Below are 72,089 nucleotides of genomic sequence, written 5' to 3'. Positions count from 1 at the left end.
AAAGCTTATAGCAAATAACTTAATGACGTGATCTTATGCTACGCTTAATTGGGTGTGTCCATTACATCATTCATACAATTACATAACCTTGTTATTAATAACATCCAATGTTCATGATTATGAAACTAATCATCCATTAATCAACAAGCTAGTTAAGAGGCATACTAGGGACTCTTTGTTGTCTACATATCACACATGTACTAATGTTTCGGTTAATACAATTATAGCATGACATATAAACATTTATCATAAACATAAAGATATATAATAACCACTTTTATTATTGCCTCTTGGGCATATCTCCTTCAATACACTCGATGATCTTCCCCAAGATCAGTCAAGACAAAACTCTGGGGCAGTTGATCGACGCCTTCGCGGTTGGCACCAAGGAGGTTATCGAGGTATTCAAACGTACTTCGCGTACCTATGGTGTTGTCCTTGCCTTCCAACTTATGATGGGTCACGGCTTTAAGGCCGACATTGAAGAAATGTCCAAGGAGTTGCCGAAAGAGCAGGATGGACGGTTTGTCGATTTAAGCATCTTCAAGGCGTCAGCCCTTAAATGTGCGCGCCAGCTCCTCGAGTTGGTTTCGTCAAGGAAGACATCGGCTGGCCCTAGTTTATCGACTCAGACCCAAGGCCTTTGATCTTTGTAACAAACTTCTATTTGAACCGATGTGAAACACTGTTCCGTTGGATAACTTTTGTTTGTAATAAACTTTGTGCTAGCAATGTTGCTAGCACACCCTTTGTTATAATATTGTTGCTTGCATTCTCCCGATGGGAGTACCTTCCGATGCTGGTGTGAATCGGTCTATCATGCTTTTGACGCTGTTTCTTGCAGGTGTTCCCCGTGCCTGCATCTGTCGAAGATTCTTCAGGTGCTCTTTCTGAAGATGATCGGATCCAACGTATGAAGGATCGGATCATGCAATTGGAGAAGGATCTGCGCAGCACCTATGTCTTGGCTGCTATCATAGAGAAGAAGGGCGAGATTGCGGCTGAAGTAGAACGCTATGCCCTTACTTAATTCCATAAAGCCACTGAAAGTTTAAACTGTAAGTTCCCTGGTCCTTGCATTCATTGTTCTTCCGCCAAGAACGTATTGCCTGATCTTCCGTTAATTCCTCTGCTAGTCATATCTTTGAACCGTGCGGAAGAGAACAAGCGGGTTCACGAGCGTGTACATGCATTGACCCAGTTATCATCAGTCGAAGAAATTTTCTGGCGGGAGCAGTCGAAGGCTTCGGTTGTTGCACAATTTCAGGATCGGGTCCAACAGGTCCACTATTTCTTCGACAAGTGCTACAAAGCCCTGAGGGTAGTTTGGAGGACAATGTTTCCCTTGAACAAGGTTCCTCCTACGCTGCTAACTCTGGTGTCGGAGTTTGGAAATACCAAGAAGATTCGCGACTTGGTGCGAGCTTAGGTCTTTGCAGGGGCCAGGTTTACACTTGCCATTGTCCTTGCGCGTTATCCCTCAGCGAGTTCGCTTTCTATCGCCAACGCAACTAGTGACTAGGAGACACTGTATCCGAAGGTATTGTTGCCTGCCAATATGATTGTCGACAAGCTTGAAAAGGATTCAAAGGTACCTGAGTGTAATAACCAAGAACATAGGAACAACAAAGGGTAGATTTAGAAATGGGATGTGCATTTCATCGCAAAACTGGGGAAATTTTCGCGCCTTATTGCAACTAAACCTAAGAGGGATCGAGGTTCTCTCTCATTTTGCACTTAGGGTTAGGCAATGTGAGTTAGGGAAATTTCGACATGATCTCTTTTGTATCTTGTTACTTTGGGGAATGATTGCATTTGATAAGTGTTAAACATTTAACTACACACATCACACAATATGAACAATGAATTCCAAATTTCAAATACAATATATAAATTCAAATCACTTTGAATTTCAAAGTGAATATCAAATACAATATTTAATCAAGAATATAAACATTACATAATACAAAAGCTCATAAAACAAAACTTGAGCTTTATTGATATACAACACAAATACAAAGTCTTTACAATATTCTTGATACAAGAATTGAGACATAATGATCAGAAATAAAAGAAAAGGAAAATTACAAGTTTATTCTACACTAACCCTAAACTAAGTGGCTTGAGGATGATCTTCTGGCCATAGTTCAAACCTGCAAAACAAAGAATAGATACTAGACAGAATACAAGTGTTAGCAAAGTTCAGTTTGGACAGTTAGCAAAAATCACAGGAAATTCAGTTTGGACAGTGCAAACTGTCACAGCACACTTGTGCTTGTCCAAATTCCTGGACAGCACAAGATAGGCATAGGCAGACCAACACTGAGCAAGCCACAGTGGGCTCAAGTTTCACCATATGAAGGCTGTTGCTAGGCAAGCAACAGCAAGGCAATGCAAGGGGTGAGTCATAAAGTAACCAAGCTTGTGTGTCATGGCCAGGGAAGAAGTAGAGACCATATAAATAGCACACAAACCCTAGAACCATGACAGTCGACCAGAAATGCAAATCACCAGGTAAGGGTGAAGCAAGAACAAGCACCAGTTCATCCAGTTCATACTCAAGAACAGAAACCAACACAACCACTTAGCCACCAGGAATCATGGTGACCTGAGAAGATCAACCAGAAACTGGAGGTGAAGGGCTGTGCACAAAAACCCCAAGTCTGCATCAACCAAATATTTCACACTAGGAGCTGGAACAAGGTATACCAAGTTCCTGGACAGATCCAATGGATCTGATCCATCATATAAGCATGGGATTGAGCAGATGCTCAAGTGGGTAGATCATCACTTGGTTTTCACCAAGGATTACTGCCAGTCAAAAAGCTACTAAAAATAGAAAAGCATCTAGGTACAGATCTTGTACACAGAAACTAGCACACATGCACAAATGCACACAATAGCCAGATCAGATGCACAGATAGCACCAGTAGATGAATTGCAAGGATTAGAAGCTAATAAGATTACACAGTAAATCCTAAGCTATGAACCATCAGTAAACCCTAGATTTTCATCAGGCAAACATATTGGCATTCATATCAAGTATGATTCCCAAATATGCAAGCAAAGGTTGAGTAGCCACAAGATCCAATTAGATAGGTGAGCAACCAATCAGTAGCAAGGCCACTGAGGTCACATCACACTTAGCACCAATTAAAAGAAAGTCAAATATAGCACATCATTATCCAGGAATGGATTCAGATTCAATTGCTTGCTACAAAATCATGAATAGTCAAATCATTTGCAAGCAAAGTCATTTAAATCATTACTGCATAAGCAGTTCATCATAATTTAATTAATTCAAGCATGAATTTATCACAGATCCATGCTTAATACTGACAGCAACATAATATAAGGCAACACAGTTTAATCACTGCATCATAGCCACTGGAGCAAGTCCAGGTAGCTTGAATGAGCAACAGCACAAGTAAGCCACAGTATAGTGATGCTTGAGCATCAGCATCACAAGGAAATTGAATTACTTAGCCACAGAATTAATCAGTAAGCCATCACTGACATTGAATTGATCAAATGGATCAATTAAATCAAGCCAAGCTACACAGGGAAGTTAGCCAACAAGCAAAGAATGATCCAATGGATCACTAGCTTGCATAGAAAGCACAGAAGCATATCACAGGCACCACTGGCACACACACAAGTGTCACTGATGCATCACAAGTACACCTAGACAAGCAAGCATGATATACCAGTAAGCACAAGCAAGCCATAATCAAGCATAGCATGGCATAGCAGGCTTTTGAGCAAGCACAGCAGAGCATGGCAAGTACAGAGCATGCTAGGAGCAGCAGAGAAGCAAGCACAGCATGAATAGCAAGCAAAGCAACATGGGCCAGTACCAGTAACTGGTAATTTGGCCATGAGCTTGCAGTAGATAGAAGCATAGGAAGATTGAGCAGCTATGGCATAGCTCTGCGTGATCACAAGACCACCAGAGAGCAACAGAGCATGAGGAGGAAGAAGAACAGTAGCAAGGGAGGCGCACAGAAGAGAAGGAGAAGATGAAGCACTTACTTGTGCCTGGAAGCAGAAGCTAGGGCATGGCGAGGCAGTGCTCGCGCGGCCCTAACAGCTGCAAGTCCAGGGTAGGCGCCGACGTTACGCCGGCGAACCCAACACCACCGTAGCGAGCACCTGAGGAGACGGCACGAGTACTGCGAGCAGCACCCGCGCCAGGTCAACCCCAGGAGCGCACCCATCGTCGGCAAGGACGAGAGCTCGCCGGAGTTCGTCGAGGCGATTCTCCGCGAGATCCAGAACGGAGGCGATTCGCCAGGAGAGGAAGAGAAGGGGAAAACCACGCGGACAGATCGATAGATCTGCACGTGGCGGTTCTGGTTCGGTAGGTGGCTACGGCGGGGGAGCACGGAGCTGGCCGGAGCGAGGCGGCGGCCATGGCGGCGACGCCATCGCCACGGCGTCGCAGGAGATTAGGGTTAGAGACGAAGAGCGGGAGAGGGCCGAGTGAGTGAGAGAGAGGTGGGCCGTTCGGCGCCACCGACCCAAAAGGGAATAGCCTTATTGGGCTGTCCCTGGGCTTTAGGTAAATGGGCTGGGCCCAATAGGGGCCAGATGGTTATTTTGGTCTTTTGACATTTAATAAAAGGCCAGAACTTTACCAATTTTTAATAAATCAAATACAACTCTAAAAATCCACTAAAAATTGGATTAATGAATGAAAAATAAATCTTAACAAGAATAAATTATGAAATGGAATTTATGAAACAAATTCAAAATTAGGAATTTTAAGAATTTAAATAATAACTTGGAATTTTAAACTATTATTTCCTTGTATTTAAAATTCAAGGAAAAATCTCAAATAAGTTCAAATACTTATTTTCAAACATTTCAAATGGAAATTCTACTATTCCAAGTCATTTCCATTGAAAAGGGTATTTTTCCAAGAAAAATACTATATTCCTTTTTATTCCAAAAACTCTAGAGGTAACTCTATGATTTCAAATTATTTTTGGAATGATTAAGGGAATCACCAAGTAAAATAGTTTTACTTTGAATTGTTGTACTTTGTGTGAATTAAAATGGTTTATACTTTTAAATCAATTGTAAATTACTGTCAAAGACATAAATCTTAAACGCAACCCTAAATTGATATAACTCAGCGGGGTAAAGGGATTCAACAAAATAATACATCCATGATTGCATTATTTAGATTTTATAACATTGTCCTTACCGGACAATGATGCTTCTTACAGAACACGAGGTCCAGGTTCCATCAACTGCATTGAACTGCACTATCTCGCAGTCCACAGGCAAGTTCACCCTTGCTCATGTCAACTTGATTATTTTCTACTACTTTAATGCAAAGCTATATACTTATCATTCCTGCATCGCAAATGAAATGTTACTTTCCAACTATGAATATGACTATGTGGCTGGCAATGGAACCATGGTATGTGTTGATATGGTGGAGGTTCCATTGCAATGGTTTATATCACCCTAGGATTAATTACCAATGCCGTCCAGTGATTCTAGCGCCGTACAAACCGCATTGACCATGAGATCTATAATGGCTCTGGGGAAGCCAGCCGTATCTTTTCCCTTCTGCACGCCAACGGATTGGTAGAGCCGGCGGGGTGTTGGAGGCACTGCCGTAGGTTGGGATAGCCTTTTAAATCCCCATCCATTAGTGATGATGGCTCTACGATCTATGAAGGATTGTCCGGAGTACACCGTGAGTAAAGCCGTATTATCGGGAGAAGTCTACTGGGGTGTACGGTTGGACAAAAGGGTGGGTTTGCAGTCGCGGAGAAGGCGGTGTGGGCTTGGATCTTTATACCTGGCCTCACACCAAAGGAAGTGTGAACGGGGGCAAGTCCCTGCGGATGGCAAAAAGGGTGAGATCTCTTGTGGGAAAAGTAACGCACCTCTGCAGAGTGTATCAAATTGTGGATGTCACTCCTTGTTCGGAAGGAAGCTATGACAGCGGCAGAAAGGAACTCCACGAAGTTCTAATCAACCTGTGAAGACTGACGGGCATAGTTTTCATAATAAAAGCAACCTTTTGAAGAAATGATTGCAAAACATGCATTGACCGGCGATTTCCTGATCAATGGTCGTAGCTAGTGCATCAAACACCTTTTTATTCTTTTAGAACTTGCTGAGTACCCCTGTACTCACTTTCTTTCGACACCCTTGCTAGACTGTGATCCGGAAGTGGAGGCCATCAACGATGGAGCACCAGAAGGAAGTTACGAGCTGGTCTACGAAGAACCTGATCTTACCGGCGGAGTGGAAGGCGTAGACTATGGGATAGTCTACGGGCCAGATGACACGGAGGTGGAGGAGTAGTGACATACCCTAGCATCATAGAGCCGAGCAACGTAGAACTTACCTAAATAAGTTGTTGAGCTCTCTTTATATTTGTTATGAGTTGTAATCGTACTTAAGTAGTATCTTAGGGTGTTCTCATAGGACCTGTGAGAATACCAACTTGTTAAGACAATGTTTGTAATAAAGTATGGAGTGTTATGACCTGCAATGTTTCTGTTGTACCACTCTGAGGGATATGGCAAATTGTGAAGAAGTCTCTTCACAAAGATCATATCAACGACTTGTATACTACAACATGCAGTGGTATGCTGGGTCACCGCAGCTGGTATCAGAGCAAATGTTGCGACCTTAGGTTGGAAAAACCTAGTATAGGGAAGAAACCTGTAGGAGTCTAGTAGAAATAGTAAAGGATTCTCTAGAAATATGGTGATTATTCACTTGAGAATAGCAAAACCATATATTTTAGTGCGATAATTCTTTATTATAGCTATTATGATGCATTATCACTACTAATATTCTTCTTTTGTATACAGCCATAATGGCGAACACTTTTCCTAAGAGGACTTTGAGGAAGGTTGAGGGATGGCTCGGTGATTATGATGGACCAATCACAGCTCTCCTGTGTGGGATGCTGAAGGAACTTCATTGTGACCCACGGATACCTGTTATCAAGTATACCTACTATGATGGGGAAATCCTAGCCAAGTGCAGAGTATCGGTCCAACTACCGACAAAACTGCTGATGAGTCGTGTAATGCCATACGGAGAAGCCAAAACCATCACCACAGCCTACCACATGGGCCTATTCAAGGCAATCCTTGAGATAAGGCAGCCCAAGTCGAGAGAATCGCTATGTTCAGAGTTTTCTCATATACCTCATGCCGAGGAAGATGAGGATCCCACTCTGAATCATTTGGTGTTAGCACACAGAAGTCCTGAAGCTGCAGCACAGCACATGGATAGCTGTAAGTCTTTATTGACCACGATGTACCTTTTACACATGAAGATGAGAGGTGAGATTGACCACATGCTAGCTGAGCTCACGGACCCTGACAAAGTTCAAACTCGGATGCGTGATTTGAGGGCACAACCACAACATACTACACCTTTCTTTAGCCTAGACAGCTATGTAGATTTGAGTGACCAGTTGTCCCATAAAGATCCACTCACACCCAACTTTGTCCCACATTATCCACATGTGTCAGCATCATATGAGTCTGGATATGGGGGAGATGATTCCAGGAACCTAAACTGCTCGGAGTCACCAATCGAGAATTCGACTGGTTGGCGTTTCGGGGAACCATTTGGAGATGAAGGAGAACCCATCACTTGTGAATCAGAGGATGAAGGAGGCGCGGTTAACCAGGATGTTAACCAAAGCTTTGGGCAGGAAGAGAAAGACACCAACTCCATTTCTTTAGATTTGGAGATGGGATTACCCAAAACATCCCAGTACGTCGTAGGTGAGAGTTCTGGAACCAAGAAAAAGAAGAAGAAGAAGATGAGGGGTCAAGTGAATAGGAATCCTCCATGGATGGCAGAAGAAGAAGAGCTGTATCCCACTGGGGATACATATGAGTCTCTATCCAGTTACTTTGGCATGACAGATCTATGTCTCGGCACTTCGTCCGATTCAGACTACATACCTACGGGAAGGACCTTCATTCCGGACGGTGTTCGGAAGACAAACCGCTGTACCGGATGGACCCTAGGGATGTACGCGGAGGCGAGTTATGATGATGAGGAGTAGAGCTCCAAGGAAGAATAAAGTAATCTAGGTGGTATTGTAATAGAGCGTATTTTAAATTCCCGTTGGCTTGGGCTTTGAGCCAAATAAGTGGTTTATATATACCACATGTAATATAAGTTTGTGAGTGTGTTATGTATTATACAAAGTATATGCATAATAAATGTTTGTTTTGTATTTGCTTCTTGATTTCATTGTGTGACTAGTTCTGGGCATTGAGTTGAGCTCAGAAAGCATTTGCATGGTGTAATTATGAGTAATCGCTCTTTGTTACAGGACTAGGGGGAAATGGCGTTAGTAGAAACCGAAGAGGCTCGCAGAGAGCGGGAAGCAAGAGAAAAAGAGGAGGCAGATGCAGTAGCTAGAGCAGAGAATGCACCACCACCACCACACCCAATGATGCACCCAGACTTCCAACAGTATATGAGGTCAATGGAGGAAGATAGGAGGCGTTACCAGGAAAGCCAGAGCAAGAACATGCAAGATTTCTTTACTCACGTCATCAATGATAGAGGTAATGAAGGCAAGGGAGTAACTCTATCAGACTTCCAAAATGCAAGACCACTACCGTTTACATCAGCTCCAGAACCAATGGATGCTGAAGATTGGCTTATGGATACGGAACGGAAGCTGAAGACCGTTGGTTGCAACGACGAGGAGAAGATTAGATACACTACTTATCTGTTGTCAGGACCAGCAGCATCATGGTGGGAGAACCTTGTAGCAGTACACCCTCCAGATAAGGTGTTCACCTGGGAGGAGTTCAAGAAGAAGTTCCGGGATGCTCATGTTCCGGACAGCGTGGTGGAGCTAAAGAAGAGGGAGTTTGACGAACTACGACAGAATACTGCACCTATTATGCAGTATGTTCGGGATTTCAACAGGTTATCCAGGTATGCACCTGAGGATGTAGATACAGAGGAGAAGAGGAAGAAGCGGTTCATGAAAGGCATGAATCCATACATGAAGATGCAACTGAGGTTGGCACGGACTGCCGAATTCCAGGAACTGATTGACTCGGCAATCACTTTCGAGGATGATTAACGGCAAGTCCAAGAGGACAGGAGGAAGAGGGCTCATATAGAGCCAAGGAAGTACCCAATTAGTAAACCAACACCTGATCGGAGTTTCAAACCCCGATACCGACCTACTACTGGTAGCCAATACAACCGGGGAGGTCAGAGTCAGAATCCAATCAGCCAAATCATCTGCAACAATTGTGGCCTAAAGGGTCATTTGCAGAAGGATTGTCAGAAACCCAGGATCATTTGTTATGGTTGTGGGAAGGAAGGACACATCAAGCCGGAGTGTCCAAACAAGGCGTCTTGGAGCGGACAGAGCTCTGGAGGACGAGGTGGAAACAACAACAACAACAACCGCAACAACAACAACAACCGTAACTACAACTACAACAACAAGAGGGGAAAGCCTTATGGAAAGCTGAATTGCACATCTTTGGAACAAGCGGAAGAGTCAGATCAAACAGTCTTAGGTACGCTAAGCATTCTTACTCATCCTGGCAAAGTATTATTTGATACTGGAGCAATGTAACATCCCTGTTTTGCTAAACCCTAATTAGGAGTTGTTTGTGCATTCATGAGCATCATGTAAATTGCATTAAGAAAAATTGCACCTTAATTTAAAGTGGAAACCCTAATATATGCATCTCTTCCTCTATTTGAAATAGTTCAAACTTCGAAAACCTAAATATGTCGATCCTCAAATATTATTGGGAAGGACACCAAATATTTTCCCTAATTTTTTCAGAGACATTTTGAATCTTTAAAAGATTTCAAAACACCAAAATAGAGTAGTTTTCCCCTGTTTTATTTCTCCAGGCAAACACCAAAACTGCAGGGGGTTTTGGGCAAAATGGCGTGTCTTCTTCGACAGGCGGACAGAGAGCTGCCTGGCTCTCCTCCGGCCGCTCGATCGACGGCCTCGCCGTCGAGATCCTCGCCGCCGCCCCTGGACGAGGGGATAAGGCCGCCGACGCCCTCCTTCTCCCCTATCCTCTTCTCCCTCGCGTTGTTCCCCTCTCCTCTTCTCTGCAAGGGCGCGGCCCAAACCCTAGCCGCCGCAGAGCTCCTCCTCGCCGCCGTTCTGAGCCTCCCCGCGCCCAGCCGACGCCGTCACGAGTTCCGCCCGGACTCCCTCGTCCTCCTCCGCCTACACGCCCAGGTCGGGAGGCCCGGAATCGCCGTGGCCGCGCTCATCTTCTCCGCAGACGGCAGCGCTCGCTGGCGTCGATTCGTCGCCGTCCGGCCACCTCCAGCCTCGCCGTCACCTCCATCGTCACCGGGGTGAGAAACCGCACCTCCTGGTGCCCTCGCCTCGCCCTCTCCCCCTCCGTAGCCCCCGCCGCATCGAGCACCTGCCCCGGCCTCCGCCGCTTCTCGCCGGTGGCCGTGCTCCGGCGGCCAAACGCGGGCGGCGCCGCCACCAACGGACTCCCCGCGACGCGCTGAGTCGTTTGCCCCCGCGCACGCGCCCGATTGCGGCCCGAGTCGGCCGATTGCTGTGGCATCTGCGAGCTCAAGGTCGTGCTGACGTCAGCATGACGTCAGCATGACGCAATAAAGCTTTTTCTATTTTCTGTTTATTTCAGTAATTGTTTAATAATTCATTTAAATTCAGAAAAATACAAAATTATATATCAAATTGATCAGAAAAACATTTCCTATTCGTTTATACATGTTTCATACATGTTTGAACCCATTAAATGTGGAGCTTAGTAGAAAACCCTAATACACCCCTCTCATATGGCGGTGTCCGGTGCCGGAACCCCATTAATCTGATGATGTACCTAGGGTTTACTCAATTCCATTAATATGACATATCATTCATACTTGTATGCGCATTGCATTATGCCATGTGTTGATTGTTATTTCTCTCTTTCTAGTATTTGCTTCTTCGCGATCGATAGAGCACGAGTATGAGACGATGAAGATCAACAACACCGATGATCAATATTGTCCACCGACAAACAAGTCAAGTACCAGACTATCGAAGATCCACTTCGGTTTGTCAGGGACAAAGGCAAGCCCTAGCCTGGTTCATATATGTTTTTGAAATGCTTTTACTCTGGTTCCTACATATTGCATACGATTCAACTGTCTTTTATCGATTGGTAGAGTTATCCTATCTATTGCATGTTCCACCCTTGTAGCCTCAGATACCTGATCCACTGCTCCTAGCATAACTAGGTTGGGCATGTGTGCATCGCTAGAGCCTTTGTCTCTTTATGCTTAGCCATGCTTAGTTTGTTACGCTACTACTCCGGTCTTCGGACTGGAGCCATACAATGAAATGAATCTAGCATGACAGGTTGACGTGGTAAGTATAGAGATGATGTTAAACATGATTAAAGGCTCAGACGAGAGGCCACATTGGGATGTGGTGGGTTGTTTCGTTTCTGCCGACCCTAGGAACCGAGTTCTCGCCTCTTGAACCAAGACTGAGCGTACAACCACACGAGGCCCTATTATGGTACCCTCTCGACTCACTAACTTGCCTAGTAGATTCCATGAGTCACATAGTTTGCGCGTTATCTGGACATATGCATTGCATTCTGCTTTGGGGGTAAAGGTACATAACAGGCAGGTAAGCGTGGTCGTGGTGGCTGGGGGTTGCGGCCTCTGGGGAAACCCACCTCGGCTCACATCGTTAAGGACTGACTTCGGGACTTGACCCGTTACGGCGGAATAATCCTTAGCGCGTGACTCATGGTCTTGGCGACAGCAAGGTAAAGGTCGTGGTCAACCACCCTCTGCCGGCTTTCCAAGGAAGAGAGCTAATGATTCTGGCATTAAGAGTCGGTTGGCACGTGTGGGTAAAGTTGTGCACCCCTGCAGGGTAAAATCTTTTCGAAAAGCCGTGTCCACGGTTACGGACGACTTGGGAATGGATTCTGTGATCATAGACAACTTGAACCTGATCGTAAAACTTGGCAACCAATGTGTGTTTACGGATACCTTCTCCGGGTGTTGAGGGGGTGATCCGAGGATAGTGGTTCGAGATGATGAAGATTTGGTGGATACAATATGATGATCAGTAGAGATAGAGATGTCGCTCTCTTATCCCCTTTCAAAGGTTCTGAGTAGTTGAGTTTCTTCTCTCTCTTGTCTTACAAAGGAAAATTGGCTTTATGCAAAAGAAGCTCCACAGAAAGCCCGCATACCCGCTTTGCTAAAAGGTTGTACTAAGTCTTGCTGAGTCCCTGTACTCAGCTTTGCATGCTTTTGTTTCAGACGAAGTCGCTCCAACAGATGGTGGTTTCTAAGTCGACATCGACGAGTAGCTTGGGGTTCCCAGGTGGCAGCCTGGAATCTATGGGCTGGGACGTCGCCGTTATGCTCCTGGCCTCTTAGGCTTTTTGCTATCTTTCTATGTCTAATAGCATAACCTTGCTTCCGTTGATTGATGTATGTCAGGTCAGTGACCTCTGCTTGTAATGCTTTGGTTCTTCGCTCAGTTATGAGCTTGTATTACTTTTTGAGTCATAGAGTCACTGTTGTGTTACCGATTCTCTCACTGTAGTCTCTCGAGCTCTAGGTTAGGCTTATGTCAGACGAAGATCTGGTATTTGTCTAACCCTGATCCCGGGGTGCCACAGGTTTTGGTATCAGAGCAGGACTGCCTGTAGGAAACCCTTTCTATTGGTCGATGTTGAGTCTAGTGTTTGTGAAAATTATTTGAAAGCTAAAAGTATTTGCGAAAATATGATTAGGCTTATTTTACTCCTTATCTGGTATCGCTCTAATTCTAAGGTGCCTTACCTTGTGTTGATTTGAAAGTTTTTCTATCTCTTCTAGTATTTCAAACTTAGGTGCCTCAAGGGCGGATTGTTTCTAAACCAGTTGACCTAGTATAGAGTTCTGTAAAGGCGTGTGTGTTCTATGATTACCCTTTTTTTGTTTTTAATAGAGAGATCTCCTTCCATCATGATCTTTCTATTTTGTGGGTTCCACATCATTCTGTTCCCTGTTTCGAGGTTTCCTTTCGCCTTGAATGCCTCCTTTCTAATTGCTTGGTACTTCAGAAGCTATGCATTGCTTTTAGATGGTACATCGTGACTACTACCTCGTAGTGTCTTTTGTGTCACTCATTTAGTAGTTACTCTTTTCTCGGTTTTTAAACCCTTGAACTTGAACCTAAGGTCCCCGAATGTGCTGAATTCTATTTTCGGAATCTTAGTACATGAAGCTGGCCTTTAACCCAAGATCCATGCCATTAAACACTAGTGTTAATGTTCATACATTACACCGGGATGGCTAAATTCAAATCGTTCTAGCCTTCAAGCTTGTGGTTATTGTCGTGTTGAATTGCGGCAATAAAGATCTTTCCCTTCCACTAGCTATCGCAGAGGTTCTCTCATTGAACCAAATGGATCACGATAAGAGTGCTCTTTGTGAGTCTCTCATCTATATCTGTAACTCTGCCACACCTTCTTTTTCAGCATGAGTTTCACAAAAGCGTTAATTTGTGCATCTACCTCTCAGGAATTCTGTTCCTGATTGTGTTCCTCCTTTTTAGTCGCTTTCCGACCTTTGTCTGCTAGTTAGCAGCCAAGTGTAAATGTGCATTGGTGTCTCCAGTGTATATTACTCTTGTGGTTCATCAAGACATTCCACTTCAGCATGTCAGGAGAAACAAACTCCAGTACCTTGTCTACTTCTAGTACTTGGTCAAAGTGTTGTAATCCGCAGATTAAGAAGCCTCGTTAGCTTCTGTTCTGTTCTACCTTAGAGTATCACCCTCTTTTATATCATGAGGTCGTGCTGAGTCTCATGGCCTTATTGATGAAGTGATTCTCTTACATATCTTTACTCGCCCTTCCTCCGAGTTGTGCGTGCTTGGGAATGTTGGGGTGTACTTATTGATGTGGCCATCTGAGATTCTTAGCAATCCTAATTGCTTTGAAATCCAAGGACAATTGTGTCATCCCTAGCACGATTGGTTAACCAATCACTAAGCGAAGTTTGACTATGATTCCAAGTTCATTCGTTCAGGCGCACATCTTCGGTCCAAGAGTTAGGTTAATACCAAAGCTCCCAAGACCACATCGTATGCTTTGTAAAGCAAGCTCCCCTTCTGAACTCAGTGATATCGGTGGTTCGTGATATCCTAGTTGTCTTTCTAGAAGTATCACCATGTTGTCACATGACCGTGTTATCAAGTTCATGAGTAAGTTAGTTCCATGAACTGCTTCTTTCTCCAAGAAACTGTACTGGACACCCTGGACTAGTTGATTGAGCTTAATCAACAAACTTGGAGAGTTGAAGGACAAAAGCTCTATCCAACTTTGTTCCATCATAAAGCGATGTCTAGTGTTGTCTGTGTTGAAGTCAGAAAGTATCTCCTTTATGGAAATGCTATCTTCCCCACATTTGATTTGAGTTTGGGCTATCGTCAAATCAAACTCAGTTCCAAGGACTATCCTGATGATGTTTATACTCATGGTGTCTCGTCTGAGTATACTTTCATGTCCTTTGGTCTGACCAATATTTCTGCCGACTCTATATAGAATATGAGTCCCTCATTGGAGTATCTTGATAAGTTTGTCATTAAGCCCATCAATGAAATTCTTATTTCCTCCATGTCTAAAGAGGTTCACATTGAACAAGTGGCACTAATATTGGAAACTTTTGAGAACCATCTTTGTGTCATCACGAAGTATGTGTTCTGGATGTTGGAAGTGACCTTCTCTGGTTCACGTGCATTTGCTGAAAGATGTCGCCGTGGATCTGAGTCGAGTTCCCTTTGTTTTCCTCGAGAATCATCGCAAGTCAGTCATGCATGTGCGAAGTATTCATGAGATGGAAGGTTGCCACCTCCATTGTCTCGAAATTTCCTCTATGCACGCTAAGCCACTGACTGGTTTGTTCAAGAAAGAGAAGAAACTTAATAGCTTCGATATCTTCTTTGATGTCTCCACAAGGACTCACTTGTGTTACATTGCAAGTTCATGTGCATGCACTTGCCTTTGGCAGTCGTAACCATATGGATTACACAATCTAGCTCAATCCTTTGGAGCTTGAAGTTGTAGGATAACGTTGCATAGAAAACAAAAATTTTCCTACCGCGAACACGCAATCCAAGCCAAGATGCAATCTAGAAGACGGTAGCAACGAGGGGGTATCGAGTCTCACCCTTGAAGAGATTCCAAAGCCTACAAGAGGAGGCTCTTGTTGCTGCGGTAGACGATCACTTGCCGCTTGCAAAAGCGCGTAGAAGATCTTGATCACGATCGGTTCCGGCGCCACGAACGGGCAGCACCTCCGTACTCGGTCACACGTTCGGTTGTTGATGAAGACGACGTCCACCTCCCCGTTCCAGCGGGCAGCGGAAGTAGTAGCTCCTCTTGAATCCGACAGCACGACGGCGTGGTGTCGGTGGCGGTGTAGAAGTCCGGCGGAGCTTCGCTAAGCTATGCGGGCAATATGGAGTGGAGGAGCAAAGCTAGGGTTTGGGAGGGGGTGGCCGGCCACTCAAGGGGGGCGGCCAGCTTATGGTCTTAGGGTGGCCGGCCCCCTCCCTTGGCCCCTCATTATATAGGTGGATCCCAAGTGTTGGTGTCCAAGTCTTCGAATAAGACCCGAAACCAAAACCTTCCATAGGAGGGGGCAAACCTAGCCCAACTAGGACTCCCACCCAAAGGTGGGATTCCCACCTCCCATGTGGGGGGTGGCCGGCCCCCTATGGTGGAGTCCACTTGGGACTCCACCCCCACTAGGGCTGGCCGGCCATGGAGGTGGAGTCCACAATGGACTCCACCTTCCTTGGTGGTTTCTTCCGGACTTTTCTAGAACCTTCTAGAACCTTCCATAGAACCTTCCGCGACATTTTATTCACATAAAATGACATCCTATATATGAATCTTATTCTCCGGACCATTCCGGAACTCCTCGTGATGTCCGGGATCTCATCCGGGACTCCGAACAAATATTCGAACTCCATTCCATAATTCAAGTGCTACCATTTCAACATCCAACTTTAAGTGTGTCACCCTACGGTTCGAGAACTATGCGGACATGGTTGAGTACTCACTCCGACCAATAACCAATAGCGGGATCTGGAGATCCATAATGGCTCCCACATATTCAACGATGACTTTAGTGATCGAATGAACCATTCACATAAATTACCAATTCCCTTTGTCTCACGATATTTTACTTGTCCGAGGTTTGATCTTCGGTATCACTCTATACCTTGTTCAACCTCGTCTCCTGACAAGTACTCTTTACTCGTACCGTGGTATGTGGTCTCTTATGAACTCTTTCATATGCTTGCAAGACATTAGACGACATTCCACCGAGAGGGCCCAGAGTATATCTATCCGTCATCGGGATGGACAAATCCCACTGTTGATCCATATGCCTCAACTCATACTTTCCGGATACTTAATCCCACCTTTATAGCCACCCATTTACGCAGTGGTGTTTGGTGTAATCAAAGTACCTTTCCGGTATAAGTGATTTACATGATCTCATGGTCATAAGGACTAGGTAACTATGTATCGAAAGCTTATAGCAAATAACTTAATGACGAGATCTTATGCTACGCTTAATTAGGTGTATCCATTATATCATTCACACAATGACATAACCTTGTTATTAATAACATCCAATGTTCATGATTATGAAACTAATCATCCATTAATCAACAAGCTAGTTTAAGAGGCATACTAGGGACTTCTTGTTTGTCTACATATCACACATGTACTAATGTTCCGGTTAATACAATTCTAGCATGATATATAAACATTTATCATAAACATAAAGATATAAATAATAACCACTTTATTATTGCCTCTAGGGCATATCTCCTTCAGTCTCCCACTTGCACTAGAGTCAATAATCTAGTTTACATTTGTAAAGATATAACACCTTGGTCTTCTGGTGTTTTATCATGTATTGCTCACGGGAGAGGTTTTTAGTCATCGGATCTGACACGCTCAGAAACGTATGTATTTTGTAATTCATTTGCGTCTCAACGCATCACTCATTTCCAAATGAGTTGGCATTAAATATGTTTGATCTTATGGTGGAACCTTAATTCCGCGGTCTGAAATAAGTCACTAATATTGTCATATACAATATAGCTTCAAAGTTCTGATACTATCGGAACTACACCAAGTTCTCAAAGAACTTCTTGACTCAACATCCTCAGTCATTTGTCAAAACAAATGACATACTCTGCCTTCGTTTTGTAGAATCCATCACAATATTTAGAACTCTTCTAAATCTAACATAGACAACTTCTAGTTCATTGTGCTACCTTTAAAACAACACTTAGTCTAATTTGAGATTGAAATTCTATTTTGATATGTGACAAAATAAATATCGGTGTAACACCTTACAGCGATTTGTTTGTCATACAAAAATATATATGTATATCCTTAGTTCTTCTAAAGTACTCAAGGATATTCTTACTGTCGTCCTATGATCATCTTATGAATCATTCCGGTATATGCTCATAACATTTTAGAGCACAAGATATCTGATTTTGTACATTTTATTTGTGATCTAAAATCACTCATGTATTTTTACTCATCGAGTGTCAGATACACTCAAGTCTTGTCAAACCTTCACATGACAAGAACATTTTCTTAATATTTCTATATTGAACTATTTCAATATCCATTCTATGTACTTTGACTTAAACTTATTATGTGTTTCAATCTATCTTCATAGATCTTGACACTAAATATGTTTTAGTCCATATCCTTTCATTGAAGTTAATTTTCAATGAAACCTTTTAATCAAGTATGTAATTACATTATTTATAACCAACTATATGTCTTCTACATAAGTTTTATAAATATGTCTCAGCGCTCCCACTTAATTTCTTGCAAATGCAAGCCTCTTCATCGTCTCTGATGAAATCAAAAACTCTTTGACTATTTCATCCAGTGAAGATTCAAACTCCGCGATACTTACTTCATCCAATTGAAGTTCGTATAACTATCTAGTATTTCACGGACCAGCAAAACTCTTGGTTTGTATCTAGTATACACCTTTAATATACACTTCTGTTAAGTAGTGTATTTTGCCATCCTACTAACATATCTCATAAAAGAAATATGTAGTGATTACTAGAATAATCCACATAGACTATAAGCATTGCTACGGAAGATCTAATCTTATCGTAGTCAACTCTTTGAACTTTGTCGTAAACAACTTTTCAATAAGTTGAGCTTCTTCAAGGATATTTCATCCAAGTCCATCAATTTCATAGATCCATTTACTTTCAAAAAGTATTCATCTATCTTGGATTTTATGGCGTATAGCCATTTTAACGAAGTCAGGGCCCATCATAACTTCTTTGTTTGTAGTTGGTTTATCATTGTTCAAAATCAATCCTTTGTCCACAAATCATTTATTTGATCACAAAGTAAACCATACCTACAAGGTTCAATATGTACTTCGATCTCCATGGCTAAAACACTTTGTAGTCATGAGAGCCATGATCGTCGTGGCCGCTTCCGAAACCAATTCCGATGCTGCGCTACTCTGATCATTATGCTTAGGTTCATAAACCTTATCAAATTATATTGTCCTCCCACTCAAATACTTCACTCGAAATAATTTCTCGGAAATAAGAAACATTGACAAACACTTTTGTCTTTGTCTCGTGGGAAGAATTCCCAATTAAATCTCTGGGATAACCAACAAAGACATTCATCCGATTTTGGTTGACTATTAGGGTTTATACCCATGCCATAACTTGTATGGTGTCATTTCAACGGATCATGATGATGCTCTATTCAGTGTAAAAGCGGTAGTCACTAAAGCATAATCCACAAAAATATAATGGCATCAATATTTTATCTCATCATTGATCCAACAAAGTTTGGATACATATCTCGGATACTATATCATCATTATGATATTCCAAGAAATGTGAGTTGTACAACAATTTCATAACTCTCTTAGATGTTCGCTAAAACTCGTAATTCAAATATTTCTACCATGATCCAATCATAGATATTTGACTTTTCTATTACGATGATTTCCACTTCATGCTGAAATTTATTTGAATCCATTCAAATGTTTCGAACTTCTTCCTTATTGAATATATCCACATATATACTCAATTCATTGTTGAAAGTTTTCATGAACTAGAAGAATCTCCCGCACACAACTATGTCCAGTGAACCACATACATCATCATGTATTTTTCCACTAATTTAGTTGCCCGTTCAACTCTAGGCCTATGAACGGTATTTTAGTCATTCTTTTTAGAAAAGATTTGCAAGCGCCAAATGATTCAAAAATCAAATGACTCCAAAAATCCATTTGCATGGAGTTCCTTCATGCGTTCCTTTCTAACATGACCTAAATGGCGGTTCCACAAATAAGTGGAATTCAAATCATTTGCCTTATGGCATTTTAGCGTCAGTGTTATGTATGTGTGTTTCACCATTAAGATTTATAATAATTTATCCATCGTATATGGAGTAATGTCATAATTTGAACAACTCATTGTTTTCATTTGACCAGAGCAAAATAACAATTATTAAGTTCTTTATTATAAATTCTAAGGGCTAGATAGAATGCTAACGACGAACATAATAACACTTTATTTTGTTCCAGGCGAACATTCTTATCATATTCCTTGTCAGTCACTTAGGCCATAGTATTCTTGTATTGCGTTGTTTTGTATGACACTTCATACCAACCAATATAGTACTAATACCCAAGAATTTCATAGTGTGACTTAACTAGAAATACAACCATAACATGTATATCATTTATATACACCTGAGCTAGACTTTCTAGTCTTTTCTTTTTCTTTTTGCCAAAATATCTTTTGCAGTTTCTCTTTTAGCTTTCCTCATTATTCAGAGAAACATATCAACTTCAATAACTTCTCGGTTTGTTGGTCAAATACCAATAACCTTGAGGTTCTTACTTTGAAGTTGATCATCATATGACAAGTGTTCCAGATTTCACTATTAGTAACTTTGTAATATGATGAACAATTTCACTCATAATTTTATCCATCATATCATGACGACTTTCCGAGACCATGTCTGTACATGCTAGGCTCGTAAAGTTTTAACCTTGGTATTTGCATGTGCAAATCTAGCTTGCACCCGTTGTATGCACTCGTAGAATCTATCACACCCGATCATCACGTGATGCTTCGAAACGACGAGTCTTAATAACGGTGCATATTAAGGATGGTCACTTCATGGATATGCGAATATTGTTAGTGCCCCAATAGTTGGAGGATTGTGACGCCTGGCGTCTTCAACCTTCATACATTCCCATAAAACTTATGAGTTTATGTAGTCTCACCAAATTATATTCTATTATCTTGTAATAAGGTCTTAGATATCACATATATCTCATACCTTGATTATTTCTGAAAACTAAACTTTCAGCTCCTTACTTTTCAAACAAATTTGAACTTCAAGTTTGACGGAGACAAGATAACTTTAGGTACTAATTGAAAACATAGCTCTTTGAATCAACAATGTGAGGTTTACTAAAAGTTTGCAATAGGACTTAATCAATTCTTGATTCTTTAACAATACGGTACCAATCCGTAAAGTTTCTTGTCAGATTTTAACAGTATTTCTATCTCAATAACAAGACTAGCGCATAGTAGTAAACGGATGCCAATACTACAAAATTAATTCAAAATACTACTCAGACTATGTTTATGATAATTAGTTCATGTTTTAATCTAATTACTAATGAACTCCCACTTAATACAACATCCCTCATAGTTGTTAAGTGGTACACGATCCAAATCCACTACACCAAAACCGATCATCACGTGAGATGATGTAGCTTCAATGGTGAACATCAACATGTTGATCATATCACCCATATGACTCGTGTTCAACCTTTCGGTTTCCGTTGTCCCGAGGCCATGTCTATACATGCTAGGCTCGTCAAGCAAACCCAAGTATTCCGCGTGTGCAACATGGCTTACACCCGTTGTATGTCAAGTTTATCACACCCGATCATCACGAGATGCTTCAAAACGTCGAACAATGCAACGGTGCATACGAGGGGAGAACACTTTATTATCTTGATATTAATGTGAGGGATCATCTTATAATGCTACCGTCGCGATCTAAGCAAAATAAGATGCATAAAGGATTAACATCACATGCAGTTCATATGTGATATGATATGGCCCTTTTGTCTTTGCGCCTTCGATCTTCATCTCTAAAGCACGGACATGATCTCCATCATCAACAGGCATGATCTCCATCATCGTCGGCGTAGCGTCAAGGTTCATGGCGCCGGCTTCATGGTTGTTCACCTCATGTAGCAACTATTACAACTACTTTGAAATACTACTCAACATGCAAATTAAAGACAACCATAAGGCTCCTGCCGGTTGCCACAATACAATAATGATCATCTCATACATATTCATCATCACATTATGGCCATATCACATCACCAAACCCTGCAAAAACAAGTTAGACGTCTCTAATTTGGTTTGCATATTTTACGTGGTTTAGGGTTTTCGAGAGAGATCTAATCTACCTACGAACATGAACCACAACATTGATACTAATGTTTTCAATAGAAGAGTAAATTGAATCTTTACTATAGTAGGAGAGACAGACACCCGCAAAGCCTCTTATGCAATACAAGTTGCATGTCGAACGAGGAACAAGTCTCATGAACGCGGTCATGTAAAGTTAATCCGAGCCGCTTCATCCCACTATGCCATAAAGATGCAAAGTACTCAAACTAAAGATAACAAGAGCATCAACGCCCACAAACCATTGTGTTCTACTCGTGCAACCATCTATGCATAGACACGGCTCTGATACCACTGTAGGATAACGTTGCATAGAAAACAAAAATTTTCCTACCGCGAACACGCAATCCAAGCCAAGATGCAATCTAGAAGACGGTAGCAACGAGGGGGTATCGAGTCTCACCCTTGAAGAGATTCCAAAGCCTACAAGAGGAGGCTCTTGTTGCTGCGGTAGACGATCACTTGCCGCTTGCAAAAGCGCGTAGAAGATCTTGATCACGATCGGTTCCGGCGCCACGAACGGGCAGCACCTCCGTACTCGGTCACACGTTCGGTTGTTGATGAAGACGACGTCCACCTCCCCGTTCCAGCGGGCAGCGGAAGTAGTAGCTCCTCTTGAATCCGACAGCACGACGGCGTGGTGTTGGTGGCGGTGTAGAAGTCCGGCGGAGCTTCGCTAAGCTATGCGGGCAATATGGAGTGGAGGAGCAAAGCTAGGGTTTGGGAGGGGGTGGCCGGCCACTCAAGGGGGGCGGCCAGCTTATGGTCTTAGGGTGGCCGGCCCCCTCCCTTGGCCCCTCATTATATAGGTGGATCCCAAGTGTTGGTGTCCAAGTCTTCGAATAAGACCCGAAACCAAAACCTTCCATAGGAGGGGGCAAACCTAGCCCAACTAGGACTCCCACCCAAAGGTGGGATTCCCACCTCCCATGTGGGGGTGGCCGGCCCCCTATGGTGGAGTCCACTTGGGACTCCACCCCCACTAGGGCTGGCCGGCCATGGAGGTGGAGTCCCTTGTGGACTCCACCTTCCTTGGTGGTTTCTTCCGGACTTTTCTAGAACCTTCTAGAACCTTCCATAGAACCTTCCGCGACATTTTATTCACATAAAATGACATCCTATATATGAATCTTATTCTCCGGACCATTCCGGAACTCCTCGTGATGTCCGGGATCTCATCCGGGACTCCGAACAAATATTCGAACTCCATTCCATAATTCAAGTGCTACCATTTCAACATCCAACTTTAAGTGTGTCACCCTACGGTTCGAGAACTATGCGGACATGGTTGAGTACTCACTCCGACCAATAACCAATAGCGGGATCTGGAGATCCATAATGGCTCCCACATATTCAACGATGACTTTAGTGATCGAATGAACCATTCACATAAATTACCAATTCCCTTTGTCTCACGATATTTTACTTGTCCGAGGTTTGATCTTCGGTATCACTCTATACCTTGTTCAACCTCGTCTCCTGACAAGTACTCTTTACTCGTACCGTGGTATGTGGTCTCTTATGAACTCTTTCATATGCTTGCAAGACATTAGACGACATTCCACCGAGAGGGCCCAGAGTATATCTATCCGTCATCGGGATGGACAAATCCCACTGTTGATCCATATGCCTCAACTCATACTTTCCGGATACTTAATCCCACCTTTATAGCCACCCATTTACGCAGTGGTGTTTGGTGTAATCAAAGTACCTTTCCGGTATAAGTGATTTACATGATCTCATGGTCATAAGGACTAGGTAACTATGTATCGAAAGCTTATAGCAAATAACTTAATGACGAGATCTTATGCTACGCTTAATTAGGTGTATCCATTATATCATTCACACAATGACATAACCTTGTTATTAATAACATCCAATGTTCATGATTATGAAACTAATCATCCATTAATCAACAAGCTAGTTTAAGAGGCATACTAGGGACTTCTTGTTTGTCTACATATCACACATGTACTAATGTTCCGGTTAATACAATTCTAGCATGATATATAAACATTTATCATAAACATAAAGATATAAATAATAACCACTTTATTATTGCCTCTAGGGCATATCTCCTTCAGACATTGTGGTCCATATCTTGAGACTAGCGACTTTACCTTGGTGGTAACTGTTGCAAATCTTACATTCAAACCTTCTGAGTCCGAAAGTATCTTCACACCTAACCTAAGCTGAATCTCAAGCAGCAATGATGGTTAGTGTTTCTCAAGGATTCTTGACATAGGTCTCTTTGTAAATCCGACAAGATTGATGTCGTGGTTAACACAATTAGTCAGAAGGCCCAATGCCATAATCTCTTGAATAATCAAGAATAACCACTCTCCCTAAGGATCTTATGCGACTTATTCTTGGAGTTTCCCTTATGATGTCTTTTCAATTACGAAGTCTGATCTTCACTCGATGACCTATTGAAGGCTGGTCAATAGCCTAATATTGGTGTCTAGAACATCAAGGAGAACATTAGAAGCAGAGTTACTAAATGTCCCTCGGTCAATCCCTTGAAATCATTCTCCGGTGACAACAACTTCGTTCGGAGAAATTTCACTCACCGCTGATCGTTGGCACTTCACTAACTAGTGCTCTTCCTTTTTCGTTGGTTAGTACCAAAAATTATAATCAACTCACACGTTGTGTGAATTCGTCACCCATCTAGGGCCCCATCCTTTTGAATACACTTCAATCGTTTTATGTACCCATACCAAAAGAGTGACTATGATTCTTAAATCCAAAGTTACTATGGTTGGATAATCATTTGTGCTTCCACGAGTCACCCTCTCTAAGAGTGCCTCGTCCTGGTATCAAAGGCAGTTTAACTCTTCGCTACCTTGTTCCTTCGTATTCTTATCAAGCGTGGAGCAATTGCCTACCAAAATTTGAAACTTCTTTCATATCCTCCGTTACCTTGACGTGTTTCATGTTTGTCAGCTCAAGAGTTGATCTAAGCACTCCTTCCTTGAGTTGACCATGAGATACTCGATCTTCTAGAGATCCTTCGTTCTAGAGTTATTCCCTCTTTCCTTTAGGTGCAGTTGAGCAACAACCGCAAAGGAAGAAATATGAAGCACTTCATTCATGGTGCCGTGGATGAACTTCCTCAACAAAGAAGATCGTGGTGTGGTATCAACAAGCTCGTTGAAGATCGGTGTAGTCCCTGTTACCTTGTCTTTTCCTACCTTAGGAATCTCGGGGACGAGATTCTTGTAAGGGGGATAGAGTTGTAACATCCCTGTTTTGCTAAACCCTAATTAGGAGTTGTTTGTGCATTCATGAGCATCATGTAAATTGCATTAAGAAAAATTGCACCTTAATTTAAAGTGGAAACCCTAATATATGCATCTCTTCCTCTATTTGAAATATTTCAAACTTCGAAAACCTAAATATGTCGATCCTCAAATATTATTGGGAAGGACACCAAATATTTTCCCTAATTTTTTCAGAGACATTTTGAATCTTTAAAAGATTTCAAAACACCAAAATAGAGTAGTTTTCCCCTGTTTTATTTCTCCAGGCAAACACCAAAACTGCAGGGGGTTTTGGGCAAAATGGCGTGTCTTCTTCGACAGGCAGACAGAGAGCTGCCTGGCTCTCCTCCGGCCGCTCGATCGACGGCCTCGCCGTCGAGATCCTCGCCGCCGCCCCTGGACGAGGGGATAAGGCCGCCGACGCCCTCCTTCTCCCCTATCCTCTTCTCCCTCGCGATGTTCCCCTCTCCTCTTCTCTGCAAGGGCGCGGCCCAAACCCTAGCCGCCGCAGAGCTCCTCCTCGCCGCCGTTCTGAGCCTCCCCGCGCCCAGCCGACGCCGCCACGAGTTCCGCCCGGACTCCCTCGTCCTCCTCCGCCTACACGCCCAGGTCGGGAGGCCCGGAATCGCCGTGGGCGCGCTCATCTTCTCCGCAGACGGCAGCGCTCGCCGGCGTCGATTCGTCGCCGTCCGGCCACCTCCAGCCTCGCCGTCACCTCCATCGTCACCGGGGTGAGAAACCGCACCTCCTGGTGCCCTCGCCTCGCCCTCTCCCCCTCCGTAGCCCCCGCCGCATCGAGCACCTGCCCCGGCCTCCACCGCTTCTCGCCGGTGGCCGTGCTCCGGCGGCCAAACGCGGGCGGCGCCGCCACCAACGGACTCCCCGCGACGCGCTGAGTCGTTTGCCCCCGCGCACGCGCCCGATTGCGGTCCGAGTCGGCCGATTGCTGTGGCATCTGCGAGCTCAAGGTCGTGCTGACATCAGCATGACGCAATAAAGCTTTTTCTATTTTCTGTTTATTTCAGTAATTGTTAATAATTCATTTAAATTCAGAAAAATACAAAATTATATATCAAATTGATCAGAAAAACATTTCCTATTCTTTTATACATGTTTCATACATGTTTGAACCCATTAAATGTGGAGCTTAGTAGAAAACCCTAATACACCCCTCTCATATGGCGGTGTCCGGTGCCGGAACCCCATTAATCTGATGATGTACCTAGGGTTTACTCAATTCCATTAATATGACATATCATTCATACTTGTATGCGCATTGCATTATGCCATGTGTTGATTGTTATTTCTCTCTTTCTAGTATTTGCTTCTTCGCGATCAATAGAGCACGAGTATGAGACGATGAAGATCAACAACACCGATGATCAATATTGTCCACCGACAAACAAGTCAAGTACCAGACTATCGAAGATCCACTTCGGTTTGTCAGGGACAAAGGCAAGCCCTAGCCTGGTTCATATATGTTTTTGAAATGCTTTTACTCTGGTTCCTACATATTGCATACGATTCAACTGTCTTTTATCGATGGGTAGAGTTATCCTATCTATTGCATGTTCCACCCTTGTAGCCTCAGATACCTGATCCACTGCTCCTAGCATAACTAGGTTGGGCATGTGTGCATCGCTAGAGCCTTTGTCTCTTTATGCTTAGCCATGCTTAGTTTGTTACGCTACTACTCCGGTCTTCGGACTGGAGCCATACAATGAAATGAATCTAGCATGACAGGTTGACGTGGTAAGTATAGAGATGATGTTAAACATGATTAAAGGCTCAGACGAGAGGCCACATTGGGATGTGGTGGGTTGTTTCGTTTCTGCCGACCCTAGGAACCGAGTTCTCGCCTCTTGAACCAAGACTGAGCGTACAACCACACGAGGCCCTATTATGGTACCCTCTCGACTCACTAACTTGCCTAGTAGATTCCATGAGTCACATAGTTTGCGCGTTATCTGGACATATGCATTGCATTCTGCTTTGGGGGTAAAGGTACATAACAGGCAGGTAAGCGTGGTCGTGGTGGCTGGGGGTTGCGGCCTCTGGGGAAACCCACCTCGGCTCACATCGTTAAGGACCGACTTCGGGACTTGACCCGTTATGGCGGAATAATCCTTAGCGCGTGACTCATGGTCTCGGCGACAGCAAGGTAAAGGTCGTGGTCAACCACCCTCTGCCGGCTTTCCAAGGAAGAGAGCTAATGATTCTGGCATTAAGAGTCGGTTGGCACGTGTGGGTAAAGTTATGCACCCCTGCAGGGTTAAATCTTTTCGAAAAGCCGTGTCCACGGTTACGGACGACTTGGGAATGGATTCTGTGATCATAGACAACTTGAACCTGATCGTAAAACTTGGCAACCAATGTGTGTTTACGGATACCTTCTCCGGGTGTTGAGGGGGTGATCCGAGGATAGTGGTTCGAGATGATGAAGATTTGGTGGATACAATATGATGATCAGTAGAGATAGAGATGTCGCTCTCTTATCCCCTTTCAAAGGTTCTGAGTAGTCGAGTTTCTTCTCTCTCTTGTCTTACAAAGGAAAATTGGCTTTATGCAAAAGAAGCTCCACAGAAAGCCCGCATACCCGCTTTGCTAAAAGGTTGTACTAAGTCTTGCTGAGTCCCTGTACTCAGCTTTGCATGCTTTTGTTTCAGACGAAGTCGCTCCAACTGATGGTGGTTTCTAAGTCGACATCGACGAGTAGCTTGGGGTTCCCAGGTGGCAGCCTAGAATCTATGGGCTGGGACGTCGCCGTTATGCTCCTGGCCTCTTAGGCTTTTTGCTATCTTGCTATGTCTAATAGCATAACCTTGCTTCCGTTGATTGATGTATGTCAGGTCAGTGACCTCTGCTTGTAATGCTTTGGTTCTTCGCTCAGTTATGAGCTTTTATTACTTTTTGAGTCGTAGAGTCGCTGTTGTGTTACCGATTCTCTCACTGTAGTCTCTCGAGCTCTAGGTTAGGCTTATGTCAGACGAAGATCTGGTATTTGTCTAACCCTGATCCCGGGGGTGCCACAAGCAACCACATCATTTCTTGCATTGGAGTTTGTGGAAAAATTCGGGCTTAGATGTTCTAAGTTAGAAACTCCTATAACTGTTCTATCCGCGGGGGGGACGATCTTAGTAACCCACGTGAAAGAAGCACAAGTCCTAACCATATGTGACTGTGTGTATTTCGCGGACCTATTCATCATACCAATGAAGGACATATCAGTCATCCTAGGGATGGATTGGTTGACAGAGAATGGAGCGGTGATTAACTGTGGAGACAAAACAGTATCACTTCGCAACTCCATCGGAGGTCGAATAGTGTTCCAAGGAGATAAGTACAGTGAGTTGGAGATCGGACTGGAACTCAATAGTATGAAGGAGGTAAGAATTGAAGATATTCCTGTAGTGAAGGAGTTTCAGGATGTATTTCCTAAGGAACTACCGGGGATGCCACCCGATAGGGAGATAGAATTCACAATCGATCTGATTCCAGGCACAGCACCAATAGCACAACCACCATATAAGATGGGGCCAAAGGAATTAGTGGAACTCAAAGCTCAGATTGATGAGTTAGAACAGAAGGGATTCATTCAATAAAGTGTGTCACCATGGGGTACACCAGTTATTTTTGTGGATAAAAGAGATGGAGGAAAGAGAATGTGTGGAGATTACAGAAATTTGAACAATGTAACTATCAAGAACAAGTATCCTTTACCTAGAATCCAAGACCTTTTTGATCAAGTTCAAGGAGCTGGAGTCTTCTCGAAGATAGATTTAAGGTCAGGATACCATCAAATCAAGATCAAGAAGGAGGATGTACCAAAAACAGCGTTCGTATCAAGGTATGGACACCATGAATATTTGGTTGTACCATTTGGACTAACAAATGCACCAGCAATTTTCATGAATTTGATGAACAAGATATTCATGAAGTACTTGGACAAGTTTGTGATAGTGTTCATAGATGATATTCTAATCTATTCCAAAGATAAAGAAGAACATGCCAAGCATTTGAAGATAGTTCTGCAAACTTTGAGAGAACATCAGCTATATGCGAAGTTTAGCAAGTGCAAATTTTGGTTAGATAGTGTTGAATTTCTTGGACATGTCATAACCAAAGAAGGCATAGCGGTGAATCCAAGCAAGGTTCAGTCCATATTGGAATGGAAATCACCTAAAAATGCTAAGGAGATACGAGGATTTCTTGGTATGGCAGGCTATTATCGGAGATTCATAGAGGGATTTTCGAAGATTGCAGGACCAATGACCAAGTTACTCAAGAAAAATACTCCATTTGAGTGGACTGATGAGTGTGAAGCCAGCTTCCAAACACTCAAAGATAAGTTAACCACAGCACCGGTGTTAGCAGTTCCTGAACCAGGAAAGGATTACACGGTGTATTGTGATGCTTCCAAGAATGGACTTGGATGTGTTCTGATGCAAGATCGGAAGGTGATAGCTTATGGATCAAGACAGTTGAAACCACATGAACACAACTACCCAGTACATGATCTAGAGTTAGCGGCAGTTGTGTATGCTCTGAAGAGTTGGAGACAATTTCTATATGGATCCAAATGTGAGTTATACACCGATCATAAAAGTTTGAAATATTTCTTCACTCAGAAAGAATTAAACATGAGGCAGAAGAGATGGTTAGAGTTGATTAAGGATTACGACCTTAAAATCAACTATACACCAGGAAAGGCTAATGTAGTAGCAGATGCCCTAAGTAGGAAGAGTACGGAGAATCAACCTACAGAATGGGAGATTCCAAAGGAACTTCGTAAAGAGTTAGAGGATGCTCAGATTTTGTTTATTCAAGGTGATGATAAGGGAATTATAGCAACCATGAGGGTTATGGATGAGATGTATTCAGATTTTAAATATGAGATTATCCGAAAGCAAGCGGATGATTTGTTCATCCAAGAGGAAATCAAGAGGATTGGAGAAGGAAGACCATCGGAATTCCATCTAGGGGATTTTGATTCATTATACTTCCAGAAAAGGATCTGTGTACCGGATGATCCAGAAGTGAAGTCAATCATATTAAAGGAAGCACATGAAACCCCTTATTCCATACATCCGGGAAGTACTAAGATGTATATGGATTTGAAGGAGATGTTCTGGTGGAACAACATGAAAAGAGAAATAGCACAATATGTCTCGGAATGTCATACATGTCAACGAGTGAAGGTAGAACATCAGAGTCCTACGGGATTACTCAAACCACTAGAGATACCAGAATGGAAATGGGATGAAATTGGAATGGATTTTGTTACTGGTCTACCAATGACTAGTAAGAAGAAGGATATGATATGGGTAATAGTGGACATGCTTACCAAGAGTGCTCATTTCATCGCCGTAAATACAAAGGATACTGCAGAAAAGCTTGTGGATATATATGTGAAGGAGATTGTGAGTAAGCATGGAGTACCAAAGAAGATAGTCTCAGATAGAGGTTCAATTTTCACATCAGCATTTTGGAAACAACTCCAAGAAGCTTTGGGATCCAAGTTGGATTTCAGTACCGCTTATCATCCACAAACCGGAGGACAAACCGAAAGAACCAATCAGATACTTGAGGACATGCTTAGAGCCTGTGCTCTGAACTTTGGAGGCTCATGGGAGGATCATTTACCTTTAGCGGAGTTCTCATATAACAATAGTTATCAGAGTAGCATCCAGATGGCACCGTACGAAGCATTGTACGGAAGAAAGTGTCGATCACCAATTTGTTGGTTCGAAACCGGAGAAAACAAGGAGTTTACACCGGACTACATCAAGGAGAGACAAGAAGTCATCGAGGTGATCCGGGATAGACTCAAAATAGCTCAGAGTCGTCAGAAGAGTTACGCCGACTTAAAGAGAAGAGATTGGGAACCGAAAGTGGGAGACATGGTTTATTTAAAGGTTAGCCCAATGAAAGGACTTAAGAGGTTCGGAGTGAAAGGAAAGTTAAGTCCTCGATATATAGGACCATTTAAGATACTCAGTCAGAATCGAGGAACAGCTTTTGAGTTGGAGTTACCAGCACAACTAAGTCAAGTTCATAATGTGTTTCATGTTTCACAACTCAGAAAGTGTTTGAAGGCACCGGATGATCCCATTACATATGAAGAAATAGAATTGCAATCTGACCTAACTTATGTGGAAAGACCGGAAAAGATCTTAGAAGTACAGTGGAAGAAGTTAAGAAACAGAGCAATCAAATATTGCAAAGTTCAATGCAACATCATCCTGAGCGAGAAGCAACTTGGGAGACGGAAGAAGAATTAAGGAAGTCTTACCCCGAGATGTTCAGGTACCAATCTTAACTTCGGGGCGAAGATTCTGTTAAGGGGGAGAGGCTGTAATAACCCAGAACATAGGAACAACGAAGGGTAGATTTAGAAATGGGATGTGCATTTCATCGCAAAACGGGGGAAATTTTCGCGCCTTATTGCAACTAAACCTAAGAGGGATCGAGGTTCTCTCTCATTTTGCACTTAGGGTTAGGCAATGTGAGTTAGGGAAATTTAGACATGATCTCTTTTGTATCTTGTTACTTTGGGGAATGATTGCATTTGATAAGTGTTAAACATTTAACTACACACATCACACAATATGAACAATGAATTCCAAATTTCAAATACAATATATAAATTCAAATCACTTTGAATTTCAAAGTGAATATCAAATACAATATTTAATCAAGAATATAAACATTACATAATACAAAAGCTCATAAAACAAAACTTGAGCTTTATTGATATACAACACAAATACAAAGTCTTTACAATATTCTTGATACAAGAATTGAGACATAATGATCAGAAATAAAAGAAAAGGAAAATTACAAGTTTATTCTACACTAACCCTAAACTAAGTGGCTTGAGGATGATCTTCTGGCCATAGTTCAAACCTGCAAAACAAAGAATAGATACTAGACAGAATACAAGTGTTAGCAAAGTTCAGTTTGGACAGTTAGCAAAAATCACAGGAAATTCAGTTTGGACAGTGCAAACTGTCACAGCACACTTGTGCTTGTCTAAATTCCTGGACAGCACAAGATAGGCATAGGCAGACCAACACTGAGCAAGCCACAGTGGGCTCAAGTTTCACCATATGAAGGCTGTTGCTAGGCAAGCAACAGCAAGGCAATGCAAGGGGTGAGTCATAAAGTAACCAAGCTTGTGTGTCATGGCCAGGGAAGAAGTAGAGACCATATAAATAGCACACAAACCCTAGAACCATGACAGTCGACCAGAAATGCAAATCACCAGGTAAGGGTGAAGCAAGAACAAGCACCAGTTCATCCAGTTCATACTCAAGAACAGAAACCAACACAACCACTTAGCCACCAGGAATCATGGTGACCTGAGAAGATCAACCAGAAACTGGAGGTGAAGGGCTGTGCACAAAAACCCCAAGTCTGCATCAACCAAATATTTCACACTAGGAGCTGGAACAAGGTATACCAAGTTCCTGGACAGATCCAATGGATCTGATCCATCATATATGCATGATATAAGCATGGGATTGAGCAGATGCTCAAGTGGGTAGATCATCACTTGGTTTTCACCAAGGATTACTGCCAGTCAAAAAGCTACTAAAAATAGAAAAGCATCTAGGTACAGATCTTGTACACAGAAACTAGCACACATGCACAAATGCACACAATAGCCAGATCAGATGCACAGATAGCACCAGTAGATGAATTGCAAGGATTAGAAGCTAATAAGATTACACAGTAAATCCTAAGCTATGAACCATCAGTAAACCCTAGATTTTCATCAGGCAAACATATTGGCATTCATATCAAGTATGATTCCCAAATATGCAAGCAAAGGTTGAGTAGCCACAAGATCCAATTAGATAGGTGAGCAACCAATCAGTAGCAAGGCCACTGAGGTCACATCACACTTAGCACCAATTAAAAGAAAGTCAAATATAGCACATCATTATCCAGGAATGGATTCAGATTCAATTGCTTGCTACACAATCATGAATAGTCAAATCATTTGCAAGCAAAGTCATTTAAATCATAACTGCATAAGCAGTTCATCATAATTTAATTAATTCAAGCATGAATTTATCACAGATCCATGCTTAATACTGACAGCAACATAATATAAGGCAACACAGTTTAATCATCGCATCATAGCCACTGGAGCAAGTCCAGGTAGCTTGAATGAGCAACAGCACAAGTAAGCCACAGTATAGTGATGCTTGAGCATCAGCATCACAAGGAAATTGAATTACTTAGCCACAGAATTAATCAGTAAGCCATCACTGACATTGAATTGATCAAATGGATCAATTAAATCAAGCCAAGCTACACAGGGAAGTTAGCCAACAAGCAAAGAATGATCCAATGGATCACTAGCTTGCATAGAAAGCACAGAAGCATATCACAGGCACCACTAGCACACACACAAGTATCACTGATGCATCACAAGTACACCTAGACAAGCAAGCATGATATACCAGTAAGCACAAGCAAGCCATAATCAAGCATAGCATGGCATAGCAGGCTTTTGAGCAAGCACAATAGAGCATGGCAAGTACAGAGCATGCTAGGAGCAGCAGAGAAGCAAGCACAGCATGAATAGCAAGCAAAGCAACATGGGCCAGTACCAGTAACTGGTAATTTGGCCATGAGCTTGCAGTAGATAGAAGCATAGGAAGATTGAGTAGCTATGGCATAGCTCTGCGTGATCACAAGACCACCAGAGAGCAACAGAGCATGAGGAGGAAGAAGAACAGTAGCAAGGGAGGCGCACAGAAGAGAAGGAGAAGATGAAGCACTTACTTGCGCCTGGAAGCAGAAGCTAGGGCATGGCGAGGCAGTGCTCGCGCGGCCCTAATAGCTGCAAGTCCAGGGTAGGCGCCGACGTTACGCCGGCGAACCCAACACCACCGTAGCGAGCACCTGAGGCGACGACACGAGTACTGCGAGCAGCACCCGCGCCAGGTCAACCCCAGGAGCGCACCCATCGTCGGCAAGGACGAGAGCTCGCCGGAGTTCGTCGAGGCGATTCTCCGCGAGATCCAGAACGGAGGCGATTCGCCAGGAGAGGAAGAGAAGGGGAAAACCACGCGGACAGATCGATAGATCTGCACGCGGCGGTTCTGGTTCGGTAGGTGGCTACGGCGGGGGAGCACGGAGCTGGCCGGAGCGAGGCGGCGGCCATGGCGGCGACGCCATCGCCACGGCGTCGCAGGAGATTAGGGTTAGAGACGAAGAGCGAGAGAGGGCCGAGTGAGTGAGAGAGAGGTGGGCCGTTCGGCGCAACCGACCCAAAAGGGAATAGCCTTATTGGGCTGTCCCTGGGCTTTAGGTAAATGGGCTGGGCCCAATAGGGGCCAGAGGGTTATTTTGGTCTTTTGACATTTAATAAAAGGCCAGAACTTTACCAATTTTTAATAAATCAAATACAACTCTAAAAATCCACTAAAAATTGGATTAATGAATGAAAAATAAATCTTAACAAGAATAAATTATGAAATGGAATTTATGAAACAAATTCAAAATTAGGAGTTTTAAGAATTTAAATAATAACTTGGAATTTTAAACTATTATTTCCTTGTATTTAAAATTCAAGGAAAAATCTCAAATAAGTTCAAATACTTATTTTCAAACATTTCAAAATGAAATTCTACTATTCCAAGTCATTTCCATTGAAAAGGGTATTTTTCCAAGAAAAATACTATATTCCTTTTTATTCCAAAAACTCTAGAGGTAACTCTATGATTTCAAATTATTTTTGGAATGATTAAGGGAATCACCAAGTAAAATAGTTTTACTTTGAATTGTTGTACTTTGTGTGAATTAAAATGGTTTATACTTTTAAATCAATTGTAAATTACTGTCAAATACATAAATCTTAAACGCAACCCTAAATTGATATAACTCAGCGGGGTAAAGGGATTCAACAAAATAATACATCCATGATTGCATTATTTGGATTTTATAACATTGTCCTTACCGGACAATGATGCTTCTTACGGAACCCGAGGTCCAGGTTCCATCAACTGCATTGAACTGCACTATCTCGCAGTCCACAGGCAAGTTCACCCTTGCTCATGTCAACTTGATTATTTTCTACTACTTTAATGCAAAGCTATATACTTATCATTCCTGCAACGCAAATGAAATGTTACTTTCCAACTATGAATATGACTATGTGGCTGGCAATGGAACCATGGTATGTGTTGATATGGTGGAGGTTCCATTGCAATGGGTTATATCACCCTAGGATTAATTACCAATGCCGTCCAGTGATTCTAGCGCCGTACAAACCGCGTTGACCATGAGATCTATAATGGCTCTGGGGAAGCCAGCCGTATCTTTTCCCTTCTGCACGCCAACGGATTGGTAGAGCCGGCGGGGTGTTGGAGGCACTGCCGTAGGTTGGGATAGCCTTTTAAATCCCCATCCATTAGTGATGATGGCTCTACGATCTATGAAGGATTGTCCAGAGTACACCGTGAGTAAAGCCGTATTATCGGGAGAAGTCTACTGGGGGTGTACGGTTGGACAAAAGGGTGGGTTTGCAGTCGCGGAGAAGGCGGTGTGGGCTTGGATCTTTATACCTGGCCTCACACCAAAGGAAGTGTGAACGGGTGCAAGTCCCTGCGGATGGCAAAAAGGGTGAGATCTCTTGTGGGAAAAGTAACGCACCTTTGCAGAGTGTATCAAATTGTGGCTGTCACTCCTTGTTCCGGGAAGGGAATCGCTGACAGCGGCAGGAAAGGAACTCCACGAAGTTCTAATCAACCTGTGAAGACTGACGGGCATAGTTTTCATAATAAAATCAACCTTTTGAAGAAATGATTGCAAAACATGCATTGACCGGCGATTTCCTGATCAATGGTCGTAGCTAGTGCATCAAACACCTTTTTATTCTTTTAGAACTTGCTGAGTACCCCTGTACTCACTTTCTTTCGACACCCTTGCTAGACTGTGATCCGGAAGTGGAGGCCATCAACGATGGAGCACCAGAAGGAAGTTACGAGCTGGTCTACGAAGAACCTGATCTTACCGGCGGAGTGGAAGGCGTAGACTATGGGATAGTCTACGGGCCAGATGACACGGAGGTGGAGGAGTAGTGACATACCCTAGCATCATAGAGCCGAGCAACGTAGAACTTACCTAAATAAGTTGTTGAGCTCTCTTTATATTTGTTATGAGTTGTAATCGTACTTAAGTAGTATCTTAGGGTGTTCTCATAGGACCTGTGAGAATACCAACTTGTTAAGACAATGTTTGTAATAAAGTATGGAGTGTTATGACCTGCAATGTTTCTGTTGTACCACTCTGAGGGATATGGCAAATTGTGAAGAAGTCCCTTCACAAAGATCATATCAACGACTTGTATACTACAACATGCAGTGGTATGCTGGGTCACCGCACTGAGGAAAAAGAAACTCCGCAAGGGTGATTCCAGGGGTTAAGGTTATTTTGTAAATATGTATTTTGGCTACTTTATCCAAGTGCTAGGATTGTTTAGCCGAGACTTTTTATTCGGTAGATACATGTGTATGTACTTTTACCGTGTTGGTGCCGTTGGAAAATTTTGAAAGGAGCAAATCTTGATTGCCTGTTTAGATGTATGTATATTCGGTGGTCAGCAAATCTTTTGAGTGATCAGCTCGTGTTGCGGGTTTTGCTAAGCTCGTTGTATGCGCAACTTTGCATTTCAACCGATGTATGTTTCGACAGTCATTCCCGAATATTTCGGGTGCAATGAGTTTGTCATTGAGCCCGTTGTTCTTTGATATTTCCATAAGTAAAATATCGAACGTGGGTTGTGTTTATGTGTATTTCCAAACTCTTGCTATTTACGGCGCTCGTAGAGGCATCTATAGCAGAGGGAAGAGTTAATGTCCTTGTTTGTTTTGCATCCTGTAGCACTCGTAGAGGCTTTTTTCGGAGCACGATCCTTTTGCCGCACACTATGTTGTACCATCGTTCGCCACGGTACGTGGGCAAGGTTTACAATGATGCGCTTTAGGTGCTCCGGTCAACTGCAATGCTTTTCAAGGAATCAAAACTTAAGTTCTCATTAATAATAAAAAACGCGGGACTAAAGGGCGAAAAAAGAGAAAGCCCTGTTTGAAAAGGAAAGGGAAGATAAACACTAGTAGGTTGCTTAAGTGTTGAAGGGGTTCTTCTCATTTTCTGGCTTGTTCACCGTGTTGGTGTTTTTCGAAGCGTCGTTGATTTCGTCAGAGGCCTGGGCAGTGATCGTCAGTGTCTTGCTGCCCCCTATGTCTTCTGCTCCATCAACTGCCGAAGCTTTTGCTGCCGAAGCTTGAGCTGCCGAAGTTTGTGTTGCCGAAGCTTCAAGGGCAAGGTCGGCTGACTTCTTCTTTGCTCCTCTGACGCGTTCTTCTTCCTTATTACTGCGCGACGATGTCTTCGATGGAGGGTCAGTAATTTCCTGCCTCAGACCAAACTTAGCAGCAATCCTCTGAAAGTCCCGATCACAATTGTCCGAGCGTGAGAAACTTCCATAGACTGTAATGTTTGTCCCGTTGTTCCCAGGCATTTTCAGCTTGAGGTATGCGTAGTGCGGTACAGCCATGAACTTGGCATAAGCTGGTCTCCTGAGTATAGCGTGATAATGCGACTCCCAGTTCACGACTTCGAACTCGATCTTTTCCTTCCTGAAATTGTCGGGTTTTCCAAAGACGACGTTCAGGTAAACTTTGCCAAGAGAGTACGCCGGTGAAGTGGGGAGGATCCCATGAAAGCAGGTGTCTGATTCTTCTAGCATTCTCATGGTGATCCCCATACTCTTAATTGTGTCGAGAAATATCAGATTTAGTCCACTTCCACCATCCATGAAGACTTTGCTCATCTTGAATCCTCCGACTTGCGCCTCGACTACTAGGGCAGCGTGTCCTGGTTTTGGTATGGTTATCGGGTGATCTGCTCGACTGAACGTGATGTTCTGAGACGACCACTCGACATACTCAGGGATATTCGCCATGATGCTTTCTGCCAGGTTGATCTCTCGAGTGAGTTTCTTCATTTCTCTTCTTGAAACACCTGTCCTGTTGGTCATACTCATCTGCCCACGTGGTGGTGGAAATGCCTTGTTGGGTTGATGAGGTTGAGCCTGCTGGACCTGATGCTGTGGTGGAGGTGGTGGTGGTGGTGGTAGCGGTTGCTGACCTGCCTGTTGGATGAGTTTGTGCATATCAATGAACTGCCGACAGTCCCTGAGCAAGTGGCTTGACTTCGTTTTGCCGTCCTTAGAATCGGTATACGAGTGCAAGTAACAGGGAGCGTTGATCTGCTCAGCGTAGGGTAGTTCGGGAGTTCTCTATTGCCATGGTTTATAGTTACCACGGTTCCCAGAGTTGTTCCGATTACCATCTGATACGCGTATAGCACGCGTCCGTTGGGAACCCCAAGAGGAAGGTGTGATGCGTACAGCAGCTAGTTTTCCCTCAGTAAGAAACCAAGGTTTATCAAACCAGTAGGAGCCAAGAAGCACGTTGAAGGTTGATGGCGGCGGAGTGTAGTGCGGCGCAACACCAGGGATTCCGGCGCCAACGTGGAACCTTCACAACACAACCAAAATACTTTGTCCCAACGTAAGAGTGAGGTTGTCAATCTCACTGGCTTGCTGTAACAAAGGATTAGATGTATAGTGTGGATGATGATGTTTGCAGAGAACAGTAGAACGAGTATTGCAGTTGATTGTATTCGATGTAAAAGAATGGACCGGGGTCCACATTTCACTAGAGGTGTCTCTCTGATAAGAATAAGCATGTTGGGTGAACAAATTACAGTTGGGCAATTGACAAATAAAGAGGGCATGACCATGCACATACATGTTATGATGGGTATTGTGAGATTTAATTGGGCATTACGACAAAGTACATAGACCGCTATCCAGCATGCATCTATGCCTAAAAAGTCCACCTTCAGGTTATCATCCGAACCCCTTCCAGTATTAAGTTGCAAACAACAGACAATTGCATTAAGTATGGTGCGTAATGTAATCAACAAATATATCCTTAGACATAGCATTGATGTTTTATCCCTAGTGGCAACAGCACATCCACAACCTTAGAGGTTTCTGTCACTCCCCCAGATTTAATGGAGACATGAACCCACTATCGAGCATAAATACTCCCTCTTGGAGTTACAAGCAAAAACTTGGCCAGAGCCTCTACTAGCAACGGAGAGCATGCAAGATCATAAACAACACATAGATAATAGATTGATAATCAACATAGCATAGTATTCATTATTCATCAGATCCCAACAAACGCAACATGTAGCATTACAGATAGATGATCTTGATCATGTTAGGCAGCTCACAAGATCCAACAATGATAGCACAATTAGGAGAAGACGACCATCTAGCTACTGCTATGGACCCATAGTCCAGGGGTGAACTACTCACACATCACTCCGGAGGCGACCATGGCGGTGAAGAGTCCCCCGGGAGATGATTCCCCTCTCCGGCAGGGTGCCGGAGGCGATCTCCTGAATCCCCTGAGATGGGATTGGCGGCGGCGGCGTCTCTGGAAGGTTTTCCGTATCGTGGCTCTCGGTACTGGAGTTATTCTCGATGAAGGCTTAAGTAGGCGGAAGGGTAGGTTTAGGGGCGCCACGAGGGGCCCACACCACAGGCCGGCGCGGCCAGGGCCAGGGCCGCGCCGCCCTGGTGTGTGGCTGCCTTGTCGCCCCACTTCGTTTCCTCTCCGGACTTCTGGAAGCTTCGTGGAAAAATAAGATCCTGGGCGTTGATTTCGTCCAATTCCGAGAATATTTCCTTACTAGGATTTCTGAAACCAAAAACAGCAGAAAACAAGAATCGGCTCTTCGGCATCTCGTTAATAGGTTAGTGCCGAAAAATGCATAAATATGACATAAAGTATGTATAAAACATGTGAGTATCATCATAAAAGTAGCATGGAACATAAGAAATTATCGATACGTTGGAGACGTATCAGCATCCCCAAGCTTAGTTCCTACTCGTCCCGAGTAGGTAAACGATAACAAAGATAATTTCTGAAGTGACATGCTATCATAATCTTGATCATACTATTGTAAGCACATGTAATGAATGCAGCGATTCGAAGCAATGGTAATACAATGAGTAAACAATTGAATCATATAGCAAAGACTTTTCATGAATAGTACTTTCAAGACAAGCATCAATAAACCTTGCATAAGAGTTAACTCATGAAGCAATAAATTAATAGTAAAGGCATTGAAGCAACACAAAGGAAGATTAAGTTTCAGCGGTTGCTTTCAACTTATAACATGTATATCTCATGGATATTGTCAACATAAAGTAATATAATAAGTGCAATATGCAAGTATGTAGGAATCAATGCACAGTTCACACAAGTGTTTGCTTCTTGAGATGGGAGGAAATAGGTGAACTGACTCGAGATAAAAGTAGAAGAAATGCCCTTCGCAGAGGGAAGCATTGATTGCTATGTTTGTGCTAGAGCTTTGATTTTGAAAACAAGAAACAATTTTGTCAACGGTAGTAATAAAGCATATGTGTTATGTAAATTATATCCTACAAGTTGCAAGCCTCATGCATAGTATACCAATAGTGCCCGCACCTTGTCCTAATTAGCTCGGATTACCTGGATTATCATCGCAATACATATGTTTTAACCAAGTGTCACAAAGGGGTACCTCTATGCCGCCTGTACAAAGGTCTAAGGAGAAAGCTCGCATTGGATTTCTCGCTTTTGATTATTCTCAACTTAGACATCCATACCGGGACAACATAGACAACAGATAATGGACTCCTCTTTAATGCATAAGCATTTAGCAACAATTAATGTTCTCATAAGAGATTGAGGATATTTGTCCAAAACTGAAACTTCCACCATGGATCATGGCTTTAGTTAGCGGCCCAATGTTCTTCTCTAACAATATGCATGCTCTAACCATTCAACTCATGGTAAATCGCCATTACTTCAGACAAGACGAACATGCATAGCAACTCACATGATATTCAACAAAGTGTTGATGGCGTCCCCAGGAACATGGTTATCGCTCAACAAGCAACTTAATAAGAGATAAGATGCATAAGTACATATTCAATACCACAATAGTTTTTAGGCTATTTGTCCCATGAGCTATATATTGCAAAGATAAAGAATAGAAATTTTAAAGGTAGCACTCAAGCAATTTACTTTGGAATGGCGGAGAAATACCATGTAGTAGGTAGGTATGGTGGACACAAGTGGCATAGTGTTTGGCTCAAGGATTTTGGATGCATGAGAAGTATTCCCTCTCGATACAAGGTTTAGGCTAGCAAGGTTATTTGAAACAAACACAAGTATGAACCGGTACAGAAAAACTCACATAAAAGACATATTGTAAGCATTATAAGACTCTACACCGTCTTCCTTGTTGTTCGACCCTTACTAAAAAATATCTAGACCTTAGAGAGACCAATTATGCAAACCAAATTTTAGCAAGCTCTATGTATTTCTTCATTAATAGGTGCAAAGTATATGATGCAAGAGCTTAAACATGAGCACAACAATTGCCAAGTATCACATTATTCAAGACATTATACCAATTACCACATGTAGCATTTCCCGTTTCCAACCATATAACAATTAACGAAGCAGATTCAACCTTCGCCATGAATATTATGAGTAAAGCCTAAGGACATATTTGTCCATATGCAACAGCGGAGCGTGTCTCTCTCCCACACAATGAATGCTAGGATCCAACTTTATTCAAACAAAACAAAAACAAAAGCATACAGACGCTCTAAGCAAAGTACATAAGATGTGATGGAATAAAAATATAGTTTCACTAGAGGAACCTGATAATGTTGTCGATGAAGAAGGGGATGCCTTGGGCATCCCCAAGCTTAGACGCTTGAGTATTCTTGAAATATGCAGGGATGAACCACCGGGGCATCCCCAAGCTTAGAGCTTTCACTCTCCTTGATCATATTGTATCATCCTCCTCTCTTGATCCTTGAAAACTTCCTCCACACCAAACTCAAAACAACTCATTAGAGGGTTAGTGCATAATAAAAATTCACATGTTCAGAGGTGACATAATCATTCTTAACACTTCTGGACATTGCACAAAGCTACTGAAAGTTAATGGAATAGAAAAATCCATCAAGCATAGCAAAACAGGCAATGCGAAATAAAAGCCAGAATCTGTCAAAACAAAACAGTCCGTAAAGAAGAATTTCTAAGAGGCACTAGACTTGCTCAAATGAAAATGCTCAAATTGAATGAAAGTTGCGTACATATCTGAGGATCACTCACGTAAATTTTCAGAATTTTCTGAGTTAGCTACAGAGAATTCTGCCCAAATTCGTGACAGCAAGAAATCTATTTCTGCGCAGTAATCCAAATCTAGTATGAACCTTACTATCAAAGACTTTACTTGGCACAACAATGCAACAAAACTAAGATAAGGAGAGGTTGCTACAGTAGTAACAACTTCCAAGACTCAAATATAAAACAAAAGTGCTGTAGTAAAATCATGGGTTGTCTCCCATAAGCGCTTTTCTTTAACGCCTTTCAGCTAGGCGCAGAAAGTGTGCATCAAGTATTATCAAGAGATGATGCATTGGCATTCTTACCAGAGGCTCTACGCTTACCCTTCTTACTCTTTGGTTTAGGGAATATATGATGGCATCCAGGTATGGAGGAACTTAGAGTGCCTTTTTCCACATCTATGGTAACTCCGAAGAGCTTTAGCAGGGATCTTCCAAGTGTGATTTGTCCTGTACCTACACATTCAATAACGAGATAATCAGTGGATACCGTTTTTCCAAGAAGGTTTGTGAATACTCCTTCAGCTATTCCCCTGGGAATTATAACAGAGTTATCAGTGAGAGTTATTCCTTCTCCTTCTTCGGTAAGTCCCCAGAGTGTCAAAGATTTATAAATACTTTCAGGCATAAGGCAAAATTCAGTCATAATATCACAACGAGCATCAAAAATTTTACCATCAATAGTAACTTTAATAGTGGGGTCCCACATTGATGGTTCAGAGTTTATAGGAACATAATCAAAATGCTCACGAATCCGACCATACCCTTCTTTTAAGCAAGATACACTTGTCTCAAGAGTGTTCAATCTATTATAAATACTAACAAGGGATGGATCAAAATTATTAGTGGAGCTAGATGATGTAGCCAATTTTTTTATGGCATTAAAAGCTTGATCCCCATCACAGTGGAGGAAATCTCCTCCCACTACAGCATCTAAGGCATATCTATAGCGAAGAATAAGCCCAAAATAAAAATTACTAAGAAGCAAACTTAGTGTCATTTTAGGTTCAGTTTTATTATAAGAATCAAAGATTCTAGACCAAGCTTCTTTAAAACCCTCTTCACCCCTTTGTTTAAAAGTGAAGATCGATTCCTCGGGTGATAGAGTAACAACTACAGGACTAGTCATGGTAACAAAAATAAGGTAAATGCAAGTAACTAATTTTTTTGTGTTTTTAATATGGCAAACAAGACAGTAAATAAAGTAAAGCTAGCAACTATTTTTTTTGTGTTTTGTTTTAGTGCAGCAAACAAAGTAGTAAATAAAATAAAAGCAAGACAAAAAACAAAGTAAAGAGATTGGAAGTGGAGACTCCCCTTGCAGCGTGTTTTGATCTCCCCGGCAACGGCGCCAGAAAACAGTCTTGATACGCGTACAGCACGCGTCCGTTGGGAACCCCAAGAGGAAGGTGTGATGCGTATAGCAGCAAGTTTTCCCTCAGTAAGAAACCAAGGTTTATCGAACTAGTAGGAGCCAAGAAGCACGGTGAAGGTTGATGGCGGCGGAGTGTAGTGCGGCGCAACACCAGGGATTCCGGCGCCAACGTGGAACCTGCACAACACAACCAAAATACTTTGTCCCAACGTAACAGTGAGGTTGTCAATCTCACCGGTTTGCTGTAACAAAGGATTAGATGTATAGTGTGGATGATGATGTTTGCAGAGAACAGTAGAACGAGTATTGCAGTTGATTGTATTCGATGTAAAAAAATGGACCGGGGTCCACAGTTCACTAGAGGTGTCTCTCCGATAAGAATAAGCATGTTGGGTGAACAAATTACAGTTGGGCAATTGACAAATAAAGAGGGCATGACCATGCACATACATGTTATGATGGGTATTGTGAGGTTTAATTGGGCATTACGACAAAGTACATAGACCGCTATCCAGCATGCATCTATGCCTAAAAATTCCACCTTCAGATTATCATCCGAACCCCTTCCAGTATTAAGTTGCAAACAACAGACAATTGCATTAAGTATGGTGCGTAATGTAATCAACAAATATATCCTTAGACATAGCATTGATGTTTTATCCCTAGTGGCAACAGCACATCCACAACCTTAGAGGTTTCTGTCACTCCCCCAGATTTAATGGAGACATGAACCCACTATCGAGCATAAATACTCCCTCTTGGAGTTACAAGCAAAAACTTGGCCAGAGCCTCTACTAGCAACGGAGAGCATGCAAGATCATAAACAACACATAAATAATAGATTGATAATCAACATAGCATAGTATTCATTATTCATCAGATCCCAACAAACGCAACATGTAGCATTACAGATAGATGATCTTGATCATGTTAGGCAGCTCACAAGATCCAACAATGATAGCACAATTAGGAGAAGACGACCATCTAGCTACTGCTATGGACCCATAGTCCAGGGGTGAACTACTCACACATCACTCCGGAGGCGACCATGGCGGTGAAGAGTCCTCCGGGAGATGATTCCCCTCTCCGGCAGGGTACCGGAGGCGATCTCCTGAATCCCCCGAGATGGGATTGGCGGCGGCGTCTCTGGAAGGTTTTCCGTATCGTGGCTCTCGGTACTGGAGTTATTCTCGACGAAGGCTTAAGTAGGCGGAAGGGTAGGTTTAGGGGCGCCACGAGGGGCCCACACCATAGGCCGGCGCGGCCAGGGCCTGGGCCGCGCCGCCCTGGTGTGTGGCTGCCTCGTCGCCCCACTTCGTTTCCTCTCCGGACTTCTGGAAGCTTCGTGGAAAAATAAGATCCTGGGCGTTGATTTCGTCCAATTCCGAGAATATTTCCTTACTAGGATTTCTGAAACCAAAAACAGCAGAAAACAAGAATCGCTCTTCGGCATCTCGTTAATAGGTTAGTGCCGGAAAATGCATAAATATGACATAAAGTATGTATAAAACATGTGAGTATCATCATAAAAGTAGCATGGAACATAAGAAATTATCGATACGTTGGAGACGTATCACCATCCTGTCGATCATCTCGTCTGTCGTCATACCGATCGTCCTGCCGATCAGAATACCCTGCGGCTACCAGGTTGTTGTCGTCATAGCTGCAGTTCTTCCTTCTCTTGTGGCGATCCCTTCGACCACCCGAGTCGTGCTTCGGCTGGTCATCGTCTTCGTCGTCACTGCGCTGTCGCGGCTTTCGCACGTCGTCCTCGCCATCATCCCAGCTGTTGGCGATCTCCATTAACTTGGTTATGGTTTTTGGCTTTTTGCGTCCGAGTTCTTCTATGTAGCTTTCTCGTCGGATGCCATCGCTAAAGGCGTCGATTGCTCTGTCGACGGATACGTCCTCTGCAGCGTTTAGGAGTTTGGTGAATCTCCCGATGTATGAGCGCATCGATTCCTTCTGCTTTTGCTGGCAATGCCGTAACTCTTCGATCCTGACAGACCTTTTGTATGATGCTTGGAAGTTGGCAACGAAAGCCTCCACTAGGTCGTCCCATGATTTGATGGAACCCTTCGGCAGACCCCTTAACCAGGCTCGCGCTGAATCCTTTAGGCAAAGCTGCAAGCACTTCATTGCTGCTATCTGGTTCCCCTTATGCAGAATCACGGTCTGCAGATAGTCGTCTATCCAGGACATTGGCTCCTGCTGCCCATCGTATTTGGCAGCGTCAGTAGGGGTGGGTTTGAACTTTCTGGGTGGCATTGCCTCCCGGATTTTGTAGCTTAAACAATCGGCTCCCCTGAGTTCGCCGTCGTTCTCCTGACTCTCATCCAAAGAATCACTGTCGTATTCCTCCCTAGCGGCGCATCGTCGCCTTGCCTTGTCGATCCTGCTCTAGGTGATTTCATCCCGAGCATCTCTCGCACGATGCTTTGAGCCACTAGCCTGCAGCGTGGTCTTTTCCTTCCGCGGGACCAGATTGTCTCCCAATATCACGAGACTTTTTAGAGCACCTCGGTGGGCTTGAGCCATGGAACCTTCAGGGCGCTGATTGATGAGGTATGCAGCGAGGTTAGCAGTTGCTCCCGCGACGGTTTTTGGCCGTAGCATGCCCGCGGTGTCCGTGGTCATAAAGGACTTGGTCAGATTCGATGTTATTTCTCTAGCGTCATCTTCCGAAAGCCTGGATAGTCTTGATCGATGCTTGCCTGCCCCCTGAGTACTTCGAGAGGCGCTTCCTTGCGAGCCTCTTCGTCGTTCGCTGGATCGGTCCGCCGCAGACAGGCGTCTCTCGAGGGTGGCTTGTTCTTTGGATAGTCGTTCCCGATTTTTCTCCAATATGGAGCGGTAAGCATTGAGGGTGCCAATCGTGGTTCCTGCTGGGAGCGGCATGTTGTTAAGCACAGCTGCCTTGGCTGCTGCCCACTCCTCCTCTGCGATGTTGTGGTCGCTATTGTTGTTGCTGGCGCTGTTCTCAAAACTAGCTCGCCTGCTGGAACGAGGGGTGCGATCTCCGTCTCCCCTGTTAGCAACATAAACTTGGTGGTGCGCCGCTCCTCGGGTGACACCTTGGACGATGCTGTCGACACTATCTTCTCCCGATGAATACTGGACGTTGCAGATGAACGACGTGTCGCTTGATCCCAGTCCGTGCCTGGTGTCGAAGTTCAAGCAGTAATATGAGGTTAACTCCGAAGATGCGGGATCATCAGATCCAACCGACATGGAAGACACCGAACGGGGAGTCGAGGGCGCGGGCGAACTCGTCGAGCCTGTCAGACCATCCGAAAGGTCGAGTGATGATGACGCGCTTGGGCTCGTCGATCTGGAAGTGGGTGATTCCAGCAGCCGAAGGATTCCTTCCGAGTTGACGTTGTAGTGGACGCTCCCGAAGGTCATCTCCATGTTGCCTTGCAGATCGGAGAAGGTCGAGCGAGACGAGTCGCTGTGCGGGGTGAATTCATAGGAGCCGAAACGAATCGAGCTTCCCAGGTTTGGCGAGGATGGTGTTGATGAAGTTGCTGATGACATGACGGGCTCCGCCGATGTCCGATCTTGTGCCGACAGGTTTCCCACAGACGGCGCCAATTGTCGAGGGTAATCCTCGGCAATGCCCTCCGATTGGGGCTTAGGGTTAGCGGAATCCTGCAGGCTGATACGAGACGTCGGTTCACAGACAAGCGGGGAGAGCGATTTACCCAGGTTCGGGGCCCTCGATGAGGTAAAAACCTTACCTCCTGCCTGTCTGTTCTTGATTATGAAGATAATGGGTTACAATGGGGTGCCGAATAGTTCGGCTGAGATCTCGTCGAGAGGCTAAGCGCTACGACGACCTAGCTCTAGACTTTTTGGTGGCTAAGGCTGCTAAGATTGATTGTGTCCCTCGGCAGCCCCTCTCCTGGTCTTTATAGGAAGCCAGGTCTCAAGAGGTCTAACCGAGTACGACTAGGTTTACAATAGTTTTAAATCTAATCTTCCCTTGTTCGGCTGCTTTCTTGTCTTGCCCGTCAAGGAATCTTCTGGCGCGCCGTCCATGTGGCCCATCTTGCCTCCAAGTGCTTTCATGGACCTCCAACAAGACAATACAGGATAGGGCAATATCAGTTACCCGAAGGATAATCCCACGTCACCGGGCGAGACAAACATCGGCTCCAAAAGTGTGTTATTTATTCACAACAATTCGCTACGTTCATCAGCCCAGTGATTAGTGAAAGTATGTGCGAGAAGATGATAGATTGGCCAGGGGATAGGAAAACAATATACTCCATGCATGTCCACCGAGTCGCATGGCTTGACAAACCAAAGAAAATCCAATGAACTTCCCGGTTCCGTTTGTACTACTCCGTGAAAATCCTTCGAGCTCGTTATTCCCAAATGCATGCATTTTCTTTTTGCGGGTAAAATGCATGCATTTTCAACGCCAAATGTCACAAGTTTGTCACTAGTATATGCGTGTTCAACGGGTTAACAAATGGTTCTTCAGACGGAAGTTGGTTTACTGAACTATCACTCACCATGTCGGGTTCAGCGGAAACAAAAGGGAGATCAGGAAATATATGTTTTTTTTTAGAACCGTATGTGGTGTTTAAAGTCACCTCATGAATTGGACGGGAGCGGACATGGTTCCATCATATGTTTGATGCGTTCAGTGTTTACACGCATAAACGGGGTTAATTGTTGTATTCCTAAATGCAATGTATCGTAATAGCACAAAACAAATTTGGGTACTTCACAGGTCAACGTCTATTGTGGGTCAGCCGCGTCACTTGGCCTAGTTGGCGGTTAATATTTTTGACCTATCTGTAGTGTACGTGTGTGCAATGCAATGAGTTCCATACAAAGAACTGCACATGACTTCTTCTGAAGATTTGTTTGTGATGCACCAAGTGCCATACTACATGAGATCTCGATCTCCGGCAATGCATTAATTAACATCGCTAATTATTTGTCATACACCAATTACCATGGATAGATCAAGATACACAATTACCTAGCCATACACCAACTACCATGGAATCCGCCCGCTCTTTGTTTACTTCTCAATACTGCACGGCGAGCAGCAAAATGATGACATCAATCTCATCATCATCCGACGACGAAGAGTCCTCAAAAAAGAAATCCATCATGGACAAACTCATTGATGAACACGTGTACAATGTTAACAATTGCTCACAAAAATATGTTGCACCTTGCTAGAAGTAGAAAAAAAAGATCGAATAAAAACTTGCCTTCAGATATGTTCGCAAATACACTGGCAGTGTTTGGTTGCACGGAATTGAGACTCGGAATTGGAATTGAGGTCCCAAAAGGCCAATTCGGCTGTTTGGTTGCGTTTGGAATTGGGCCGTGGAATTCGGAGGCCAATTCCGAGGTCCAGCCCTGCTAGTGTAATTTTCTGTCCCGCCAATTCAGAGGTCCAGACCTCTGAATTGGCTCGGAATTGGCTCGGGCCACCCGCCGCCGCCCGCCGCCGTTGGGCCACCCGCCACCCGCCGCCACCCACCACCGCTCGTCGCCGCCGCCCACCGCCGTCGCCCGTCGCCACCCACCACCGCCCGCCACCCGCCGCCCACCGCCGTCGCCCGCGCCGCCACCCACCGCTCGCCGCCGCCGCCTCCGCCCACCGCCATCGCCCCGCCGCCACCCACCACCGCTCGCCGCCGCCCGCCGCCGTTGGGCCACCCGCCGCCACCCACCGCCCGCCGCGCCGCCACCAACCACCACCGGGCCACCCGCTGCTGCCTGCCGCCACCTGCCACCGCCCGCCGCCACCCGCCGCCAGGCCACCCGCCGACGCCCGGGTCTTTTGATTTGTTATTGTGTGAAAAATAAATATAATTCTAATATATATATGTGTATATTTCATTCATATTACAAATGTTTATATTGTTCAAAGTTTAAAAAACATTCAATTCCACACAATGTGCATCCAAACAGGTTTTAGAATTCCATTGGTCTTTTGATTCTGCAAACGAATACCATGCGCATCCAAACAGGTTTTATGGTATTCCATTGAAATCATTCATTTGGTTTTCCATTGCCAATTGAATTCAGAGTTGAATTCTGTGCAACCAAACACTGCCTATGGGTGTAGAGAGGATTGTCCACCGAGTCGGGTGTGGAGAGGGCGTCGGTGAATTCAGAAGGGAAGCGTAGGGCCAATGTGGATAGGGTTTGGTAGCCTTGAATCATCGGCGTCGACACCACCTACCTCGAGTGAGCAGCCGGAGGCTCCCCGACATTGAGCCGCCCAGGGACCTCCATTCACCCCTCAAGCCGGTGACTAGACGGTAGGAGACGTTTCTCGTTGTCATACACGGCCATTTAGGTCCCTTCATGTTTTCGCGCGAAGCGCCGAATCCTTCGGGGCTTGCGATGTTGGATCGGAGGCACCATGAGTTCCACTAGTGGTGGGAATGTTGTGGCATGCGGTGGGATACCCTCTCGGCGGCTCGACCTCGTCGGGGATGGCTCGAACCAAGAATGCGAGGCGGCAGAATGCCTCACATAAAATTTCCACTCGCCACGATTTTGAACATTGTGGGAAACGCTTAAAATCGAGCTGCATACTTGGTATAGTGGGTAGACAGGAGTAGGCTAGAGCTTTTGGAAGAAAAAAAAAAGTCAGTTCGGCCAGGTTTGCTAGATCTAATCAGAACAATTTTTTGGCACAAAATCATAAAATACTCATCAAGTGTAGTACCATTTATGTCAAGGCAAATTTAACATATCGTTGTCCTGGTTCTCGTAAGAATATTCTCTACTTTCTAGCATTCTCATTTCAACATGCCCAGAAATGCATGATACATTGAATCTTCCCTCACAATCAATTTGTGAGGGAAGTCGAGTGACTTGAATTTTGGAAGTGAAACCTGTCCTTTGGACAAGTGGCAGGCATGGTCGTTGATGCCGAAGTCTTGGATAGTTTTGTTTGCAGCTACCGGCCGGTCCAATTCTGAAGGCGGAGTACCTTTGATTTTGTGGTTGGAACTTGGAACTTCCGAAGTCTGCACTAAATTATGAGAAGACAACGTTACTATGCTATTTTTTAGTAGTCACGCCGGCTCTAAATATTGATCTTAGGTTCAATAAATCTACAAACCGATGGAGAAACTCCACCGAACCGTTACCCTCCTCTCCTCCCACGCTTACAAGCGACTAGGATTCGTCGCATCCCATCGGCACCGTGACTGTTCTGCCTCACCTATGTGGCCTCCAGGCCATGGAGGCGGGGAGGATCTAGGACCCCGCCTGTGGGAGGGCTATGTTTTTGCTGTTTCTAGGGTTTGTGTTTGGTGGGACGGTGTCTATTCTAATAAGGTCTCCCCGGCTTCAGCCCCATCTCAACGGTGACGTCAAGAAGCTTGTGAGAGTGGTGTGGTCTTCAAGGGCTTCTTCTGGCTATAAAGATCTTCGGATCATCAAGGAGCTTTATCGTCAGTTCATCCTTCTTCTTCGTTTCTTGGACAAATGTGATATTCTTGACACGTTCGACGACTTCCCGGCCGGTCCGGGTGGTGCGGCAGCAGCGGCACGCAGTTGACAAGGTTTGGAGCTTGAAGATGAAGGACTTCTCAAAGATCTTGTTGTAATTTCCATTTTTCCTAAGGTGCTTTGTATTATTCATTATTTATTTTAAACATAGAACCTATTCGCAAAAAAGAAGAAAATATCTAGACACATTTTAGTCTAGCTTTTGCCTAAATTGGGACGAGGATTTAGAGCGGAAGTCACTAATACAACGGTTCCACTGGCCAATGTTAGCGGGAAATCAACAAGTATGTTGTTAGGCTGAATTAACGGTGGGGCTAGTAGCGTACTCCCTGCGCTTCATAATTTTTGTCGAGAATTTAAATGTATCTAGGCATATTTTGTTAGGGCTTCTTTGATTCATAAAATTTGTGCAAGAATTGTGTAGGATTTAAATCTTATGGGAATTTTTCCTACACTAGCTGTTTGATTCATAGGAGGATATCCTCTGGGAATTAATCATATAGAAATCTTGTAGTGCAAATTTTATAGGAATAAAACATTAGATCATATCTAATGAAAAATTTATTTGGCACACTCAAACACAACTAATCTTCCTACATGATTCAACTAGTCATAACATCTCAATCATATGCTTTTATATTTCTATGATTTTCATATCCTATGAATTAAAGTAGCCCTTAATAGATACATCTGAATCTGAAACAAAAATTTGAAAAATGGATGAAGCAGTAGCTTAGCTTGTACAGTGATATTTTGTTTCAACTTGTATTTCTAATTAGAGGGTGTAAGTTGATCAAAAATAATATGAAGAGCACTACTAGACCTAGAAATAAAGACAAACGGTATAGGAAGGGGCGGAGCTCTCAGTAGGGCAAGGTAGGGCACCCAACCTACCTTGATTTTTGGTGAATACACTTATATGCGCATGTTTTTCTGGAAAAAAATTAGGTGATCATACGTCGAAAACGGACTCCATATGAGAAAGTTATGCTTGTTTCAGTAAACACTGTGCAAAATCGGTTACACACCGAAAACATAGACTATTTACCTCAAAATATAGACTCATAGAACCTTAGTTAACGGTAGTAGGAAGATTTTTTTGTAAAAGTGGACCGGTCATAGAACATGGTTAGTCACCGTCTTGCAAATCTTGGAAGATCAGAAAAACTTATCGAGTTGTGGCTTGGATCTGACCTGACTGTGTGCTTTAGGTCCTAGACCATGACCTCGTGTATGAGTTAATATAAATCCTCTTTTAGCCGCAAAAAAAAACACAGTTTCCCATTTTAGGTTTAATGTGAATAACATTGCTTGTATTATAGACATTTATCATTAACTTGACCTTAGTATATACAAGATAAGCTCGAGTTGTTCATTATTCATACTCGTATAATTCGAGACTTTAGAGATCTCTAGATATTTGAAAGGAACGTCGTACTTTCTCCGACTGTATTATCACCACATTAAGATGACACTGATTTTACCCGTAGCGGTACCAACAATTGGAATGAACTAAGCAGCAACAAAGATAATTAAGACCGAGTTACACATCAAACGAGGGATAATCAAACGTTTTGATTGTTTGAATTGCATTATATTTTTGTAAAAAGAGGTAAAGTTTTGCCATTGAGTTTGCATTATTGTTATTTTTAGGCTCTACTTATAATCAAATGTATTTTTATTTTTATTGTATTAAGTTATTGTGTTTGAACCATATATATCATTACTGTTTTAGAACTATTTTAGCATTTACATCATTTAAGGTCTGCCCTACCTCAAAATATATTTGTCCTTCGCCATTGGGTACAGGTATGTATTTTCAGGAAACAACACAATGTTGTATTGTGAGAGGTTGAAGTATACACTGAATTGGACAAAGGAACAATTATAAATAAAAAAACAGAACAATGGTCGTAGACAAGGATAATACAGATTCAAAACCATGGGTTCATTGGGTTGTATTGTACTCCACGATGCCATTTTGGCAGCAATTTTTTTTCTAACAGCGGTTTCTGCAAGGCCCTACTCGTGCTAAACATTGCTGCACGGTCAACATCGAGTGGATTTCGTTTTGGCAGCTTGCAACACGTACACACGGGAGGGGGCAGCCACTGGAGGAGCCTTAACTCACAAGCAACACACCTCACAAAAGCTTCCAAAACCAAATAAATTTGAACTTATCGCTGCTCTCCCACTTGAGTTTGTCCAGCGAGCAAGAGGACGCGCCGCGGAGGGCTTTTGGGGTTTTTGGAGCGTTGCCGCGTGCGGCCTCCACCAGTCCACCTGGGCGCGGTTTGGTTTGGGAAGACCGAAGCCAACAAAACACCATCCGTCCGACGCTAGTGACCCGTTGTTCCGATCCGTTTTGGACGCACGCAGAGAAAGAGAAGGACGAGAACAACGGCCAGTGGCCAAACAAAATATTGTTGAAATATTGGGCCTACACTTAGTGGCCCATACTAGATTTCAGATTTTCCTATAAATCTCAAAGCCCACACATAGTGGAAGACTTGTGAGTTTGAGGCCAAGTTGGTGGCAGCTCACTAGGGAGTGGCAAGAGGTGGAAAGTTTAGTCCCACATGAAAAGTTGGGAGGAAGTTAGACCACCTTATAAGGTGGGTTGTTCCACCACTAGTAAGTGAGTGAGAATAGGAGTGCTACACGCGCGCGCTCCTCCTCCTCCTCCTCGCTCGTCGCGACGCGTCGTGTCGTGCTCGTGGTGAGTGGATCGTGGGCTATCTATACTGAATACACGAGTCAGGGTTTCCACCTCTCTCTGCTTGCGCCGCCATCGTAGCCTGCTCCATCCCGCTCGCCGACGTGCATCGGCGAACGGGAGAGCAGGTCTCCGGAACCACTCGTCCTTGCGATCCTGTACGAGAGGGCGAATTAGGTTTTTGGGAAGCGCTCTGCGCGACTGCTCAAGCTCTTCATCACGGGTCGCCTTCCGTCCAAGTCGGGCGGTGCTGCCTACCGTCGTCTTCAACGCCGTCTACTTTGACCCGTCGTCCCCGTCGTCAACAACGTTACTACCGCGACATCATCTGCTACACCTCCACCGCCACCTCCACCAGATCGGTACGTGCGACATATCTCGATCTGTTTAGCGATGGATGTTGTACTGTTTGCTCTGCTACTGTTCATGTTGATCACTACATCTAGTATGTTCGAGTTTCACATGTTAGTAGTTATTGTCGTCATGCTTAATATTATGGAATTAATCATGGAAATTGTGCCTAATTTTCCAACAATCCAAAAACCTAATTGTAGGCAATTTCCTGAGTTAACAATGGCTGGTTTTGCTGATGCACTGAGGCCGGATAAGTTTACCGGTGTGCACTTTAAGAGGTGGCAGTATAAGGCCATGCTCTGGCTTACTCATCTGAAAGTGTTCGAAGTTACTGATGGTTTACCTGAAGGAACTATATCTGACCAAGATCAAAACAAGTTCAAGGAAAACAATAATCTCTTAGTCGGATGCGTTCTAAGTATTCTTGCTGATCGTCTGTGTGATGTGTACATGCACATAACAGATGGTAAAGAGCTCTGGGATGCACTGAATGCTAAGTTCGGTGCAACCGATGCAGGCAGTGAACTGTACATCATGGAGAGCTTCCATGACATCAGGATGGTTAACAACCGTTCTGTAGTCGAACAAGCTCATGAGATACAGTGCATTGCGAAAGAGCTTGAACTCCTTAAGTGTGCCTTACCTGACAAGTTTGTGGCTGGATGCATCATCGCTAAGTTGCCCCCTTCATGGAGGAACTTTGCCACAACTCTCAAACACAAGAGACAGGAGATATCAGTTGAAAATCTGATAGCATCTCTTGATGTTGAGGAGAAAGCTCGGGCTAAGGATAATACTGAGAAAGGAGAGGGTCAGTCTAGCGCCAACATGGTGCAGAAGAAACCCTACAGCAAGAACAAAGGGAATAACAAGCCCTCCTTCAATAAGCCTATGAAGACTACAACCTTCAAGAAGAAGAAGATGATAAACAAAGCAGATCTGAGCTGCTTTACATGTGGAGAGACTGGCCACTTTTCTAAGGACTGTCCAGAGAGGGCAGACCGCAAGAAAAAGGCGAGGCAAGTCAACACGGTGACCGCTAGCAATGCTGATGGGTACGGTAATCTCTTTACTGTTCTTTCGGTATTTCAATCTCCATGTTGGTGGATTGATACAGGTGCTAATGTTCATGTGTGTGCTGACATATCCATGTTCACTTCTTACCAGGTCGCCCGGGATTCTTCCGTCTTGATGGGGAATGGGTCACATGCTTCTGTTCGTGGTGTTGGCACGGTAGATCTGAAGTTCACTTCGGGGAAGATCGTGCAGCTGAGGAACGTGCAGCATGTCCCTACTATGAACAAGAATCTCGTTAGCCGGACCAAAAAACCGTTCCAGCCGCGTCCCCCAAAACTCATTTTTGTCCGGCGCGCCCCGATACGGTGTCCGGCGCCTCGAGCCTGTCCCCGTCCCACAGGGGACGCACCGGGGACGCCGGACACACCGAAAAGCGAGGCGGGGAGTGGCGGGGCTGACTCGTCAGCGGCACAATAAATTTTAACCTAACCGCCGCCTACCTCGCGACGGAAGTTATTGGCGCGCAGCGACGGTGCAGTTCCCGCAGCGATGCAGCGACGCGTCCCGTCGTGCCTAGCTCTGCGTGCCGGCGTTAATGAGCGCCACCGCTCCTCCGCCTCCCTCCGGCCTATAAAAGGGCCGCCTCTCATCGTCCCTCTCACACACAAACCCTAGCGCCTCTCTCCCAAACCCTAGCCGCCACCATCTCAACAAGACTCGACGCTATGTCTGGTAGAGGCGGAGGCCGACCTCGCGGCGTGGTCGTGGTCGTGGCCGCGGCAGAGGTGAACGCTCGCCGTCGCCTCCCACGCCGTCGGCTTCATCGTCGGAGATGGACGTGGAGCCGGACGTGCTGTTCGAGTTCGTCCTCGTCCTCAAGGGCGACCCGCGCGGCATCCAGAGGCTGCCGGACTCCTTCGCCGACTACGTCGCCGGCGACGACCGTCCGCGCACGATGCATCTGCGGGAGACTTTGTGCGGCTACTACCGGTGGATCGTCGACGTGATCTACGCCGCTCGCGGCAAGATGTACCTCACCATCGGCTGGGAGAAGTTCGCGCGGCACCACAGCCTCGAAGCCGGCTTCATCCTCCTGTTCTCCTACTTCGGCGACAAGGACATGAGCATCAAGGTCTTCGACGAGACGCACTGCCGCCGGGACTACCACGGCGACAGCACCGACGAGGAGGACGACTGAGTGTTGTTTCTTCGCAGCGAACACGTGCACGGAGGTTTCTGCCTGTTCGCCTCATCGGTAGAACCAACAAGGGCACCATCCTCCCGCTGGATTTTCCAGTTTAGGTGACTGGGTGTGCCCTCGAGTGTTCTTTCTTAGCAGCGAACACATGAAACCTTCGATGCACGGCCTAGTTAGGTTTAATTTCTTTGCAAAATTTTATATTTGTGTCCACGACGGTTCAAACTATGTATTAGTTTGTGGAAAACCATGTTCCTAACTGTGTTTTCGTGTAAACCATGTTCCCAATTATGTATTAGTTTGTGAAAATTGAAATAAAAATGCCAAAAAAAGTATTTTAAATGTTTGGGGGGGGGGGGGCGCCGGGGGGACACGGCTGGGGAGCGACGTCCCCCAAAGGCGGCACGAACAAAACACGTCCCCCAAACGCTCAATCCGGCGCGGTTTGCTTTTTTTTCGTGCCGCCTTTGGGGGACGCGGCCGGCAAACCGCGCCGGATTGAGCGTTTGGGGGGACGTGTTTTGTTCGTGCCGCCTTTGGGGGACGTCGCTCCCCAGCCGCGTCCCCCAAACGCCTCCCCCAAACATTTAAAATACTTTTTTTGGCATTTTTATTTCAATTTTCACAAACTAATACATAATTGGGAACGTGGTTTACACGAAAACACAGTTAGAAACATGGTTTTCCACAAACTAATACATAGTTTGAACCGTCGTGGACACAAATATAAAATTTTGCAAAGAAACTAAACCTAACTAGGCCGTGCATCGAAGGTTTCCTGTGTTCGCTGCTAAGAAAGAACACTCGGCACACCCAGTCACCTAAACTGGAAAATCCAGCGGGAGGATGGTGCCCTTGTTGGTTCTACCGATGAGGCGAACATGCAGAAACCTCCGTGCACGTGTTCGCTGCGAAAAAACACTCAGTCGTCCTCCTCGTCGGTGCTGTCGCCGTGGTAGTCCCGGCGGCAGCGCGTCTCGTCGAAGACCTTGACGCTCATGTCCTTGTCGCCGAAGTAGGAGAACATGAGGATGAAGCCGGCTTCGAGGCTGTGGTGCCGCGCGAACTTCTCCCAGCCGATGTTGAGGTACATCTTGCCGCGAGCGTCGTAGATCACGTCGACGATCCACCGGTAGTAGCCGCACGAAGCCTCCCGCAGATGCATCGTGCGCGGACGGTCGTCGCCGACGACGTAGTCGGCGAAGGAGTCCGGCAGCCTCTGGATGCCGCGCGGGTCGCCCTTGAGGACGAGGACGAACTCGAATAGCACGTCCGGCTCCACGTCCATCTCCGACGATGAAACCGACGGCGTGGGAGGCGACGGCGAGCGTTCACCTCTGCCGCGGCCACGACCACGACCACGACCACGGCCGCGAGGTCGGCCTTCGCCTCTACCAGACATAGCGTCGAGTCTTGTTGAGATGGTGGCGGCTAGGGTTTGGGAGAGAGGCGCTAGGGTTTGTATGTGAGAGGGACGATGAGAGGCGGCCCTTTTATAGGCCGGAGGGAGGCGGAGGAGCGGTGGCGCTCATTAACGCCGGCACGCAGAGCTAGGCGCGACGGGACGCGTCGCTGCGGGAACTGCACCGTCGCTGCGCGCCAATAACTTCCGTCGCGAGGTAGGCGACGGTTAGGTTAAAATTTATTGTGCCGCTGACGAGTCGGCCCCGGCGTCCCCGGTGCGTCCCCTGTGGGACGGGGACGGGCTCGGGGCGCCGGACACCGTATCGGGACGCGCCGGACAAAAATGGGCTTTGGGGGACGCGGATGGAACGGTTTTTTGGTCCGGCGCGCCCCAAATCCCTTTGGGGGACGCAGCTGTAGCATGCCTCGCTTTCCTTCTCTTCATCCACATCCTATGCGTGCTAGGTTGGCTGAATGGGGCAGTGTTCGGGGACGACGGTTCTCCTGCTGTAATCCTCTGGTTCGCCACGGTGGCCATGCTTTTCTTAGGCTCTTTTGCTCTTGTTGGCAAACTCGTCGCGGTCACCGTGTTGTGGCTGTGTGTTCTAGCTTCCGCGGCGTTTCTCGGCTACTTCCTCCGAATTCATGCCTCCTATGACCGCATTATGACAATCAGGTTAGTTCGCTCTCAAATTAGATGTCAAATTAGTCGGTTTGCATTTGCATGCAGTTTATGATATTGCTCTATTTTTTTTTTTCTTGCAGGGCATGTGCCAAGGCGAGCTCTACAGTTACCGCTCCACTTACCACCGAAGGCTTTTCGGGCACCAATGAGCACTCTACCGCGTGAGATGGTGATGACAACAATGCGCAGCCGGTGGAAATTGTTCCGGGCAACGGAGATAGGAAATATTATGCGCTAGTGAACAGCATGTTCACATTTGATTCATCCACTGAGCTAGGAGTTCCTTGTTGCCAATGTACCCAGGTTTTGCCATCAAGTGCGAGTGTTTCTGAAGTGCTTGGGAGGTATACCTGCGTGCCATACACCGTTGATTCAATTCAAGTAAGTCCCGAAAATTACTACAATAGCTCTCCTATTTGGGCCATTCAAATTCAGAATATCATGGACAAGTCTCAAAAAGAACATGAGGTAGTCAAGGTTCGGATATGAGCAGCCCATGTCAGATGTAGTCAGAATAGTTTACCATTGGAACAATCAGAACTTTTATTACACAGCCAAAAAAAGAATATGATTTCTTTAATTTATGAAATGAAGAGTTAATTAACCTGAATTGCAGCAAATCAATTCAAGCCCTAACCCCATTCATACTCTTGCTCTTTTAGATGTGTGTAATCCCAAAATTACCAATGATGTACCTATACGGCGCAGGCAAGCCCAGGTGAGACCCCCTCCATGTCGCATGCACCATACTCAGCCTCACCTAAGTAATCCATATGCGCTGCCTGCATCAGTTACCAGTTCGACCTATGATGTCGAGCTCAACCATGTACCATTAGTCAGCTGCATATCTATCATACAAACATCAATCAATCAACTGACAATGCATAATCAACATTCAATTTTCAACACAGGAATCACAGACCAACCAAAAAAAAAAAATTCACACAGAAACTAATCTTCTATCGGCAGCACCACATACCAGAAAAACGAAAAAGAAGGGGACCACAACTGAAAGCAAACGGAGAAGCATGTAGAAGGTAACAGCAGAAGATGACCAAGCAACAGAGACAAACCTAGGAGAGTCAGAATCAAAACCGGTCAGCATAAAAAAAAACAGAACATAATGACGAAGAAAATCCGTTGAGTCTCATGCTACCATGGAGGATCTCCTCCACTGAGCCACATAGCATACATGCATGCATCACAACATTAACCTACAAAACCATAGAAACAAAGATTAGGACTTGAGATCTTGTTGGTGCAAATCTGGAGTGCATGGACAGGTAATCCAGAAATGGGTATTACACATACACAATTTTAATACATAGAAAGTGGGCTGTGAAGTATATGAGTTAATCAGCAAACGGCCCAGCTACACTGCATCTTATGTGCATGAGTTAACTGGCTGAAAATTTTACTTTTGTCTTCATAGACCAAATGAGAAATCTGACAATACACTGATTAGGTTCTTACAGGCACAACAACAAACACCTGTTAGGCATGAAAATCACAACCAGAGCACCTAACATAATTGGATGTTTTGTGCCAATCATTCAGAACCAACTATACCTTCGATCTAATGAACAATGGGGAATCCAAACCATGTACAAAAGTATTGGGGAAGAAGAAATCGACCTGCGGGTGGGGTCTGTTTTGCGGAACCACACGAGCTGGCCGTCGGGAGGGTGCTTCCCACGCTAATCAGAGCCATTGTGTTCTAGGCTGCGGCGGAGAATAAGGGTCCAGAATGAATGCATTTAATAGGGGAATGGTGTGGCCAAAAACTGTTCGAGGAAGGAGAATCGGCCGCTGGAGAGGGATCCCAACGCTGGGCGCCACATCTCCCTCCTCCCCTTGCTGTCCTCAGCCAAGCGCACTCGAAAAAGAGGTCTTGGATAGAGAGGAACTGTGACTGGGCCCCATGTCAGCGAGGGGGAGAGGAGGTCGCGGGCCTTCGGCCCCGATTCGGTTAGAGAGGAGGCTGGAGCTCCACCCCAAATCCAATCCCACCGCTCCACCGGCAACCACTCGAGAGATGTGACTGACCACGGGGATGGCTAAGTCGTCCTCCACCGTGCCGCTAGAGGGAAGGAAAGAAGAGCCCCGAGCTCCTCCTCAACGCCGTCAACAAATTCCAGAGAGAGGACGTCGTGTGGCGCCGCTCGGTAGGCAGCACTGCAGCCAAAGAGGGAGACATGGGCGATGGATTATGGAGAGGAAGAGAGGATGGCAGTGAAGAAAATAGGGGCAAAAGCAACCGCCCTATTATTTGATCGTGTTTCATAGGCACCGCTTTGTCCGCCGCCGCTTTGACTGTGTTATCCCGAGAGAAACCGAGAGAGAAGACCAATGGAAAGAAAACAAATGCGTGGCCAAGTCTACCAGAAGACCGACGATACTCGTGATCCAAAAGAAAGATTCAAACTGAGAAACCAGGAGGGAGCGGAAAAAATGAAAACAACACCGGAAGAGAGCCGGTCGCAGCTGATTCAAAACGTCAAAAAAAGGGAAGGAGGAACCGTGCACATCTACAGGACAAAACCTAACGTGGCATGGTTAAAATTTCAGCAAACACCTACAGCTTTTATATAGGTAACTAGGGAGCATTGGCACGGCGGCAAGCCGCGCCCGTGGTGCTTATCTGTTGGCATAAATGGTTAGTGTTATCTATTTTGGGGTGTGTTTTTAATAGTCTGTGATGCATCCACAAAATGATGCTTGCTATGTGTAGTAGAGCAGATCATTTTTCTTGTCGACACTACAATGTTTACCTCTGATAAGCAGGGTGACTCATGAGCAGAGGATGGTGTAGCTGTAATAAGCAGCAGATGCTCCGTGTTGGGACATGCCGAAGGCTCATGCTAGCTGGAAGCCTGGAACAGTACTTGGGTCAATAATATTATACATAACATTCAGAGTAGTCAACTCTAGCAAGCAGACTATTACCGGAGGAGAAGAGTGCATCTGAGAGAATTATACATAGTTAATTAACAACTATTTAACTTGCAGTACGTCAAGAGGACTTGCTGGCTAGGACGGTAAGTAAGTTCGCAGTAGTACTTTTTTGCTTTGGGTTCTCAAGCTGAATTGATATGTTCTTGTGGACAGATCTCCGGTATGCTGCGAGAAAAAATAAAAAAGATAAATCTAGCATGTTTTGCAAAAAATGATGATTGATGTGTTCAACTTGTGGTTAACTAGTGCTTACCTCGGAGTGCTAACATCTTTATTTGTGTGGGAAGAGTTCTTCGTCGATCTGCTTCTTGGTTGGTGTAGCAGCTGATGCCTTGGCCTTTCTATTCTTATTTTCAATCGTGGAGTCCTTCAGAAGAGAAAATCGTTGTTGTAGATGTGTTTATGTAGAAATTGTTTGGTGGGAAAATTTTATTCCTAGAAAATCCAAGTAATAAATAACCCTGTAATCTTTACTTACTTCTACATCTGAGCCTGTTGTCTCCATGATATCTCTGGCCGGCTGATGCCTTGGCCTTCCTCTTCTTTTTTTCCAATTGTGGAGCTGACATCCTTCAGAAAAGAAAATTGTTGTTTAGTATATGTGTTTAGGTATATGCTGTGCAATTTTATTCCTAGAAAATCTAAGTAATAGATAACCCTGTAATCTTCATTTACTTCTACATCCAAGGCTGTAGTCTCCATGATATCTCTGGCCGGCGCGGCTCCTCAAGCTTTGGTATCTTCTGGTGCATTTGGCATTTCTTGGAGAGAGAGTACTGCAGAATTTTTCTGGGTCTGCCGGGGTTTGTGTGCTGCTTCATGATGCTACTGCTAGAGAAGTAGTGCGGATTATTTCAGATATTGAAACACGAAATGTTCGGTGTGCGCAACTGCTATGATACGAAAAGTTAATTAGATGTAAGATGCAAATAGGGAAGCTAACTTTCTGAATATGCAAGATCAGTGTTTTATTTCCTGCAAAAAATTAAAGTAAATGCATATATCATACTGTAGTCATTGCTTTTAGGATCACTTCAATTTACTATTTCAAGAGGAAACATGTATGCACAAATAGGCATTGAAGGGAACCTTGTACATCAGAAAGTATAAATTATTTTTTTATGGCCCTGTCAATCTTCACTTCTTCAGATGTCCGTTCATCTGCATAGACCAACAAAGTCTTGAACTCAGTTCATGTCAACCACAGCCAACTCAGCATTGAATATTCTACATCAAGGAAAATCACAGCCTAACAAAACTAACCTCTAAACAGGGAAAAAGAACATGTATCTGAAATGATAACCAACCTACGCAGCAGCCATTGCCACTTGGAGACCATGAGGCATGGGTTATCAGCCATGATCCACCTCCACCGTTAACAACATATCTGAGAAAAAGTATGTTAAAAGCTCCAATCTGTACAACGGTAACACTACATATTTCAACTTCAAAAAGTGACCTACCTGAATATCACGATAATATAACCTATGTACTTACATGTTTTTTTCTCAGTGGAAATCAAATGTGTAAGAGAGAGAGTATCACATATTAATGTCTCTAGGTTTTTTCTGTAAGTTCACTACCTTGCCATCTTCTATTTGATATTTCATCTGAGATCATCACAGGATTAAAACATCAAATATGCATAACATAGATATCTGGAGCAACCAAGCATAGTCCATTGCTCCATGAAACAGAGCTTTCCAAAATTAAAACAGTAGCACACACACATAATCAATTCCTTGATCTATATGCGCTTAGTTCTTTTATTCATGTTAAGCAATACAATGATTTAAACTTCTAAGCTTTACGGAATCAGCCTCTATGCCCAAACAGCTGTTCAAAACAGCCTAATGACAATGCAAACTATTTGCTACAAATAGTGCGGGTACAGCGTATTAATTTCCAAGAAACTACGCAGTACAGTATGCATCAAAGGATTAAACCAACTTTGCCTCTGCAGCTTTTATCCATTTTTACCTCTATATGGACCTCCTGGCTTTAGGTGTAAGTTTGATCCTCCATATCTCCTCATCGTTCTCTACCATCCTACAATACAAATTAAGCCAAATAATATCACCAGGTGCAGCTACAGCCATGGTATGACATTTCCTCACAGTAAGAACACACTCATAGACTACAATATCTGATGATGGTAATTCGAGGAAAAAATATAACTTGGTATTGAAAAGTTTCAGTAAGAAGGTTGGCAAGTGCACACAGATTTCAGCTGACCTTCTGAAGCGGTATTCTAGAGGAGGCAGCACATCATCCTCCAGGCCGTAGTCAACGACTACCTAACGCTGTAGCCCGACTGCCGATCTCGACGCGCAACAGCAGACCTTCCAGCCTTAGTCGACGACAACCTGCCGTTGTATCCCGACTACCGATCTCAGCGTGCAACAGAAGACCTTGCAGACCAACGATTTATATCAAGGCTCACACTGGTGTCTTCCGACAGATAGCAAACTTGCATCTACTCCACTGAAGAAAACTTGACGCTGTATCAGTTCAACACACAGTCAATTATTGATTTGCACCATCCATCATGTAATCATTGCTGGGACCGAACCACTCTAATTCATCAAACAATCACATATTCAATTGGAAAAAAGAGGAAGAAAATGAGAAACCGAAAATACTGGAGTACCGTGATTCTCTCTGCTTCTCGAGATTGTTCAACAGCCCTGCTGACCTTGGCGGTCACCTCTCAAAGGTGTTCTCCACACTTACAGCGCGCTGGCCGTCCAGTGTTGTCCCACGAGACGGAAGTCCTGAACCTCCCGCTGTATCCAGGGACCTACCTCAACATGCCCGAGAGCGGGAGCCCACTGGACGAAGATGAAACCTGGAGGACGCAACGTGCAACCAGGATGAGGTAGAACGGACAGCAACGCACGGCACTGCCGTCCACACTGATTCAATTGTAGAAAAAGGAAGAAAATGGATTCAATTCCAAAAGGAAATGGAAAGGAAATGAAAAATTAAGACCAACCTTTTTCTCCAATTTGCTGCCGGCGCAGCCAATGTCAGCCACCCCCTCTACCTCTACATGAGGAAGCCGCGACAGCGCGACCGACAAAGAAAACATTGGGCGCGGAGATATTCTTCCATGGGGGTTGTGGGTGAGCACAACCAGGTGAGCTTGATGTCGAAGCCCGGAAGCGGGACGGGGCAACATCAACTTCGCCAGAGGCAGAGGGTAGGCACGTCTCCCACTTCGCGTCGGGCTCAGGATTCATATGCATCCATGATGGATAACCATGGAGCGGATCAAGAACAGAGGCACTTGAGGTCAACCACGCACGCATTGAAGCAAAATTGACGAAATTTAGGCAGAATTATAATGCAAAGACGGGTCAAAGAGGCATCTAGCTTTCAAGAACCTGTGAAAATCAAGGGGGCCCATGGATCTCCAATAAAGGACCTCCTGGGACGACGAACTCGCCCAAATTTTGGGTCCCCATATCTGGAAACGAATCCATTCCTCGAAGAAAACCTAGCCGCGGAGGAAGAAAGAGAAGGACCTGAGGAAGAGTGGACGTGGAAATCAAGAGGGCGCAGGGAGACAAAGTGGCACTGAATTTTTCAAGAGAGAACGCGTCAAAAGAATATACCTAGTCAAAGCGGTGGGATAACACACTGGAAAAATGCGGTGGAGAATTCCTTGGTTCTCTTTCTTTGGCCGTTCCATGGTAACCGACAACCGAGAACCGCTGAAGAAAATAAACAGCGGAAAAAAGTTACAAATAAATAGTCCGTGAAGAGATAAGGAAACAATCCAGAAAAATCATACACGTCACACTGTAATTGAAGGAATGAATGGATAATTCAACTTTTATATAGTGTATAATAATTACTTAATCTATAGAAAGTACTAGAAAAGGACCTGTACAGGCGAGTTGGATCACACATAACTAAACACCCTTGAACAAAATGAAATCAATAGTCCTTGATGATGTGCTGATGCAGTAATGCTATAGTGCAGCAAATAAAACGGTCAGAATCTAACTCGCTAATTTATATGGCCACATATGTTTGGAAAAATAATATGCACATCATACCAAATTCCTTACATCAGTAACAGAAGGTCTACCTAAAGTCCTGGATGAGCCAGAATATGACATCAGGTCGACAGGTCCTCAGTTCATAAGCAGAGCATTTTAGTTCAAAAAGGTCTTCACTCCTCAAGCAAACATTCCAGCTGAAATAAGCATATCATAATCCTCAACATCAGCATCTTTCTTCATCAATCCAGTAAGATCATCAAGCTTTTCATAGATGCTTAGAGAGTCGGGGTGTTTCTTGTCATGTACAAGAAATAAGCTTGTTTTGTTTCCTACTGTTATCCAACTACATCCCGGAAATTTTGCCACTCCCTTTTCTCGCATTGCTTCTCTGGCTATCTTAGCTTCACTCCAGTTACCAGCTGCAGCATGCAAGTTTGATATCAACACATATGTAGATGAGTTTTGTGGCTCCAACTCAACAAGTTTGTTTGCTGCAATTTTCCCCCGTTCTTCATCTTTGTGCATTCGGCATGCTGCAAGGTATGTTGCCCAGATCACGCCATCAGGTCTGAATGGCAACTGGTTTATAACTTCTTGAACCTCGTGAAGAAGACCACCTCGTCCGAGGAGATCAATGAAACACGCATAATGATCTATTCTAGGCATTAATCCATAGACTTTGCTCATAGAATCAAAGTAATGCCGGCCCTGAGAAATTAAGCCAGCATGAGCACAAGCAATTAGGACACCCAGGAATGTAATTTCGTCAGGCTTTATTTGTGACCCCTGCATCTTTTGAAAAAGCAGAAGTGCCTCCTCAGCATAACCATTTTTTGCAAACCCAACAATCATGGAGTTCCACAACGTGACACGTTGCTTGTTTTTCAATTGTTTGAAGACTTCAAAGGATGAAATGATATCCCCACACTTGGAGTACATGTCTATGAGAGCACTAGTTGCAGTTTCATAAGAACTAAATCCAGATTTAATGATGAGGCCATGTATCTCTTTCCCATCACTAAGAGCTGCCATCTCAGAACAAGCTTTTAGAATACTTGCAAATGTGGCCTCATCTGAATAAACATCATAACTGCGCATTCTCCAAAATGACAGCAACGATTGATAACTGTAACCATTTTGAGCATAAGCTGAAATGATAGTTGTCCACTCGAGCAGGTTTTTGAGATCTGGCATCTCTATCAAGAGTTTGTTGGCATCGTCAGGCATTTTGAACTTCAAATATATCCCAACCAGCGAAACACCAAGAGAAGTATCATCATTCAAAAAACCAGATTTCAATGTGTAACAGTGCAGTTGTTTCCCAACAATTGAACTGAGAAGTCCAGTACAGCCAGAAAGAATGCTTGAATATGTAAAGCTGGAGGGCTTCAAACCATCTCTAAGAACCTGCTGAAACAACTGTATAGCTTCATCTTCTCTACTGTTCTGCAGAAGACCTGCGATTAGAGCATTGATTGGGACTATGCTGCTTGCACCTACCTGTGCCAAAACATTCCTAGAAGAATCCATGTCTCCATGTTTTGAATACAAATCAATCAGAGAGGTACCAAACACGTCGTTTGAGCAGATATTATACTTCACGGCAAGACAATGGATTTGCTTCCCAGTCTCAATAGCTCCAATACTGGAACATGCCTTAATTACAGTAGAAAGAGAAACCTCATCTGGTGTTACACCATCAAGATTCATCTGTTTGAGCATACGGATTGCTTCTTCCTCCTCTTCATTATGCGCAAGTCCAACAATAATGGCATTCCATGATACGCTGTCCTTGTAAGCAATCAGATTGAATATTGTTTTGGCATCATCTATAGCTCCAAATTTCGAGTGCATATCTAATGTTGCATTAGCAACAAATAACCTTGCGTCCATGCAATTCTTGATTGTCACAGAGTGCACCTGTCTTCCTAAGCAATGGGAACCCATGTAGGCGCACGCACCAAGTACGCTGACGAATGTAAACTCATCCGCCTCAATGCCAAGCCTAAACATACACCGAAACATTTGGATGGCCTCCTCTTGAAGATCATTTCGAACAAGCCCATTAAGCATCGTATTCCACATGACAATGTTCTTTTCACAGGAGAAGTCAAACACGCACATCGCCTCACCGATGCAGCCGCATTTCGCATAAAGGTTGATCAGAGAGCTTCCCACAAAAACATTTGCATCCAAGCCATGCCTTACCGCTGCCGCATGTAACTGTCGGCCTTCGACGAAAGCCGCCACATTGGCTGCTGCGCTGAGCATGCTCGCAAAAGTTGATCTAGAGGGCCATAATCCCTGGCTCCGCATATCCTTATACAGGCCAAACACCTCATGTTCGCTCCCACTCCGCTGTGCGTAACCGGAGATGACAGCATTCCAAGCAACCGAGTTTGGCACCGGCATCCTCTTGAGCAATGTCGTGGCATCTTCCAGCCTCCGCAAGCTCGCAAGAGTGGAAACGACGGTGACACAGGCCACCTGGTCCGGTGAAGATCCCATCTTGACCATCCTCGAGAAGAGAGACAGCGCTTCCTGGTATCTCCCAGCTCGGTGGTACCCAGAGATGATGCTCGTCCAGCACACCGCGTCCGGGCAAGCGATTCCGCCGAACACCATGCGGGCGTCCCCCACGCGGGCGCACCTGGCGTACATGTTCACCAGCGCCGCCGCGCAGAATGCGGCAGAGGAGAAGCCCCTCTTCACGGCGTCGCAGTGCACCTGCGTGCCGGAGGCCAGAGCGCCCAGCCTCGCGCACGCGGACAGGACGGCCGCGAGGTCGAACTGGTCCGGCCGTCCGTCAGAGGAGAGCTTGAGACGCCTGAACGCGTCGAAAGCAGCAGCCGCCGCCGGTCGGGCCATCGGCGTCGAAGTCCCCGAACGAAATCGATTGGTTGAGCTGGGTAGGAGCACGAGTTCGCTCCCCTGCTGATTCGCCTCCGCCGCGGCTGGATCATGGTATTGGTGTACAGGGGAGATGTGGGTATGGACGGCGGCGCATCGGGAGGAGGGGGCGGCGCCGGCTAGCTCGGGTCGCCGGGAGTGCGCAGCGAGCGAAAGATGCTGGGCCCGGCCTTTTCCTTGGGCTGGGCTAAGAATTGGGTCCTCCTCTCTACTTCTCCCTGGTCTCGCCCAAAATTTATCCAGAGTATAATACAGTTAAGTTTTTTTTAGAAGCTAAAAAAGAGTGATACAATTAAAGTATAATACAGAAAAATCTCGAAAAAAATACAGGAACACAAATTTAATGGCAAATAATAATGCTATTTATTTATATATCATGTTGTTTGTATAAAATAAAGTCTATACAATAAATTAGTTTTAATGTATTTGCTCCGAATTAATGCTTAGATAAGATAAATCAAATTCCATTAAAAAATGTGGCAGAAAGAATGACATATCGCACTATGGAAAAGAAAAGGTTCTAGTTCTTTATTCATTCTCATTAGATTCAACAGAACCAGCTTGAGTTGCTTGGTCTTCCCTAGCATGTTCTTGCTTGGCTGGGTTCTTGTTGTTGTTGGAATGTTGATTTCCTTGATTTTTGTTGGTTCACTACCGATTCAGCTTCTTGATGATTAACCGCTGATTTCATTTGTTCTTGTTGTTTGACTACACATTGGTTTGGTTCTTGTGGTTTGACTGCAGATTGACTTGGTTCTTGTTGCTCGACTGTAGATATCAAATATGTTATATTGTTGGCATTTGCTTGATTGTTTCTTGCATCTTTGCTCTTCAAACTCAGGGCCTCAATCAATCGTGTATGAGATCATGTAATTAAAATTGTCAAGGTTACTACATTATTTAAGGCTATACAATTTTTAGATTAGACTTTAGCCTATGTTATACCTAAAACTTTTCAGTTTTGGTGGTATTCTACCTTTACACCCTTTTGCAATATTGTGGTTCTGTTGCGGTCAGAAACCCACTGGCGAGCAGCGACGGGCAACACAGTAGAGCCGGGAACAACTTAGGGCTGCGGCTGGCCCTGGTCCCTCCGAGCGACGGCCCGCAAAGCCTCTGGTACACACGTCCGATGCTAGTATAAGGGCGTGCCACCTGACCTATACCTGGTCAGGAAGGTGATGGAGATGCCTCGCTTAGTTTCCTGCATGGCATACACGTAAACATTAAATACGAGTCTCGATCGGCTCTCAGGTTATCCTGTGAATCGGCTCAAAGAGCCGATCCACCCATGATTCGTACGAGGTGCACGAATATATGGTGGTCCTGCTTGATCAAGATAAAGCTAAAGCGATCTACGACGATTTAGGGTTTTCACCGCATAATCGGATCATCCTACTCACGATTGGGCCTCGCGGTCACGTACGATGATCGTAAGCCGGTCCTAGACAAGGCCTAAAAACCAACACGAGGTTGATCCTCGGAACATCCTGTCTAGGGCTAGCAAACGACACCCTGCGCGTCGCTGGATCCTCCAACCCTTTGTAAGGCCTAACTATTGCAGATATTAAACTAATCCTTGAAGAACAAGGAGCAACCGTAACGGATCGGATCTACTAAATAATGATCAAGCGGGTGTCGCCCTACACCTAAGATAGGTGTAAGGGCGGCTAGATATGCAAGGGTTGCACTACGACAGCATATGATACGAAGAACAATGCTAACCCTAACACATCTAAGATAACTACGTTGCTCGCCATCAAAAAGGCTTCAGTACGAGCAACGCATGAACAACAAAGAAGCTTATGCTGCCTAGATCGCAAGATGCGATCTAGGCAGCATGATGCTTACCGGTAGAAACCCTCGAGACGAAGGAGTTGGCGATGCGCCGAGATTGATTTGTGTTGAACGTTGGTTGTTGTTTATTTCATAAACCCTAGATACATATTTATAGTCCAAGGGACTTTCTAACGTGGGAATAATCCCCACCGTGCACGAGACAAACTCTAACTAACCGACACGTAATCTACTACGTTACAGATACAAGGGCCAACTAGCCCAAACTTTGCATATAAGGCCGATTCACGTATTCCTTCCGTATATAATCTTCAAGTCCATCTTGATCGCGGCCCACCTCTGACTCGGTCAAATTCTGGTGATAACACATGCCCCCCTGGTTTTGGAATTGATAATTCCAAAATCACTCTGTTTTTTTCTTCGTCGGGTCATGTCGTGGCAGAGTAGAACCGCCGCAGTATCCTTCATCATGATGCCTTGTCTTCTCAACCTCTCTGTAAAACTTGATAGCTTTAGCATCATCTCCTCGGAAACTCCAATGGCATTAAATCTCCACTAGGCTCCTCCTTATTTAACTGTGCCGATTGATTAGCCTTCTTCATCCCCTTCCTCTGTTCTAGCTATCGGCACCAAAAAAACCCTCTCCTTCCATAGCCATGTCGTCCTCTTCCTCCTCTTCCGTTCCTCTCCAATCCTCTTCCTCAAGCGAGTCGATTCCAGGGCATAACCAGATGGAGGCGTACAACCGGCGCGCTCCCAAGCATTGGGACGAGCGGGAGTGGGACTTCGATTTCGTGCCAGAGGGCGAGGACCTCGTCTGGTCAGATGGGGCCATGCCCCTAACTGACGGGGAGGATGACCTCCAATTCCTGATTGACGGAACAATGGAGGCGGAGAGCGACGACGACGACCCTCCCTTCCGGGGCAAATTCACCTCCATCACCAAAGAAGAAGAAGAGGATGACGAAGATGAAGACATCTCCTCCGACACGAAGAAGGGACAGGAGGACGACACCTCCTCCGACGAACCGCCGCCAAAACGCATCCGTGGCTGGGCTTGGTCAGATGAGGACGATGACAATGACGAAGAAGAAACCTCTGCTGAAGGTTACAGTAGCAGCAACGAGGAACTCGTCGACAGCAGCAATGACGGCAGCTACCCCAGCAACGGCGAAGACGGCAACAGCCCTTAGAGTAGGGACCTACTAGCATAGGATTAGCAGTAGTAATCTGTCCCCTTTTGTTGAACAATCGGCTCCTCTTTGTAAGAAATCTTATTATTAATGAAAAACTTCCTTTGATTTTGCTGATGTCCTCTATGCTGATTTAACCGATTTTTCCTCATCTGACTTGGTCGACTGTTAGCCTATGCATAATGAGCCGATAGCAACGCATCGGTCCTTTAAATCCATCCTTAAATTCTTCAACTGATGATTTTGAGGTCTGGTGGATAATGTGAAGTCTTCAAGAGAACCTTTAAATTCTTCCAACCAGGCCCAATGATCTTCTTTTGCAAGAACTCACCATTTTTGAAGAAGGTTGCGACGAAGGATCAGCCGATGGTACCCCAATCGGCTCCTAAACAGAGCATCTACCAGGCCTGCTGCCCCCTGAGCCTTGATCAAGGCGAGAATATCGGTGAGGATGCACCAAAACCGATCACCTTAGCACAAAGGGTTGAAAATCCTCGACAAGAAGGTTCAGGCACCAGAATCGGCTCAAGGCAGCTGAGGAAGCTCTCATTGTTTTACTCCCTCGAGGAAGCAGAAGGCCCCACAACTGAACTGGACTTGGTGAAGATCCGCGCTTTGAACACGTAGCCAGTAGATCCTGCGTAGTTATATTAGAGTCGATGGCTGTGCATCGGCTTTGTCTCTTAGTTCTAAAGTCGATGTCCTTGCATCGGCTGTATATGATTTTTTTTTACTGGCCGATTTTTTCTAATCGGCCCCCAATGTTTCACTGTACACATGTTCATCTGCACATGTTCACCTGTTCATCTGGTTTAGGTGCCCCCCGAGCCGAATCTGTCAGGTAACTGCAGATA

At 44.5% G+C, this 72,089-nt stretch overlaps 1 protein-coding gene across 24 annotated transcripts; it reads right to left on the bottom strand.

The window, feature by feature from the left end:
• Positions 1-59,214: 59,214 nt before the first annotated feature.
• LOC127345731 (pentatricopeptide repeat-containing protein At3g09040, mitochondrial) lies at positions 59,215-68,441 on the bottom strand. 24 transcript variants are annotated; one of them, XM_051372238.2, is made up of 15 exons: positions 65,402-68,441; positions 65,215-65,302; positions 64,943-65,041; positions 64,321-64,852; positions 63,976-64,173; positions 63,561-63,826; positions 63,306-63,374; positions 62,633-62,712; positions 62,415-62,486; positions 62,001-62,153; positions 61,804-61,895; positions 61,579-61,692; positions 61,317-61,490; positions 61,142-61,243; positions 59,215-59,584 (listed from the first exon to the last, which is right to left on the bottom strand). In XM_051372238.2, exon 1 carries the CDS (start codon positions 68,201-68,203, stop codon positions 65,513-65,515), a length of 2,691 nt encoding a protein of 896 aa, XP_051228198.1. In that variant the 5' UTR covers positions 68,204-68,441; the 3' UTR covers positions 59,215-59,584; positions 61,142-61,243; positions 61,317-61,490; positions 61,579-61,692; positions 61,804-61,895; positions 62,001-62,153; positions 62,415-62,486; positions 62,633-62,712; positions 63,306-63,374; positions 63,561-63,826; positions 63,976-64,173; positions 64,321-64,852; positions 64,943-65,041; positions 65,215-65,302; positions 65,402-65,512. The 24 variants fall into 24 exon arrangements, with proteins under 24 accessions (XP_051228198.1, XP_051228207.1, XP_051228199.1 ...); XM_051372247.2 differs by having other exon boundaries at positions 64,321-64,824; XM_051372239.2 differs by having other exon boundaries at positions 65,422-68,441.
• Between the last annotated feature and the right edge of the window lie 3,648 nt (positions 68,442-72,089).

The sequence above is a fragment of the Lolium perenne genome, chromosome 3 (genome assembly GCF_019359855.2).
Source record: "Lolium perenne isolate Kyuss_39 chromosome 3, Kyuss_2.0, whole genome shotgun sequence".
NCBI lineage: Eukaryota > Viridiplantae > Streptophyta > Magnoliopsida > Poales > Poaceae > Lolium > Lolium perenne.
The sequence above is the reverse complement of the archived record's forward strand: the minus strand, read 5'-3'. Positions and strand labels throughout refer to the sequence as shown.

Coding starts and splice junctions, on each gene's coding strand:
- LOC127345731 (XM_051372238.2), bottom strand. CDS start 68,203: ATGGCCCGACCGGCGGCGGCTGCTGCTTTCGACGCGTTCAGGCGTCTC.